This window comes from Aristolochia californica, unplaced genomic scaffold, assembly GCF_029961685.1.
Source record: "Aristolochia californica isolate CCGP_79_NKW_82.1479 unplaced genomic scaffold, dmAriCali1.0.hap1 SCAF_12, whole genome shotgun sequence".
NCBI classification, from domain to species: domain Eukaryota; kingdom Viridiplantae; phylum Streptophyta; class Magnoliopsida; order Piperales; family Aristolochiaceae; genus Aristolochia; species Aristolochia californica.
In genome coordinates, this window is record NW_027181793.1 from 16,577,718 (window position 1) to 16,641,306 (window position 63,589).

A 63,589-nucleotide genomic window follows, 5' to 3' on the forward strand; every position below is an offset into this window, starting at 1 on the left:
TCTAGACCAAAGATTATACATATTTCTGCAATGACTCGAACATATTGGTCTACTATTTGATTCAGTGCGACTCGGTAATTTTTTCTCTAGCTGGATTATTATTTTGAAAGAATATACAAATTATTTCTTGGTTAGCATATTATTTGGTATATATGTGCATTGGATTATTTCATGGGTAATTTTACAAGGATTATTTTGGTTCGTGTTATATGGGCCCAAACCCATTTCAGCTGCTGCTATTGTGTCTCTTTTGATGAAACATTATTATTGAAGAAGAGGTGACCTCATACCATTATTTATTTGTCCCCGTAAAAAATATCAAAAATATTTGCAGTTGGGATTCCATGACGGAGGAACTTAATTCCCCGACAAAAATATTTGCGATTGGGATTCCATGACGGCGGAACTTAATACCCCGTAAAAAATATAAAAAAATTTTGCCGTTTGGATTCCATGACGGAGGAACTTAATACCCCGTCAAAAATATCAAAAATATTTACTATTGGAATTCCATGTCGGAGGAACTTTTTATTAGATTTATGTAATTTATCCCCATTAAAGTCATATATTACTCTACTACTTGAGAGTCGTTGTCCTATGGAGGGACATGATGGTCGAGGTGGACACTTTAGAGCAATGCCATTAGACACACTACCTACAGAAGACGGAGTGTGCCCTACATCCAGCATGAGTTAAGACTGGAGTATGGCGCAATGTCTTAGGGGCTAGGGGTGATTTACTCTCATTAATATTATGCCAGTTAGGCGTCATGAACGAGAGCACCAGCGTGAGGGGGAGTTTTGGAAGATAAAAGCATATTGGAATATGTGCCACTTTATACAAAAAAGATTCTATACATCATTTGCAGCAAGTTGGGAGTTCATGTTGTTCTCTCATCCCAAGCTTGAGGGGGAGTGTTGGAAGATAGGGCCCAAGCCCACACAACCAAGGAAGGCCCACCAAGTGTATTAGAAGATGGTCCCACGCCCAAAAGACAAAGGAAGATCCATGTATCCAAGAGATATAGCAGACGGCCTCAAGGCCCACAGATCAAGGAGAAGGCCCATAGGCCCACATATAATGATGGCAGGATGGTAAATAAAGAGTCATCTCATAGAGATAGTATTGATGTAATTAAGTTAAAGTTCCAGGGTTCAAACCCTAACCACTAAACCCTAAGTTCAGGGGTATTATTGTAATACAGTAGTTTCAGTAATCTATAAATAGAGCTTCAGGGGGAGGGTTAGGAGATAAGTCCATAACCTCTTCTTCCTCTAGTTTTCTCCCAATGAGTCTCTATCTATTTTTCTCCATGAGCTAAATTCACAGAGTCCTAGAAATCAACAACGACATATTGGCTTTGGTAGTGGGAAACTCAGCAGCCATGGGGACAACTAGTATAACTCCTGTAGATCTTTTCAAGGAATAAGGTATACCCTAATCAAACTCGCAAAACCACTAAGTGGAAGAGGCTACATGGGAACCCAAGGAGGAGATGAAGAAGTATTATCCCGATCTTTTCAAGGAATAAGGTATATCCTAATCAAACTTAGAGGACTAAATTCTTCATGTTTATGGGGATTGATTTTATAACTTACAAGATAAGAGAGGGAAAAATTAAACTAAGAAGGGCATTTGGTAATTTAAAATTTTTCAAAGAGAGGAGAAGGGACGGGAACTTTTGAAAGAAAGTGAGAGAGAAAGGGGGGGGTTAGTCAACTTGACAATGAAGTTGAGCTTCAACCGCATTACTCAAATTCATCTCCTGATGTCATTAGTGGAGCACCAGCGTTCGATTCATATTGATGAATCAGATGAACCCAAAAATCATCTCCACGGTAAAATTTCGGGAATCCGGATTCCGCAGTATATTGCGAATCATCCAGATGAAGTGGGTGCGGCGCTTCGAACCCTCATCGATTTTTTTTTTGGTCTCTCTGATGCGACCTCCCTCTCTCAATCTCCTCCTTCTCTCGTCTCTTCTAAATTTCTTTTGGGTCTCTCTATCGCATCCTCCCTCTCTCGGTCTCCTCCTTCTCTCGTCTCTTCTTCCTCTGATTTTTTTCCCCTCTCTCTCGGCCTCCATCTCACTTCTCCCTTCTCCCTTACGGCCAACCTTTCCCTTATCCCTCTCGCTACGAACGTCCTCTTGGCCTCCCTCTCTCTCCCTTGCACTCACTCTCCCTCTCCCTCTCGGCCTCCCGCTTGCTCTCCCTCTCGACCTCCCTCTCGCTTCTCCCTATCTCTTATCCCTCTCAACCTCCCTCTCAGCCTCCCACTCCCTTCTCCCTGTCACTACTCTCTTTTCCCCCAAAATACCTCCTGATTTCGTTTGATTTAACCCCATTTAAAATTCGATTTTTGATATTTTGGCGTCAATTTCTTCTATTCTACTTCGATTCGGCTTCGATTTCCCCATTCGGCTTCAATTTCACCCTTGAGCTTTAGTTTTCCCCCAATTTCAGAAGGTAAGCCTAAACCCTAATTTTTTTCCCAATAATTTTGTGTTGTATTTGTTTTAATTTTAATTTTTGTGCATAATTTGTATTGATTGTTGCATAATTATGGGATTTAGGGTTAGGTTTTTTGTTATTTATGGTTCAAATTCATCTTTATAGAGTTTAATTTCGGGATTAGGGTTAGGGTTTAATGTATTTAGGGTTTAGTGCTAGGTATTTAAGGGTTTAGGGTTTATGGTATTTTTAGGATTTAGGTTTTTTTTAAAATTTTTTTAGGGTTCTCGATTTTTGGGTTGATAGGGTTTAGGGTTTGGGGTTTGAGGCTTTTAGGGTTTTAAGGTCTACGGTTTAGGGTTTAGGATTTAGATTTAAGGTCAGGGTTTTTTTTCAAAAACAATTAGGGTTCTCGGTTTTAGGGTGATAGGGTTCAGGTTTAGGGTTTCGGGTTTTTAGGGGTTTTAAGGTCTAGGGTTTAGGGTTTAGATTCTGGAATTAGGGTTAGTGGGGTTTAGGGTTTAGGGTTCTTTTTAATTTTTTTAGGGTTCTCGGTTGGGATTTAGAGTTTGGGGTCTTTAGTCCAGTTCAAACAAGGCTTAGTCGCCTACACAGGTGTCCATTAGCCAACGAAACCCAACACCCATCATTGACGAGGTATAGTTCGTAGTGACTGTGAAGTCGTATGGAGCTCTACCGGGGGTGTTTTGTGAATTTGGACTTAATGTGTGTGTTTTTGCATTGCTTAGTGCATCTGCAATGGAAATTGTTTGATTAATTTTGAAATGTTTTAGAATGTTGTTGAAAAAATTTGAAGTGCTATAGAATGATTTTGTCATACGATGTGGAGATTTGGGTGTTATAAATATCCAACACATGGTATTTTATTTTTTGTGGTTTGTGTTTCCGTGACGGGTAATGGTTGTCTGATAAAGTTTTTTCCATGAGGGCCATCTAAGATTTAGATTATAAATGGTTGTAAGAAGACAACCAACTGCTCGATCATATGACATTTGACCTTCGAAGAGGACAACAAAATGTTCGATCTCTTGGTCGAGCAGGTCAATATAGGGAACAAGTTTCCCAATGGGGTTTGGAAGCATGAGGTATATATGAACTATGTCAATAAGTTGAATGAAGACGCAGTCAATAATAAACTGTTGAGTAGCTCAAGAATAGAACATGATCATGAGAGAAAACATATCAGATGGTAACAAGTTGTCTCAACACTAGTGGGTTTGGTTGGGATGCAACCACACAACGAGTTACTACATGTCATTTTGTATGGTAAGACTAAGTAAAGGTTAGTAGACCATGATGTACCGTAAAATATTTTGTATGTTTTTCGCATTACTAGAATACTATTCCATGACGTCTATAGGATGTTTTATTCTTGTAGGAGCATAGAGATGCTGAAAAGTATAGACGTGAAGGCTGCCCCCTTTACGACAAATTGGCTTTTGTAGTGGGATACTATGTAGCCATGGGGACAGCTAGTAAAAGGGGCCGATGAACTCCTCCGTGTGTCGGATCCTGTCCCAAAGGATGAGCTCGAGGATGTAGACGTAGTTAGGGAAACTTCATCGCCATTCATTAGCGGAAATGAGTCGACAACTGAGCAATCTCGAAGACGTAACCCATCATCTTCAAGTCGCCATAGAAAGAGAAGTGAAGTGTCCACTAATGACACTGGTAGATTCATTGATGCAGTTAACTGTTTCGCTCAGGCATTGAATGATGTTAAGAAGCCTAAAGAGGGCAATGTCGAAAGAGATTGGGTCAAAGCCATCAGGGAAATCCCAGACCTGTTAGACGATGTGTAGTATTGCTCTCCTGAATGGTTGGATACGCCAAGTAAGAAGGTCATGTTTACGAAGATGACAGAGGAAGAGCGGGTTGGGTGGCTTAAATATTGTGCAAGAAAATATTTGTAATGATTTTTAAGTATACTATCTTCTTTGGAAAGATTGTTATGTATTAATGACGATGTTTGAATTATGACGTTGCAAGACTTATCATTATGGTTAATATTTTTATTTTATATGATAGTTATGTACTAAACTTGTAACTTGATGATTTTAATATTAAAGGCATGAACTCGTTATTAGAATAATCTTTCTTAGGTTATTAGTAAAGTTGTATATTTATTTATATATTATTTTTATTAAATTTTATTACAATATTAAACTAGATATTTAAGTTTGGTAAATAAAATATAGATACAATATGAATTTGATCAATTAATTATTTTTATTTTTTTGGAAAAATATAATTAATTAATACAAAGTAAAAAATCCATCTTGATTTATTTCTAAAATAATTTATTTATTTATTATATATATTTAATTACTATATATATTAGTGATTTAATAGTGGTAATTAAAATATTGTTAAATCAAGCATTTGATCAATTATTTAGGTTTAATTAACCTATTTTTTAATGAATAAAATCAATGGTTTTAAATTTAACATAAACATATTATTAATTAATAATACGTAAAAATATATAGTGTATTAAAGCTTTGATTTGATCAATTTTTCTTGTATAATCATTCCTTTTTAGGTTAAAGTATGTCATATGTTATTAATAAATTAATAACTGAACTTATTACATTTGTTTATGTTATTTTTAACGTTATTTGTTTACTTTTTATAATTAATCATGTGCACAGTTAATTTGCTTACGTAATTACTGTATTAATGTACAATAAACTGCACTCATTAAATAATATAATATCTAATTTAATTAATTAGTATATTAAAATATTTTAATTATACATTAAATTATTTATTCGTGTAGTAATCATGTTTTTTTACCTAATTTGGGGTTTAATTAAGTATATTGTTACAATGTATTAATTCTCTTGTTTTTTATATTTTTTTCATGTTGGGGCACTAACACTGGAAATTATTTTCCAGTGCACATGAACTTGTTTGTACTAACACCAAGTTTAAAGATGAAGTTCATGTAGATTAATGAAATAAATTTGAAGCAGGAGATGAAGATGAACATCAAATTTTCATTTTGTTAACCCCCACCCCCCCCCCCCCCCCCCCCCACCCAATCGTAAAAGGAAGAGGAGGCCCTGAGGAGGAAGAAAAAGGAGAAAGACGAGAAAACAACGAGGGAGGAGAGAAGAAGAAACTATAGGGAATGAGAAAGGATGGAAAGGTCAAATCTGAAATCGACCCTTCCTATTTTCTTGTTTTCTCTTGTTGGTTTGTTTGATCTGCAGTGTTACTTTTTTTGGTTTGTTTTATAGATTAATGGAAATTTAGTACAAAAAGAGATGTTTTGAGGTCAGATTTAAGCCACTAGGGTCCTTAAATTTTATGTTTCTTTTTGGATTAGACATGAAAGGTCGTGTGTTGAGCTCTGGTTTCTAAAATTTATTTTTAGATTTATTGGGACGTTTAAGCTCTAAAATTTCATGTTTAAATAAGTAATAGTAGACATATAATAGGTTTCAAGGTTTTTGTTGTTACAATTATTTTATGGGTGGAGTTTCAGTTTGTCGACATTCTTGTAAATGTTACTCCACCTCTTAGGTTGTTACGGACTAGTAGGGTTAAACTTCCACTTGTCCAAAATTCTACAGTTTGTTTTGTTAGGTTGCTATGGACTAGTAGGATCTTGAGGCAAAGAGGGTTACAAATGGTAGACCGTGCGGGAAAGGTGAGCCAAAGTGCTTTGGAGTCATCATTTTGTTTCAAAGCCTACACAATCCTTTAAGAGAGTCTTGAAATGGGCAAACGCTGAAGAGGCCAGTGGGATACCTAGTGAAAACATATCTATACAACTCGGTCTAATCTTATTTGCTTAATCATGCATGAAGATTCTTCTCATATCCTCTTCGAGTGAGGCTGCCTTACTGACGAAAAATATTGCATAGAATCCAATGTCTTCTTCACCTGCACCTTGAGTGTGTACTATCTAAAGGAACCTGTCGATGGAGGCTCTAAGGAGCAATTTATAAAGAAATTCACCTCTTCCAAGGCATCTATGGTGCAACACATCTTAACAGTAGGCCTTCACATCTCTCAGAGCCTAGAGGCTGACCCCGAAGATGCAAAGTTTACTTATCAGAGTTGTTTAAGTGCTCTCCTCGCTGCTGCTTCTCCAAACTACATGATTGTGTCTTTTATCATCCAAAAACATGGAACCTTAATTAGGTTACGTCACAGAGAGACGGGTGACGAAGTGTATGGTGTGTAAAGGTAGGCCAATCGGATGCAGTTTCTAGTCAAATATTTCCCACTTTTCAAATGTACTCGAAAAAAGTTAGAATCAATTCTTTTCAAAATAAAAAACTAGACTTCAAACCTGCTTACTTTAATTAAGGGAATATGATTATTAAAAGGCTTCTCAATCAAATTCTTCACTTGTTGTTTAAAAGGGAAAAATAAATAAATATAAAAGCAAAATCAGTTAATGAATAATCTAGAATATTTCATTACATTGTTGGAAGGTGAAGGCATATTGGAAGATGTGCCAATTTATGCAAAGAATTTTTACATCATTTGCAGCAAGCTGGGAGTTCATGTTGTTATCTCAACCCTAGCTTGAGGGGGAGTGTTGGAAGATAGGGCCCAAGCCCACACGACTAAGGAAGGCCCACATATCCAAGTGTATTAGAAGATGGGGTCAAACCCATAAGACCAAGGAAGACCCATGCAACCAAGAGTGGAACTTCATCCCTGTAAAAAATGTTGATTTTCAAGACTCCATGAATTTAGCTCATGGAGAAAAAGGGAGAGAAACCCATTGGGAGAAAACTAGAGGAAGAAGGCTTATGAACTTGATTTTTCTGACTTTCCCCTTGAAGCTCTATTTATAGATTTATGAAACTACTGTATTAAAATAATACCTCTAAGTTTAGGCTTTTAACCCTGGAACTTTAACTTAATTTACATCATTGTCATCTCTATGAGAGGACCCTTCATTTACCATTCTGTCATCTTGTATGTGGGCATATGGGCCGTCTCCTTGATCTGTGGGCCTTGAGCCCGTCTTCTTTATCTCTTGGTTGTATGGGTCTTCCTTGGTCTTATGGGTTTGGTCTCATCTTCTAATACACTTTGATATGTGAGCTTGGGCCCTATCTTCCAACACTCCCCCTCAAGTTGGGGGTGAGAGAACAGCATGAACTCCCTGCTTGCTGCAAATAATGTATAAAATATTTGTATAGATTGGCACATCTTCCAATATACCTTCACATTCCAACACTCCCCCTCCCCTACGCTGGTGCTCTCATTCATGAGGCCCAACTGGCATAATATCAATGAGTATAAATCACTCCTAGCCGCTAAGACATTGCTCCATACTCCAGTCTTAACACATGCTGGATTTAGGGCACACTCCATCTTTTGTAGGTAGTGTATCTATCAACATTGCTCTGAAGTGTCCACCTCCACCACTGTGCCCCTCCACAGGATAACCACTCTCAAGTAGTAGAGTAATATATGACATTAATAAGGGGAAGTAACATAAATGTAATAATAAGTTCCTCTGTCATGGACTTCCAACCACAAATTTTTTTTATTTTTTTTACGGGGACAAATAAATAATGGTATGATGCTACCTCTTCTTCAATAATAATGTCTCATCAAAAGAGACAGAATAACAGCAACAGAAATGGGCTTTGACCAATTTAACACGACCCAAAATAATCCTTGTAAAATGACCCATGAAATAATCCAATGCACCTATCTATTCTAAATAATATGCTGACCAAAGAATAATTTGTTAATTCTTTAAAAATAATAATCCAGCCTGAGAAAAAATTTACCAAGTCGCACCGAGTCAAATAATACACCAATATATCCAAGTCGCAACAGAAATATGTATAACCTTTTGTCCAGACACGTATACCGAGGCAAAAAAATAAATGGCCCGAGTCAGATTGACCCAGACCCGAGTTGACCTGGACCAAGTTGAGTTGGGTTGACTCGGTATGGAACAGATGTCACACTCGGGTTGCTGGGAACTCGGCCGGTCCAGTTGGGCTGGAACAAGTGCCGTCGGCGCAAGACTGAACCGGTGTTGATTAAATATTTCCGTACTCCGGAAAAATTGAAATCGGCAACTCGTCTTCCTCCCTGCTTCCTCTCGGCCGCACAGTGCGGAAACAGAGCTTGCGTTTTCCTCCCCGTGGGTGGCCGAACAGAGGGACAACAACAATCGTTTTTCTCAGTTGAGTTCCAAAATCTCGTCTTGCCACAGGAATGTGAATTTCGGCAATTTAGTGGAAGGAAACTTTTTGAAAGTTAACGGAGCAGTAGAATCAGCTCTGTGACTTCCGCAAATATAGCAGCAATGAGTGAACCTTTCCAAACTTGGATTGACGAGGATTGACGAGAATTGGTGATGAGTTCCAGAGAGAAGACCGATTATTTTCGAAAACGAGAGAATACCACTCTCAGGTGGAGTGACGTTCATGGACTCTTTTCTTATGAAGTTCATCTCGTCCGTATTAAGGAGATGGCAGCTTCACAAAGCAGAAAGATCGACGACCGGGTCCGACGAGCAAAGATACGGAAGGACGCAAGACAATAATAATAATAACGAGCAGGAAGAAAAAAAAAAAAAAATTTTGATACTATCAAGTTCCTATAATATATATATATTATAAAAGTAACTAAGTTTTTTTAGGTAAATTATTTGTTATATTTAATTAAACTAATATTTATTTTTAATTATTAATTTTTTTCTTATTTTGTTAATAAAAAAGCTAAATATCAACATTAAATCTATTAAAGTATTTTATGAATAAACTCATTCTTTTGTTTCGACCATATTTTTTTATAGTGCACACTAACACAAGAAAGCACTTTCCACTTTCCTTTGAGCACACTTACATGAAAAAGTAATTCATTTTCACTTTAATCGGTAAAAGTTTTCTGAGGCCCCGATTGAGATTCCAAAGCCAAAGGGTGTTATCAAATATCAACTTAAGCAAAAAGAGTCGCAAGAAGGACATTCACCGAAAATGTCAATGTTATAAGTTCTCCATTTGGTTTTAGTAAAGTGACGTTAATTTGCATTGAAGGGAAAAGTTTAGGAATGATACATTAAACAATTTCCTTTTTATCTTTTATTTTTTGTTTTTCCTTTTTCCTTCTTTTTTTCTAATTCTTTTAGCCTTTCTATTTTAATTTTAATTTATTATTATGTATTTCCTCTATATATTTCTCCTCAATTTTCTCTTCCTTATTTTTATTATATTTTTTTTCTCTTTTTAACTACCAAGATTAAACAATATTACCTACAAAAAAATCTGATTCTCCTAGATAACTTTTTCCTATTAAAAAAAGCAGGAAACCCCCTGCAATGGAAAAAAATTCTCTTTTAAAAAGAATAATAGTAGAAAATATAAATATCTAATATAATTAAATCTAAAAAATATACTAAAATTAAATTATGATTAAGTATTTCATAAGTCTACAAAATTTTATTCTTTAAATATTATAAAAAGATATACACAAATAAAAAAATATTTAATGTAACTAATAATTATTTAACTGAATAAATTATTTACTAATTATTAATTAATTAACCAATTCACATGCTATCTAATTATGTAATTAAATAGTTAATTAAATAATTCTTGGATTAATCAACCAATTAACCCATTTAATGTAATAATTAATTAATTAATTAATCATTGTAATCAATATAGAATACATAAAAGAAAATAACAAGTGCATAACAATCAATTATTTACTAATTTTGAATATAACTATTTTAAACTTGTGTTTTAGAATGAAGGAGGTAAAAGACTCCGTTTAGAATAACATGCATTGAGTCAACTCCAATGGCTCGGTCGAGCCTCTTGACACCGGGTTAACACAACTTAAGTAGTGGGCGTGGGCTAGGGGTGGTTTTGAACCGAACCGGCTAGCGGGCAGCTTGAGTTCGGCTCAGTCCCAGCTTAATTCGATTCAGCATACGTGGATCTCAAACCGGCTCGTTAATCTAGCGAGCAGCGCGGGATTCGGGCTCGAGAGTCGGGGACTCAGGAGTGGGAGCGGGAGCCCCTCTGTCCTCTGTTGTTGCCGTCGACAACTGCTTGCTCGTCGGCCGCCGTCACCGTTAGGATCCATTTTCTTTCTTCGATTTCTTTCTCCCCTTGTCTTTTGTTTCCATCGCCGCCCCTCCATCACCGCCGTCATCCCCGACGACGGGGTTAGGTGCCGTGTGTGCCTCACGGACTCTGTGTACCTCTGCCTTGTGAAGCTGATGTCTCGAGTGCGTGGAGTAATGCGCTGGCTTCCCGCACTTTAAATCGTCCATGTTGATTGTAGTGCCGTGTACGTGTTGGTTTTTTTGGCTCCACGTGGCAATGGATCCGTATAAAAGTATGAAGGAGTCCGCTTGGATAAACTCGGCCCAAATCTCATATGATACTTAAAGAGTTTTTAATATTAATTTATATATTTTAATTAATTTTATGACGTCAAATTTAAAATTTAAGACTTATTTTTATATAATTTTAAATTATAATTGCATGATGGAAATCTATGCTAACAACAATATGGCTTCATTGTTAATTGTCTCGTTTTAATAATATTACTTATATATAATTAAAGTAATTTTATAATATTATTTATGCCATTAAATTTAAATTTTATATATTTTAATTATAATTGCATTATTGAAATCTAAGCTGACAACAATATGGCTTCATCATTAATTGGTTCATTCTAATGTTCCCCCTAGGGGTGGCTTCAAACCAAGGCGGTTCGCGAGCGGTTCGAGTTCGTCTCGATTCGATTCTGTATACCTAGATCTCGAGCCGAGTTCGAGATCTGGGATCGGCTCATTTAAATCAACGAGCCAAGCTCGACCGAATCAAGGTTCGACTCCAAGGCTCGCGAGCCGACTTGTTAATTTAATGAGCGGTGCGGGATTCGGGCTCGAGAGTCGGGGACTCGGGAGCTAGAACAGGAGAGTGAGAGCAAGGGAGGGGGGGGAGGGGATTCTTCCTCCCCTCGTCACCACCGAGCCCCTCCGTCCGCTGTTGTCGTCGTCGACATCTGCTCGCCGGCCACCTTCGCCGCCTGCTCTTTGACTGCCTTCGTCGCTTGGTTCCATTTTCTTCCTTCAATTTCTTCCTCCCCTCGTCTGCCTTCGCCTCTGTTTCTGTCACTGCCGTCATCCCCAACGACACACCCTGTGCCGCTAGACCCCTTCCCTCGGCGCTGTCTCGGTGGAGAAAACCGGATACCTAAGTTAAAAGGGGGAAATAATCCAGTTATCCCTTCCTCGTGGCTCTTGAAGAAATTAAAAAGACATTTTTAGTAGAAATACGTTTCTAGGGACTATTAGTGCCTCATGTTTTTTGGAAATATTATTCTAATTGAAAATTCTTATTAAATTTTTTTATAATTTTCTAAGTAAGATTTTCCTTCCAAGATGAGCTAGAAAACCGTATAGAAAATTTTTGAATAAGTATTTGACAGTTGATGCTGTAATACTTTTAGCATGAGGCAATTTTCATAGCAAGTTTGTGTTTGACATTTTATTTGATTAAAAATTTATCAATAAGTATAGTAATATATTAGATTGATTATTAAATTTTATTTATTTTCCTAGAAGAGGCAATAAGAGGTCCATTTAACTTTCCTAAGAAAATTTTAAAATATTTCTTGTAATTTTCTAGTAAGTCACTATTAGTAATAGGATTTTATTTAAAGGACTTTTTGGAAATATGTATCATAGGAAAAACATTTCTAGTTTTCCCTAGAATATAAATTTTCAATCAGGGGCACTAAGAAGGTCATAGTAAATTTATGGCCAGATTCAAAAATTAAAAAATAAGCTAGACAACATTTAGGGTAAAAAAGATTAATATTGATGCGTTCTAATCCATTATCGAGATTCATTCTTGAACCTCCCTATCATTCTTTTTTAAAATGTATGCATAATTTTATATATTATTTATTTGACATATATTTTATCTAGACTATTAATGTAGGTTAAGCTCGAACTCGGTTAAAAGTATTAGGCTCAGGCTCGATTACAATTTAAGCCTCTTGTTATGTGCCTTAGGACCAAACGAGTTCAATAGGGTCTTCACATGTAAGACGTCCAAGGAAATTTGGAAAAAAACTAGTGGTCATGCATGAAGGAACCACTAGAGTAAAATACTCTAGAATTAGCCTATTGATAGCCTAATACGATGAATTCAAAATGAAACTGGGTGAGTCAATAGCTGAGATGATCTCAAGGTTCACTCATACAATCAATGAGTTGAATATTTTAGGAGAAGAGATATCCTTGTATAGGAAAAATGTCAAGTTTTTTTCTCAAGGGACTTCCAAAGTCATGGGACATGAGGAAGACAACCATCCGTGAGAACACCAACTTTAGAACTATAAACTCAGAAGAGAAACTAGGAATTTTTCTCACATATGAGATAGAACCAAAAGACGTTGAGGAAGAGAAACCTAAGAAGAAACACATTGCTCTTAAGGCCACAATGAATGTTGAAAGTAACCCTAGAGAAGAAAACTCAGGTGAGGTGAGTTTTATCACTAAACATCTTCAAGAATTTATAAGAAGAAGAAAAACTCCAGAAGAGGCCAATTTACAACTCAAAATGACAAATTTAATAAGAAACTGGTGTTTATTTTTAGTGTGGGAAACCAGAACATAGAATGAACAAATGTCCTAAGTTTGAAGAAAGGACCTCATCCACAAGCAAAAATCGCAAGAACAACAAGAAAAAGGTTTTGATCTCATCTTGGGATGCAACAGAAGAAGAGTCTAGCCACTCTGAAGAAGAAGAAAGTGACATTGGACTCATGGCAATTGAGGACATTGATGATGAGTCATTAAGTCTACCACTTCCGAAGAGGTAAGTGACTCGGACTATGAAAGTTTGAATAACTTTTAAAAAAATTATTCATAGTCTAAATAAGTATAAAGAAAAATGTAATGCTCAATTACATGATATTGCAAGGCTCAACGAAGAGCTTGTTTTCTTGAAGGAGGCTAATGAAAACCATCTAAAAATACTTCATGACAAAGTCGATAGATAGACAAACTATTGTATGATAAACTTGCAATTGAGAAGAAGAGCTTAGACTTACAACAATAAGTCAAACTTCCATCTCTCAAATCCACACCCAAGAGGAAAGTTGGGAAGGAAAAAACAAAGTCAAACAAGAAGTTCTCTCCCATTCCTCACATTAGATGCTATCATCGCAATGAAATGGGTCACTATGCCCACATTTACAAAGTAAAGAATGAAAATGGCATCAAACAAACATGGATACCCAAATCAACCTAAAAGGTTGTGGAAACCCAAAAGAACATGGGCAAACAAGTTCGGAAGCTCAAATCACCTTGCACCTCAAATGTTATCCCAAACGAACCCAACCTAAATTGGATCTCTAAGGGTTAAATCTTTCGTGATTTAGGTACGTCTCCAAGCCAAGGAACTAAAAAATGTTTGGATTTTGGATAGAGGTTGCTCGAGGTACATGAATGGTGACAAGAAGAAATTCGTTCAACTTAATCCCAAAGATGGAGGTCATGTAACTTTTGGAGACAATAGCAAAGGTGCCATAAAAGGAATTGGTAAAATCGGTAACTCAACCTCTTTCATATTCGATGTATATTATATAGAAGGTCTGATGATATTATGTAGAAAGGTTGATGCATGACTCTCATAGTAAAAAGTCTCAAAATTCCAAAATTAATATGGTGGAGTCTTACATGAGTCTCATAGAAGGAGGTTTCACAGAAGAGTTTTTAAAGGTGTTTTAGTTATGTTAGTCTTCTATTTATATTCAGTTATTTAATTATGCTAGGACTTATCTGTAAGTGTTAGACTTTGGGTGTAATTGGGACAAGAGTAGTTTAATTATAATCGGACTCTACTACTTTTCTATATTATTAATAGGGGCTCATATATTTGTATTACATTAGTTATTGAAGTTTTTCTCTTTTCTAGAAATTTAACATGGTATCAGAGTAGGTTCTATGAGTTGACTCGATCAATCCATAGAGATAATGTGATCCTTTTCTAATCTATCTGTTAGGAATTAGACGCCCTAATTCCAAACTAACGAGATCAATAATAATAATCTTAAAAGAAAGGAAAAAAAACACAAAAATACAACAAGATTTATACAGGTTTGCCTCAAGGTGAGACTACGTTCTGTCTTCCGCCGCTGCAGAAATCGACTATGAAGATGAAATAGTTTACAAAGAGAAATCATACGTACTTACAAATATTTTTCTCTAACCTCTCTCGGGCCACAACTCAAAGTTCTTCTCCTTGATTATGAAACCCTAATAACGACGCCCCTAAATATAAAGGAAAAATTAGGGCAACCGGATTACAAGTGTAAAATTCCCAAACTACCCTTAATAAAATAACAGTCAATATATCATGGATTTCATGGAGGCTTCGCGTACTGACTCAACGTAAGGCATTAATTAGGCTCCACAACTTAATACTATCATCTCTAGTAGTTTAGATTCATATTCTATCTTTTTCTTTTTTTTTTAATTCCAATACCCATTATTTTCTTGGTATTCGTTCCTCCATACAGAGCTTTTTATATTAAAAAAATATATAATGAGGGAAAGGTATTCAAGTCTACTTTCCAACCCAAAATGAATTTTGGAAATCTGAATTTTATACAAATAGAAATCGATATTTGAAGGAAAAAAGGTCAGATTGCAAAAGAGGTTCGAGCAACAGCGGAAAACTTCAACTTTCAAGCCATCTTATGCCATCAAGAGCAAGAATTTATAGGGAGAATTATATATTCAAAGAAATATCTATAAGTATAATTTCTTAACTATTCAATCAATTTTCAATCTGAGTTTCCTAGAGGGAGATATCGATCTTGGAAGAGTCAATGGTCATGTTGGCCAAAGAAGAAAGAGTACTCAGTTCGGCCAGATTACAAATTCCAGAAATATATCAGTTTCTTTATCTCAAAAAAAGTATATTTAAAGAATAAAATTTTTACTTTGATGAAATCTATTGAATTATAGTTTAATAATGAGAAAATTTCATATCAATCTGATCTATATTTAATGAGATATTCTCATTGGAGTCGGCAAGGGTCATTCTACACAACGAAGAGAATCAAGAGCTCATAAAAGATTCAAGAAAGAATATTTTTGGGTCAAAATAGATGTCAAATTAAATCTATTTGAGTCTATTTTCCTGATAAATAAACCATTTGTGTTTCTAATCTATAGTTTTGGAGATATTGAGATTAAAAGTATCAAAGGTCAGTTTCGCCAAAAATCTCTCCTTTTCCCCTATTTTATCTCCTATTATCTCCTTAGGCAATGACATGATTTGAGTCTTTTGTTAGGAATTAGATGCCAAAATTCCAAACGAACTACAGTAATAAAAATAAACATGGAATAAAGGAAAAATAAACAAGAAAATAATAAGATTTACACAGGTGTGCCTTGAGGTGAGACTACGTCCTGTCTTCCACTGCAGCAGTAATCCACTATAAAGATGAAATAATTTACAAGAGAAATCGCATGCTTACATGTGTTTTCTCTAACCTCTCAGTGATGATAAAACCCTAATAGTGCCCCCCCCCCCCCCCCCCCCCCCCCCCCCCCTCTAATTATAAAGAGAAAAATAGGGCAACCGTTATATAAGAGTAAAATTCTCAAATTGCCCTTAATGAAACAACAATTTAAATATCGTGGATCAGGCGGGGGCTTCAGCCCCACACCCTTAGGAAGGGGGCTTCCCACCTCCTTTCCAACCCCCACAACGTCTTTACCATGAAGGACGATCCACGTAGCGACTCAACATAGGGCATTGATTAGGCTCCACAACTTAACAATCTCCCACTTGGAGACTAATCCATCATCAATATCTCCTCTACAATGACAAAAACTTCTCAATCCTCAAGGAGAAGTCCAACTGAAGTTGCACACAACTTCAGTTTCTCAATCATAACAGTCTTTATCAACATATCAGTCGGATTCTGACTTCCTTGAATCTTCTCAAGTGCTGAGACTCCCTCCTCCAGAGTCGATTTGATGAAGTGATAACGCACCTGTATGTGTTTTGTTCTGGCATGATAAACGAGATTCTTTACTAAATGAATATCACTCTGACTATCACAATACAACACATTCTTCCCATGCTTGAGACCTAATTCTTCCCAGAAAGACTGCAACCATACCATCTCTTTGCTGGCTTCAGTCACAACAACATATTCTGCCTCAGTAGTGGAAATAGCAACTATCTTCTGCAACTTAGAGACCCAACTAACTGTTGTACCACCCAATATGTATACATATCCAGTGGTACTCTTTCGGCCATCAATGTCTCCAACCATGTCATCATCTACATAACCTTGTAATCCCAAGCCTGACTTTCTAAAACATAAGGTTGATTCTACAATGCTTCTCAAATAACTGAGAATCCACTTCACAGCTTCCCAATGTTGCTTACCTGGATTACTCATATATCTGCTCACAACTCCCACTGTACTAGTGCACATTGTGGCATACATGAGACTGCCAATAGCAGAAGCATACGGCACATTGGCCATGTTGGCTCGCTCCTGCTCTGTAGAAGGTGACTGCTCCTTAGATAGCCTACAGTGACTAACTAGAGGACTACTTATTGGTTTTTCATCATTTATGTTGAATCTGCTCAACACCTTCTTCACATATTTTTCTTGTAACAATTTCAAGAAATCAATGTCCCTAGTAATCCTCATCCCAATGATTTGTTTTTCAACACCCAAATTCTTCATTGCAAACTTCTTAGACAACTCCCTTTTCAACTTTTCTATTCCCTGTTTGTAAACACCTGCTATCAATATGTCATCAACATATGGAAATAGAATGATATAGGGGTCATCAAGCTTCTTCACATAACAACAATGATCTGCTTGACACCTCAAGAAACCATTACTGCTCATAAAGGTGTCAAACATCTTATACCACTGTCTTGGAGCCTGTTTAAGACCCTACAAATTGTTTTGAAGTTTGCACACCATTTTCTCCTTTCCTTGTGCTTTGAAACCCTGTAGTTGCATCATGTAAATTTATTTATCCAAATCACCATGAAGAAAGATTGTATTTATATCCAACTGCTCTAACTACAAGTCTTCATTTCTAGTCCAAGCATTGTTCTAATAGTAGTAAATTTTAGAAAATCTCTGTGTAGTCAATGCCTTATTTTTGTTGAAAGCCTTTTACCACTAGTTTTGCCTTGTACCACTTGCTGCTATCAAGTTCGTCTTTTATTTGATACACCCATTTATTCTGCAAGGCCTTCTTCCCTTTTGGTAACTCGGTCAGCTGCCATGTCGGATTGGATAACAATGAATTCGTCTCATCCTTCATGGCCAACTCCCACTTGGTTGATTCATCAAGTTGTATGGCTTCCTCATAACTCTCTAGTTCATCTTTATCAGTCAATAAAATATAATTCAGTTCAAGATAGTATGTTTGTGGTGGTATACTAGTTCTGGTAGATCTCCTAAGTTCAGTCATATGAATGTCCTGATTTAATTTTGGGGTATGTTTTCCCGGTCTTCCTGAGCGATATTCTCCATCTTAATAATTGGAAGATCTCTCAACTGAATCACTTCAGACTTCTTGGCTACATCACTTGCGCTCTCAGACTTTGTTCTCTACCTGTCTTCATACATGGCACTTTCATTGAAGATCACATCCTTGCTCCTGATAACCTTATGACTTTGGTCATCCAAGAAATGATAACCAAACTCAGTACCACCATAGCCAATAAAGAAACGTATCTTAGATTTAGTATCAAGTTTATTTCTAATAGCATAATTAATATGAATATAAGAAACACAACAAAAAACTTTTAAGAAAGAAAGGTTTACCTCTTTGCCGCTCCAGACCTCTTCTAGTATTTTGCAATCCAATGGTGTTGAGGGACCTCTATTGATCAAATCGGTAGCGGTGCTAACAGCCTCAGACCAGAACATCATTCCCAATCCCGCATGTAATCTCATGCTCCTAGCACGTTCGTTCAAAGTTTTGTTCATCCTCTCAGCCACACCATTCTGCTGAGGTTTTCCAGGAATGGTCTTCTTTATCTTGATTCCATTATCAGCACAATAATGCTTGAAATCATCTTATATGTATTCTCCCCCATTATCTTACTGCAGACATGTCACCTTCAAATCTGTCTCATTTTCAACCATTGCTCTCCATCTAAGAAAGGTATCAAAGACATCAGATTTCTTTTTCATGAAATAAACACATTTCTTTCTACTTGCATCATCAATAAATGTCACATAGTAATTCAAACCACCAAGGGAAGTAACAGTTGAAGGCCCCCACACATCTGTGTGAACCAACTCCAATTTTTCTTTCTTTTGCTACTTTCTAGCCTTAGAAAGGCTAACCCTTTTCTGCTTGCTAAAAATACAGCCTTTGCACAAACTGTTATTTATAGTTTTTAACCCTGGTAGCTTCCCTTTGGACTAAAGCACTTTCATTCCCTTCTCACTCATGTGACCAAGCCTCTAATGCCACAAATCAAAATCAGTAACAACATCAACAACTGCAACGGTGTCTCTGCAACTAGAAGTGATGTAAAGAGTTCCAGTCTTAACTCCTCATGCAACAACCATGGCTCCCTTAGTGACTTTCCAGAAAGCACCATTAAAAGTCACATTATGACCTTCATCATCAAGTTGCCCTACTGAGATAAAATTACGCATCAGTTTTGGTACATGTCTCACCTTGTGAATTTTTTATACTAACCCATTTGACATCCTCAAACTGATATTACCAATACCGACAATATCCAAAGGTTCTCCATCAGCAAGACACCTTCCCGTGATCTTCAGCAACATAATTCTCCATGATCTCAGGGTGTGCGGTGGTGTGAAAAGAAGTTCTTGAATCTAACACCCAAGAGTCAATAGGGCTATCAACTGACAAGAGTAAAGCATCGTGTACCTCTTCAATCACCGCATTTGCAACATCGCAATTCTTTTTATCCTTCTTCAGTGTTCTACAGTTCTTCTTTAAGTGACCAGACTTGCCACAATTCTAGCATTTCACATTCCTTCCGAATTTGGACTTGCTTCTACCATTCCTTGATGTCCCTTTACCATTGCCCTTGTTGGAATTCCTCTCGAAGTTCTTGCCCCTAGTATCGACATTTATGGTAGAATTAGATGTCGATGATTCTTCGGAGTCCTTTCTACAAACATCCTCCACTAGAATGGTATCCCAAATATCATTAAAGAGCAACTTCTCATTGCCTACAGAGTTGTTGACTGCAACCCTCATAGGCTCCCAACAATTTGGCAAAGACGCCAAAAGAATTAAAGCACGAACCTTATTATCAAATTTAATTTGAACGGAAGTCAATTGATATACAAACATACTAAACTCATTCAAATGTATTTTCTATCATCTTTAAATTGAAGAGTTTTTTTCATGAGATGTACCTCATTATTTGTGGAAGGCTTCTCATACATGTCGGATATAATCTTCATCATCCCCATTGTGATTTTCTTCAATGCCACGTTGTGAGCAACGTTCTTCAATAGTGTTAACCAAACTAGTCCCAACACTTGTCTTTGGAGGAGATTTCACTCATCATCTTTCATACCTTCTGGTTTCATATCCAGAAGTGGCGCGTGCAACTTTTTACTATACAAATAATCTTCGATCTGCATCCTCCAAAATACAAAATCCATAGCATCGAACTTGTTTATTCCAAATGCTGATCTTTCTCTACCAACCATTGTTGTCAATCATGAACCAAAGCTCTAATACCACTTGTTTGGAATTAGACTCCCTTATTCCGAACTAACGAGAGAAATAATAAGAAGTGTGGAAGAAAGGAAAAACAAGCACGAAAAACAACAAGATTTATACAGGTTCGCCTCAAGGTGAGACTATGTCATGTCTTCCGCCATTGCAGTAATGCACTATAAAGATGAAATAGTTTACAAGAGAAATCACACACACTTACAGGTGTTTTCTCTAATCTCTCTCGGGCTACAACTCCAACTCCTTCTATGTGTTGATAAAACACTAATAGCGGCACCCCTCAATTATAAAGATAAAATTAGGGATCAGCGATATAAGATTAAAATTCCCAAACTGCCCTTAATGAAACAACAGTTAATATATCGTGGACCGACTCAATGTAGGGCGTTGATTAGGCTCCACAACTCAACATCTTTTTCCCCTAAAATTCAAAATTTAGCCAAATTTGTCTTCTAATCAGAGAGTTTTGGTCCAACTTAATCACTGCATGATATGCTCATTCAAGATATGTAATATCTTGGATCAATGTTGTTTTCAAGTTTTATGTTTTTGTTACTTGGTTTCTATCTTCTGCATAGTTAACTCCAAAAAATTGTGATCACCCCAAAAAATTTAGACTTCATCAAGTTTGTTAAGTTTTACCTTTATAGTCTTCCCTAGTTTTCCAAAAAAAAAAAAAAATCACTTTGGAAGTATGAATGTTGCATAGTCACCTCCTTCCAGTTATTGTTTTCCTCAAGTATTTATTCAGTTTATCTTATGATTTTATCACTTCAGAGCAATGCTTAGAGCCACTACCTAAAAAGTATAGGAGTGTGACCAACATCTAGTTTGAGTCAAGTCTTTTATTCTTCACCCAAGAGATGATTTGTGTTTGAGCTACCTTTAAAAAGTGAGTAACTATGACTATTTTGACTAGTGTATGGAGTTTTGTCATACGACTGAGTGTGATTTTCTTCTCCCAGTTTATGTTTTGTCCAATTTGGGTCTCTATGTCCTTGTTATCCCCAGCTTGAGGGGGGAAGTAGAAGAAATATGTACAAGAGAAGAGGTATTTTTTTCATGTTGTCGTAATTTTTATGTGACCAAAATATTCAAGAAAGGGGGTGCACAAAAGATGAAGTTTTTTCATCTATAAAGAATATTTTGCAACAAAGAAAATTGAAGACCAAAAATCCTTTTCATTACAAGTTGAAGTTATAAACTCCATCATGAGGGGGAATGTCGAAGAGAAGATATGGAAGACTTTTACATGATTCTCATAGTAAAAATTTCACAGAGCCAGAATTAATATGGTGGAGTCTTATAGGAGTCTCATAGGAGGAGGTCTCATAGAAGAGTCTTAGTTTAAAGGTGTTTTAGTTATGTTAGTCTTCTATTTATTTCAATTATTTAATTATGCTAGAACTTATCTTTAAGTGTTAGACTTTGGGTGCAATTGGGACAAGGGTAGTTTAATTGTAATTGGACTATACCAATTTCCCCTATTATAAAGAGGGATCATGTACTCGAATTACATCAAGTCAGTGAAGTTTCTTTTTTCTAGAAATTCAACAATTATGTAAAAGGGGTGGTGAATGACTTAGCATTGGTCAGTTTTGAGATAAAGGAAACAAAGTTTCATTTGAAAAGGACAAATGCATATTAAAAAACGAAAATGATAAACTAGTTCGATAGGGGCATAGAAATAAGAATCTTTATGTAACAAACATAGTCAATATACCTTCAACAAGTGCCATCTATTTGGATGCAAAAATTGATGAGTCTTAGTTATGGCATAAAAGACTATGTCATATAGGAATTGATTCCTTGAACATATTAGTGAAAAATAACCTAGAGAGAGGACTACCAGATCAAAAATTTGCAAGAGAGACCTTGTGATGATTGCCAACTTGGAATGAAACACAAAATTTCTTTCAAATCCAAGAATTTAGTTTCAACCTCTCGTCCTCTTCAACTAATCCACATGGACTTAGTTGGACCTACCAGAACGTTAAGCCTTAATGGGAAGTGTTTCACCTTAGTGGTGGTAGACTACTATTCAAGGTTAACATGAGTAGATTTCCTACTACACAAGGATGATACTTTTCTAGCCTTCACTAAACTATGTGAAAAAATTCAAACAGAACAAGGCTATAGCATAGTCAAAATTAGGTGTGACCATGGAAGAGAATTTGAAAATTCCTACTTCAAAGAATATTGCACAAAGCATGGTATAGACCATACATGTTCAGCTCCTCGAACTCCTCAACAAAATGGTGTTGTTGAGAGAAGAAATCGAACATTAATTGAAATGGCTAGAGTTATGATTCATGCATACAACATGCCACATAGATTTTGTTGTTGAAGTTGTAAACAATGCATGTTATATCATTAACTGAGTTAGCATAAGGCCATTTCTCGGCAAAAATCCATATGAGTTGTATACGGGAACTTGTTGGAAGATATACTCAAACCCACACGACCAAGGAAGGCCCACATATCTATGATTATTATAAGATGGGCCCAAGCCCATAAGTATGACCCATAATGATTACCATGAGTTGGCATCCTTATCACATCAGTTGGAAGATCAAGAAGGACTCACAAAAGTATCTTATCTTATAGTCACGTCAAAGAAGAGATTTAGTTTGAGTTATGTTTGTCTTTTATCTATATTGAGTTATTTAATTATGTTAGGACTTATTTTTAAGTGTAAGAGTTTTGGTGTAATTGGGACAAGGGTAGTTTTATTGTAATTGGACTCTACTACCTTCCTCTATTATAAATAGAGGTTCATGTACTTTGATTACAATAAGTTATTGATGTCAATGAAGTATTTTACTTTTCCATAAATTCAACATGGTATCAGAGCAGGTTTTGTGAGTTGACTTGGTCAACTCACGGAGGTAATGTGATCCTTTTCTCTAAACCCTAAACCCTAAGTCTAGGTTTGTAGTTATTTTTATTCAGTCCCTACACCATAGTTTTATTTGCATTTTTTACCTCTATACGTAGTTTTTTATGTTGTAAATTATATATGTATGGAAATATATTTGAATCTACTTTCTAAATAAAACCTATTTGTTCCAATCGAAGTTATCTACAGAGAGATATTGATATTTGAATGAACGAAGGTCAGATTGAAAAAAGGTTCGAGCAAAAGCATCAATCTTCAGATTCCGAGGTATTTTTTACTATCAAGAACTAGACTTTATATGGATAAATATATATATCAAAATAAATATCTGTAAGTCTATTCTTTTACCTATTCAACCAAATTTGTATCTGAGTTATCTACAAAGAGAAATTGATATTTGAAGCAACAAAGGTCAGATTGAAAAAGACATTCGAGCGACAGTAGAAAGCTTCAAATTCCGAGGTATTTTATGCTATCAAGAAAGAGACTTTATATGGAGAATTATATATCAAAAGAAATATACGTAAGTTTATTTTATTACATATTCAACCAATTCTCGGTATGATTTTTTTATAAGGAGACATTGATCTTGGAAGAGTCAATGGTCTTTCTGAAAAAACAAGAGAAACAGAACTTAGTTCGGCCAGATGACAGAGACTGAAACCTATCAGATTATTTATCTTCTGATAATTATATTTTATGAAGATATGTTATATTTTGATGAAAGGTATTCAATTTTAGTTTCAAGAAAATAAAATTTCATGTCAATCTGATCTATATTTAAAGATATATTCTCATTGGAAAAATCAAAGGTCATGCTGGTATTTTGTTGTATTAAAAAATCCGAATTTATGTCAATTGTTTGAGTCACTTTTTGAGTTGATATATCAGGAAAATATCTCACTTCTCCCTTGTTTGAGGGATTATTTATACATCTTTGTTATTTGGGCTTATTACAACATCTATGATATTTGGTTCAAACTGGGATCACTGTCATTACCTCCCAACTTGAGGGGGAGAAGTAGAAGTAGTACAAGAAAGAGGTATTTTATTCCTTATGTTGTGGATAAGTTTATGTGACCAAAATATTCAAGAAAGGGGGAGCACAAAAGATGAAACTTGTGCATCAAAGAAGAAATTTTTATATCAGATTATTTCATGAGTTCTTTTACAAAGTTTATTATTTGGTTCAAATTATGTGTTGGAAGATGGTCTTGTTATATACAGTTGCTGCTATTATGTCTCTTTGGGGACATTATTTCTTGGGTTCTCTTTCGTGTTATATATCACATTGGGAAACCATGACGAAGAAAATTATTATTATATCTATGTCATCCCCCTCCCCCTGTAATGGTTTTTATGTCTCCAACCACTTGAGAGTCGTTGTCCTGTGGAGGGACACGGTGGTGGACACTTCAGAGCAATGCCGATAGACACACTACCGATAGAAGATGGAGTGTGCCCTGCATCCAGCATTAGGACTGAAATATGAAGCAATGACTTACTAGCTAGGAGTGATTTTTACTCTCACTTATATAATGTCGAAGGGCCTCATGGAAGGACGCAACAGCGTGAGGGGGAATATTGGAAGATGAAGGCATATTGAAAGATGTGTCATTTTATACCAAAATATTCTATACATCATTTGCAGCAAGCTGGGAGTTCATGTTGTTCTCTCACCTCCAGCTTGATGGGGAGTGTTGGAAGATAAGCTCAAGCCCACACGACCAAGGAAGGCCCACATATCTAAGATTATTATAAGATTGGCCAGGAAGGCCCACAAGATGGGCCCAAGCCCATAAGTAGGACCCACAATGATTACCATGAGTTGACATCCTTATCACATCAGTTGGAAGATCAAGAAGGACTCACAAAAGTATCTTATCTTATGGTCGTGTCAAAGAAGTGTTTTAGTTTGAGTTATGCTTGTCTTTTATCTATATTGAGTTATTTAATTATGTTAGGACTTATCTTTAAGTGTTAGAGTTTGGGTGTAATTAGAAAAAGGGTAGTTTTATTGTAATTGGACTCTACTACCTTCCTCTATTATAAATAAAGGTTTGTATACTCTGATTACAACAAGTTATTGATGTCAATGAAGTATTTCACTTTTCCATAAATTCAGCAGAACTCTTCCCAACATTTCCTAATTTAGAACCTTTGGATGCAATGTATTCATATTGAAAGAACCAAAGAAAAACACTAGGAAAAATTTGAATGTAGAGCTGATATATAAATTTTCTTGGGTTATTTTACTCATACCAAAACATATAGAGTTTATAACAAAACATCTATGAGAGGAGTTTAACAAATCCGAATCGCCAAATCTAGCCCCAACTCCAATTTCTGATAACAAAAAGGGAAACCCCTTCGATTCATCCCTAGGATCTCAACCTCAAGACCAAAATCTTGAAGAGAACCAAATAACCAGTGGAGACAAGGAACTACAAGTTCATGGCTAGTCATCCTCTAGAACAAATTATTGGTGACTTTCAAGGCAAAATTGCAACTAAAAGAGCAACTCATGAGACTATAGAGAATAGTGCCTTAGTTTCGGGATATAAAGCATGATTCATCATAGGAAAATACACTGATTGATCATACTTGTATTGCAAAGCCAGAGGGAATCTCGAAAATACACTAAATGATAATACTTGTGTTGCAAAGCCAGAGGGAATCTCGATTGATCGATTATCTATTGATCATGATCGATCAATTTGACTTTTTTGGACTAATGGTAATATATTGATTGATCAGATCATCAATCAATAAGTGATTGTATGACTGAAAAGTAGTCGTTATGATCAATTGATCAATCAATTACTTAACATTGATCAATCAATCAAAATACTAATTTTTACAAACAGGTAAATAATGGCTAGTTTGAGTTGTGAAAGGTATAAATATCCCCACCAAAGCGTAAGGAGTGAATGAGCTTTTATTGGCATATATTTGAGCCAAAATCCTTTATCATATAAATTTCTATCAAAAGTGTTTTAGAGACAAAGAAAGAGAACCATACACATGGAAGACCTTTATTCTCTTTCAATCATCCTTGCATTCATCATAGTACAAGTTCCTTGATCATTTCACAACGTGCTACAAAGGAGGAGGCAGTTTGAATCTCTCGTGGAGAAACATCTCTCCAAGGGTGTGATTTTTTCTTTTCTTTTATGTATTTGTGAAAGGTTCATCTGGAACCTTTTAATCTAGATAGAAAGGCCTAGCTAGAGCTAGAATCTAATAGCAATCTCTTAGGGAGATTAGCTTGTGTAAAATTGTGTATTGGGCTACACATGGCCAAAGATAGTCGGGATCTCTTTAGTAATTTTCTAGCTATTAGAACTTAGAAGTAGAATTTTCCCAAGTAAGGGTTTTTGGGTGGTAACTACCACTAGGAGAACATCAATAACAAAAAAAATATTTGTCCGTGTAGAGTGTGCATGTTGTTGTTCACTTTCAATTATTTTTATGGGTGAATTTTTAATCACACACACAAGTAGTTTTTAATTTAAATATCTCAAATCACCACCCTCTTGAGAAGCCCCACCTGGCCAACATTTAAAGAATTGGATAGTTTGGGGGTCCAATCTAGGCCAGTTCCTAATTCCTAGGTTGAGTCTCAAATGGAGTTAGACTTAGTGCAAGTTTTTTCCTTAAAATATTGTTTATAATCTTATTTAATGAATTAATTTTTAATATATTTTAATTTATATTAAACAAATGATTTAATGCATTTATAATAAATGATTCTCTCTATGCCTAATTTAATGTGGAACATTTCTTTTTTTATGCATTAGTTTGTGTTATCTACATTGTAATTTGTATTGTAGTATTTCATATCGGTTGTGACAAAAATAATTAATTATAGCCTAGAGCCTAGTCATCCTAGTTCCTAAGTCCTTATCCTATTAAGAAAATTTTAAGCATTCGTGGCAAACCTTTTCTTTTTCTTTTCTTATCAAAGGAAATAGTGTCTATATATTTAGTTTCATCATTGAAGCAGTGATCGACCTTCTCTCGAATCCCTTCCTAAACCAACAGCATGCTGCATGCACCAGATACAACAAAACTGTAAATCCTCCTGTAGTCATCATATACCCTACTAATTACTGGGCGTATATTTCCTGGAGATTCGGGTCATTTGGGGCTATACAGATGGTGGGGCATTCGTTCCATCCCTCCGCCGCTGCAATGGATTCGTCCATCCTCGCCACCGCCATCCTGGTGCGCCCAGTTCTGCCTGTAATACATATTCTGAGAAGACTGCTGCGGAGCCATGAAGGTTCCGGTCATCAACGGCGCCGGAGCCAGCCTCGCGAGCCTCTGATGGTGGGGGTGGTGATGATGGAGATGGTTCTGATGGTTCCCCAGATTGAGCAAGCTGGGGGAGCTGTGGACCCTGGGCATCCCGCCCCCGCTGCTGCGCAGCCGATTCAAATGCTCGGAGGATTCCCGGAAGCCGTTGGAGTGGGAGAGGCTGGTCTCGCTGATAGACATGGGAGAGGAGCCAGAGGAGGAGATGGTGAACATCGGGCTGGATGTTCGGACGACGCCGTTGATGGCGTCGACGTAGCGCTGCTCCAGTGGATTGGGTTCCAGGAGGGAGGGCGGCAGTGGAGACGGGGCGGAGAAGACGGCGCTGGCGGAGAAAAGGAAGGCGCGGAGGCGGGGGGAGGCTCCGTTTGTGAGGGACTTGGTGTTTTGGCGGTTGTACTCGTCGATCATGTGGTTGAGATCCTCGTCGCAGGTGACGGTGATGAGGGCGTCGAGATCCTCCGGCATCAGTTGGTATTTCAGGACCACGTCCACCTCGAACAGGCTTGTTAGCTTCTGCATTAGCTCTGGAAGCAGGAAAAACGTCGAAAACTTTAGGGTGCCATTCTTAATTTGCAGGATCCAAAATCCTTTAATACCCCCGGGATAAACACTTCAGCCATAAAAATGCAGCAAAAAACATGAATTTCAAGCTCGGCCAGGTTCTTGCCTACATCACAATTACCACAGTTAAAGCACCCTCAAAGCATACACCAATCAACAGCTAATCCCCACCCATTGATCAGTAGCTGCTCAGCTAATTTATTATTCATTTATTTCCTTTATTGCTAAATGAAACATGTACATTTCAATAAAAACTTCATCCAAATAATTTGGTTTCTGTTTGTGAAGACACAATTGGTTGTAAAATTTAAAAGATTCTACGATTTCTTTAAAATTTAATCATCCTTTTTCTCCCTAGAGGGATGATCCAATACAAAATATCATTTGGTGTTAAACATTAGAAACACGCTGTCTCAGCCATTCAATCATGATCAATGGCTGTCTCAGCCGTCCGATCATGCACCAAATGACTTTTTTCGTATAGATCAATCAGCCTTGTTGTCCCTATCACACATTTGAAGATTATATATGAATTATGAAATACTTTTTTCTCCAAAAATAATATATGTAACTCTACTGAGCGTTTGAGTTGTGAGAGAAGTGTGTTTGAAACCTTGCCTGAGAAAGTGATGTTGCAAGGGACAGCGACGACGCGAGTCTCCCCGCCAACGTACTTGAGCAGACCGTCCGATGGCCGGGGAAGGATCTTCCCGCCGTAGCTGCAGAGGAACTTGACCCGGTCCCTCGGCGACGACAGCGCATCCTCGCCGTTCTGCACCATTCTGCGCTAAATGCCACCTCTCGAAGACAAATCTGAATTCTGTTAACCAGAGGTTTTTTCTTTTGAATCTTCGCAAAAGAATACTCAGGATTTGAAATCTTAAAAGCCGGAAAGTGAAAGAGGACACTGCTTTTTCTGTTGGCTGCCGTATCCGTTTCTTCCGCCCAATGGAATCCCCCAGCACAAAGCCACTACTTAATTTCTCGAACAAAGGCCAGCTCAAAACCTGCCTCGAATATCAGAAAATAAATATGGAAAAAGTTTAGAAACTAATTAATTCTTCAAAGTAAGCAAATAATCTGGCAAACAATAAGCAGCATAATTTTGAACTTTAAAAGGGAAAAAAAAAAGCCATTGAATGGTGAATCCAAGAGTGGTCTCCGATTATCATTTCACAAACACTACCTATTGAACATAATAAGGCAGCGAAACTTGCCTCGTATCTTCCTTCCAGCAATGATGTTTCTCGAAAAACTTGTTTATCGATCTTCCTGAGACTCGGCTCCGCATAAATAATTCAAGAAATCAACGATGTTTCCTTCGCATACGGACATGATCAAAATGAGGAAGAATTTTCTGTTCGTGATCGAACAGAAATGACTAGCGAATAGACGGATTTTCGTTACTTGATTAAGCAAAACAGAAAGCGGAAGCTCCAAAGAGCAGATCCAGGAAGAAAGAAACACAAAAGTAATGAGAGATTGAGAAAATCAAAAGCGCCTCATATTTGTTCTCAATCGAATCCTCTACGTAATCATTGCAGGACAACGCAAAACATAGCTACAACAAGGAAGAGAAGGAGACGATCTCTCCTCCTCGGGATGCAATCCATGAGGATAAATATTCCAGGTCGACTCAGAAAAAATATAATCCACAGAAACAAGGATCACAATCTACAAAATGAGATCAGAATCAGATCATAACACTTAATTTTGAAAATCTAATCATAATAAAAAATGAAGTATATTTTTACGAAAATTTTCATCGCTAATCCGAAAAAGGAGGTGTTTGGTCCCTATTACGTCTTTTGACTGGAGCGACGGAGAGAGAATCGGGGCCTCCGCTTCGCCTCTCGCCACTGTCCCGTCAAGTCTGGCCCAAAAATAGTCCCATCTACCAGGAAAGGAGCCAGCAACCGAAAACCAACGTAATCCTCTTATAACCGTCTCGATGGGCTGTTCCGGACTTTCTCCCTCGCTGCAACCTCATTTTACAGGATTGACCTCACCACGGTTTGCTGCACGTCTCCGATTCACTGATGTCCTTAAAAAGAAAAAATTCAACATTTCGTGTTTGATTCACAACTTAGGGGGGTTAGTCAATAATGAAGTTTACGAGCATTATATAGTTCATTCAATTAAGTCGTTAGGGGTATTTGAGGAGAGATTAGACAAAGAAGATCGAGAATTTCTCTAATGTTTATCAAGTTAGCCTTTAATCTAATTAACTAATCAAAATATCCATGCAAAAGGATATTTTGATTAGTTAATATGGGAAGAATTCTTTAATCTTTGTCATTTTTGACTAATCTCTTGCTTACAATAACCGATTCGTCTTTTGTATTCACAAATCCAATTCTAATACCATTAGCCATTAGGCTTGTTCTATCAAAACATGTTGTAGAAGAGTTTGGATCCGCTAATCCAAATGAAACAACGCAAATATGTTAAGATTTTATTCGGTATGCATGTTGTGGTTATAATATATCTATCAAGTTCTGGTTAATTACTTAAGCTTTGATCATTTTTTAATCCCATCATAAAAATGCTTTAGCAACTATTGATGTTGAAAGAATACAAACTCTTAAAATCTATCACTACAATGCGAGGACTATACCCTTAATATAGGTGCATTCTTATCCTAGCAACGGTTGGGAAAAATACTTATTACTTTCTTAACATGAGTACTTCCCTATGAAATAAAGGGATTAACAAAAAAAAAGGCGTATTGAGCAACTTAATATTAGTTGTTGTTATTTCGAGTACAAGTGTTATAGTAATTTTTCTATGTTGCTATTGGACTTACAAAGCAATTGTAATAGTTACTAAAGTAGCACAAGATTAGTTATTATATGTTACATTCTAGCACTACAAGAAAAAAGATATTCAGACCATAATTTTTTCAATTAAATGAACTTCCATTGAAAAATGAAGCAAAATATAGGATTAACCATTTTTAGTAAACAAATTGTCAATGTTAAAGATAATAATTTTTGGTAAAATTCTTTTTCACTGAAAAATGAATTCCTGCTACAAGTTTTTTTGCCAAGTCACCTTCCACAGTGCATCTCAAGAAGATGGGAAGTAAGAAGGTAGAGGAAAAGAAGAAGCAAGTGAGGAAAGAGAAACCAATATAAGAGAGAGCGAGAGAGAGAGAACATGGGGACGGACCGCTGAAAAAGTTAAGTGCCCTCCCCTTTGTTGCTATTTATAATGTAATAAAGTTTTTCAAGTACCAAAAAGCCCTTGACAAAGGGAAGAAATAGCAAGAATAATGAAAAAAAAAAAGGAAAAACTAACTACCTGTTACACCTTGTTCTCTAATACTCTCCCCCAAGCAAGTACATAAACAACAATGACACCCAATGTGGAAGAAGCATCAAGAAGAGTGTTTGTAGCACCAGCTTTAGTAAAAATATCAGCACTCTACTTCTTATTGAATTTACAAAACAAAGTGCAAATCAATCTCTATATGTTTAGTACGCTCATGAAAGACTAGACTTACAACAATGTAGATAGCAACACGATTGTCACAAAGTAACGGCATCAGTCCAATCATAGGAAACCCAAGCTTAGACAATAAAGACTTCATCCACACATCTCATTTACTACATAAGCAATAGCATGATAATTTTCCTCAACACTTCAATCAACGACAACACTTTGTTTTTCATTTCTCCAAGTAACAAGATTGCCACCAACCATAGTACAATAACTAGAGGTAGACTTCCAACCATCAACAAAACATGTCCATTATGCATTAGCATAATTCTTAAATATTCGCATGGCCATGCAATTTATACACCAGCCCCTATGATGGAGATTTATTTCAGTAGAGAAGGATCATTTCCAAAGCGTGCCAATGAAGGAGTTTTCGCTTGTGCATACATGGACTACTAACACTAACATGGAAAGAGATGTTAGGTCAAGTCACTATGAGATAAAGCAACTTACCAACCAGCCTTTGAAACTTTCCAACATCAACATCGTAGTCCTAGATAGTACTTTCACCTAATTTTGTTTCACATGCATAGGAGTCTATGTCTATCATCAACAACAACCAAGTATACCCTACAATAGATCTAGAACATATGCTCATTGGGACAAAACAAACCCATTACTAGATTGGAACACTACCTCAACCCCAAGGAAATAATTCAATAGTACAAGATCATTAGTTTGAAAGTGTTTGCAGAAGCCTTGTTTCAGATGTTGAATGCCCTCCTTATCACTACCTGTCAAGATAAAATCATCTACATATATTGTTATTAGAACAACTCCCTTATTAGTATCTTTAAAAAATTCGAGTGATTCACAATACATCTTTTAAAACCAAACCTAATGACCATATAGCTAACTTCTAATTCAAGCCCGAGGACACTCATTCAGCCCATAGATAATTTTTTTGAGCTTACACTCCTACTCCCCCCTCAACCACAAAACCAGGTGGTTGCAATATATAAACCTCTTCATGAAGATCTCCTAAATAATATCATCTTTCACATCAATTTGGTGAAGGGACCACTTAAAATTAGTCGTAAGGAACATAAGAACTTGTACCAAATTAAGTTTAGGAAATAGGGGAGAAGGTTTCTTCAGAGTCAATACCATATAACTAAGTATTCTTTGCAACCAACCTATCTTTCAACCTAGCAACAATCTCCTTCAGGTTGTGTTTAATTGGTTTCTTTGTTGGAGGCAAATATTTCAAATCCCAAGTATTATTCTCATATATAGTATCCATCTTCTCTTCCATGGTAGCTCTTCATCCCTAATGTTGTGGGGCCACTTGATAATTACAGAGAATTGACACAATAGATAAGGCTACAAGAAAACGTGCAACAATTAGAAGACAAACAATGAATGGACACAAAATTAGAAATAAGAAGTAGAGGGTTTAACTAATGGGTTTTTTAAGAAGGAGAGATACTTTCATCAGGGTTGTCCTCAGATGGCCCAGGTGTTTGGTGAGCCAATGGAGCATAACTATTAGAAGGTAGTCACATGCTTGTACGTCTACCGAGAAATCCAATGGCAAAATAGGTTTAGACATACATATAGATGATGAAAAGCCTATAGAGAAGGCTCCAGAATAAAAAAAAATTGCAAAGAAGTAACATCTATGGAGTTGAAGATTCCTTCTAGACCAGGGTGACAACATATGTATCATTTCTATGTTGGTGAATAACCCATAAAAATATATTTTAGTACTCGAGCATCAAAGTAATATTTGCCAGGGGATACACTATGAGCAAAATATACTCACCCAAATAGAGGAGGAGGTAGTGGAAAAGAATTATTATCAAAATTTTATTGTAAATACAAAATCCAGTGCTTAAGGACACTAGAAGGCATTATGTTGATAAGACAACGAGCAATAATGACAACATAAAGCCATTAAATTGACGAACTTTCATTGATAAAAGAAAAACATGGGCAACTACCAATAGGTGTTTATTTTTTCTTTCAATCATACCATTTTTTTCAGGACTCCATAATGTTTAAGCCTTCAGCTTTGAGATAATGAAGGAAAGAAGAAAGAAGGTGATGAGGAGAAGAGAAGAAGAGAAGAAGAAGAGAAGGTGATGAATGTTAGGAATTAGACGCCCTAATTCCAAACTAACGAGAACAATAATAATAAATGCGGAAGAAAGGAAAAAACAAACATGAAAAACGCTCAACAAGGTTTATACAGGTTCACCTCAAGGTGAGACTATGTCCTGTCTTCCGCCGCTGCAGTAATCCACTATGAAGATGAAATACTTTACAAGAGAAATCGCACACTTACAAGTGTTTCTCTCTAACCTTTTGGGATACAACTCGATATGCTCCTCGACATAAGATGATAAAACCCTAATAGCGGCACCCCTCAATTATAAAGAGAAAATGTTGTGGATTCGATAGCAGGACGAGTCATTCAGAGGAAACGCGTATGAGTTAGTAACTCAGTGGGTGGATGCACATTCAAGTACTTTGGGGATTTATAATTTTACTTTGTTATTTATATGGTTAGGAGTGTTATAGCCAGCGATGGCACTTTTGTAATTTTTCCATTCGAACTCCCTTGCGTTGTAAGCCTTTAAAAGGGCTATCAGAAATGAAGAAGACAAGTATTATTTCTCTCAGAAATTGAATTGGCGTTCTCCTCAATGAACCCTAGGATCGATGTTTTCCAAAATCAAACCCAATGGTGTAGATTCCCCTCCACGATTCTGATATTTTCTCCTTCTTTTATCTCCTTCTCACCAACATAGGGCGTCCAAGGAAATCAGGCCTTCCTGGTTTCACTCGAGCACCTTTAGACGATTTCTCTTTTTGCCGAGTCATGAGGTCAATGGTCCGGGACCATAACAACTTGGTATCAGAGCAGGTAAGCATGGGGGAGTCGTCCAGCAATGAGGAATTGATAGCAAAGCTCAGTGAGATGATCAACGCGAGGCGAGATGAAAGTGATGGGCGATTGGCAGCGTTGTTAGACTGTCGAGTCACACAAGAGGTAAACCAACAATTAGAAGCAATAACTAATCGCATGTATGATTTATTTTCGAGAAGAAATCCACCCCCAAGGGAAGGGGTAAGAGGCCCTTCAAACAGACATGGCGATCAGTCTGCTGGACGCACAGAGCATCCAGCACATGGTGGGAGTTTCAGTCCAGGCAGAGGGGCGGTTCCAAGTACACTAAACTGGACTTCCCTATTTTCAATGGGTCTGAAGACCCTCTAATATGGCTTTATAGATGTGAAAAAAAAAAATCAACCAAAGAACAACTGAAATAGACAATGTGGGTTTAGCCGCCTTCCACATGCTCAATGAAGCGCAGCTACGGGGCCATCAACTAGAATTGGAGAACTCGAGGCTAAATTCGGAAGAATTGAAGTATTTGTGCACCATTCGGTTTGGACCACCTGCTCAGAGCAACCCATTTGGGGATTTAGCGTTGTTAAGACAAATAGGAAGTGTGGAGCAATACCAAAAATACTTCCAAGAAAAATTGGCCTGGGCAAGTAAGGTTGTTAGGGTTGACTAGCATGTTAGTCTGTTTATAGCAGGTTTGACTAAGTCACTCCGATTAGAAGTGGAACTCCTCACCCCTCCGGACCTAGTAAGAGCCATGAATTTGGCCAGAGCATTGGCAGCCAAGCAAAAGATTCAAGCACGTAGGTCAAATTGGCAAGGGGGGAAAATTAATTCTGGGTTGGCCACAACAACCCAACCGTGGAGAGGTAGTGTTGCTGCTGGTAATCCTACAGCGGCTAAGGCCAGTACTCCCACTCCGGCATTCATCTGAAAGTTGAATAGGACAGAGATGGAAGACCAAGAGCTAAAGGATTATGTTACAATTGTGAGCAGTACACTTTCGGCCATCAATGTAAAAAATTATTTTGGTTGGAAGTTGAGAATGAGGAAGATGAGGGACTAGAAGTGGAACAGGCTAAGGTTGAAGAACCAGCTATTTCGTTGAATGCAATCATAGGACTGCAGTGAACCAAGACGATGCAAGTGTGTACGTTAGTCCAAGATCAGCCCTTATTAAGCTTTGTGGATTCAGGGAGTACTCATAATTTTTTGAGTTTCACAGCAGCCCAGCATTTACACCTTCATATTCAACCTTGACCACTTAGATTCGGTTTCTGTTGGAAATGGGGAAAAGGTTCCTAGCTATGGGGTCAGCAAGGCGATAATATTTTCTATTGATGACTCCCCTTTTTCTGCATAATTTTTTATCATTCCATTAGCGGGTTATGACATGGTTTATGGAATCAAATGGTTGCAAACCTTGGGCCCCATCATATGGGATTTTGCAGCTTTGACTATGAGCTTCAAGTTTGGAGGGCACCAGGTTAGATTACAAGGTCGTAAGGCTGACTTTCCAGCATAGCTACACTTACTCCACCAACAGGACACTTCGGACAGCACTTTAGACAAACTGTTGGATGAATTTACAAACCTATTTCAAGACCTCGAGACATTGTGACCATCGGATCTGTTTGAAGGCTGGGTCAGAAGTGGTGGTTGTTTGTCCTTATAAGTATCCACACCTAAAAAAGGATGAAATTGAACGTCAATGCTCGAACAAGGCCTCATCCAACCGAGTAGGTTCCCTTTCTCCTCTTCAGTTCTGCTTGTGAAAAAACATGATAGCACTTGGAGATTTTGAGTGGACTACAAAGAATTGAATGTCAAGACGATCAAAGACAAGTTTCCCATATCTGTAGTGGAGGAGTTACTAGATGAATTACATGGTGCTCAATTTTTCACTAAATTGGATTTGCGGTCGAGTTATCATCAAGTAAAGATGTATCTGTCGGATATTGAAAAGACATCATTTTGCACCCACCATAGCCACTTTGAGTTTGTAGTGATGCCCTTTGGTCTCTCCAATGCGCCTTCCACTTTTCAGGCCTTGATGAATGAGATATTTAGTGACTATCTTCGAAAGTTCATTTTAGTCTTCTTTGATGATATTTTAATCTTCGGCAAGTCTTGGGACCAGCACTTATGCCTTGTCTTTCAAATTTTTTGAGCAAACCATCTTTACTTGAAATGTTCCAAGTGTTCTTTTGGAAGACCTCAGGTGGCCTATCTGGGTCACGTCATAACAACAATAGGGGTGACCGTAGACCTGGAAAAAATTCAAGTCATCACACATTGGCCCCAACCAGCCCACATTTCAGCACTAAGGGGATTTTTGGGTTTACCTGGCTATTATCGAAAGTTCAATCAGAATTATGGTCCATTAGCTACTCCTTTGACAAGCCTACTCGGACCGAGGTCATATTTGTGGTTGAATGTGACACTTCAAGAGGAGGTATTGGGGCGGTGCTTCAACAATCCCAACACCCTATTGCCTATTTCAGCTGTCAACTAGCAGACCACCATCACAAATTGCCAGCCTATGAACGAGAACTCATTGGATTAGCAAATTAATGGATTTTGACTTTACAGTGGAACATAAGGTGGGTACCTTGAAAAAAGCGATTGATGCTCTCTCAAGACGTTCAGAAGAACCACAAAAAATTTGTGCCATCAGTCATCCCAAACCTCTCTTGCTTGACTCAATCAAAGAGGAAATCCAGCACACCCCAGTGACAACAGCTAGCCAAGACAACCCAACAGACCGATCTGTTAGGTGTCGAAAGCTACCACCTACAAGAGTGGACGGAACCACTCTGACACCCACCCCGCCCATTCTTGACCGCCTTTCACGGGATTCGAATACTGGACGTGGCGTGCCCAGCTTTGATACCATAACAGCGGCTAGCCAATACACCCAAAAGACCGATCTGTTAGGTGCGGAAAGCTACCACCTACAAGAGTGGACGGAACCACTCTGACACCCACCCCGCCCATTCTTGACCGCCTCTCACGGGATTCGAATGTGGGACATGGCATGCCCAGCTTTGATACCATGACAGCGGCTAGCCAATACACCCAACAAACCCATTTGTTAGGTACGAAAAGCTACCGCCTACAAGAGTGGATGGAACCACTCTAACACCCAACACTCCAGGAATTGTATCAACAAATTGTTGATGGAAAAAAACCTTCCAAATGGTCCCTTCAAGACAAACTCATTTTATATGATCGGTGCATCTACTTATCCTCTTCTTCTCCCTTGGTTACAGTAGTCTTATCAACTTATCATGACAACACTCATGAAGGCCTTCACAAAACGTTACATTGGATTCAAGATGATTTTTATTGGGAGGGTATGAAATCAGCAATTGCAGATTATGTGGCTGCTTGTCAAGTTTGTCAAAGGAACAAGGCCGAACATTTAAGCCCAGCGGGTGTTCTCCAACCACTCGATCTTCCCACACAGGTTTGGTCTGACATTTCTATGGATTTCATTGAGGGCCTCCCTAAGGCTTCGGCAAAGTCACTCTTGCTTGTGGTGGTTGACAAATTTTCCAAATATGGCCATTTTATCCCATTGTATCACCCTTATACAGCTTCTAGCGTGGCGCAAGTATTCTTCTCCAATATTGTTCGCCTCCATGGCATTTTGGAGTCCATTGTGAGTGATAAGGATGTCGTCTTTACTATAAGCACCTAACCAATACAACCCGAAAAGACTAGTCGATTAAGGTGCAGAAAGCCAAGTCTTAACACAAACTGCAAACACTAACACCCACCCCGCCAAATGCAAATGCAAAGTCCCCGTGTCAAACATGTGAACGCGGGACGTGGGACAAACCTGCTCTGATACCATGTAAGCATCATATAACAATTCACCATCTGTAGGGCTAAGGCAATGATGGAGTTCAATAGGAGAGTCCATAATCCTATCATCTGTAAATCCTGCTCGACTGATCACATCAGAGGGGTATTTCGATTGAGACAAAATATAACCTTTAGGAGAATAGGCAACTTCAATACCCAAAAAATACCGTAAGTACCCAAGATCCTTCATTTCAAACATAGAATGAAAGTGTAGTTTAAGGTTTACAATCCCATTATCATCATCACCAGTCACAATCATATCATCAACATAAAGAAGAACCATAATATGCCCCACAACAATTTTGTGAATGAACATGGCAGAATCATAATTTGAAGCAACAAATCCAAATCGAATCAAAGAGGAATTGAACTTCTCAAACCAAGCTCGAGGAGCTTTCTTGAGACCATATAAAGCACGTCGAAGACGACAAACATGACCAAAAGTATGAGAAAGCCGTGGTGGTGGCCGCATATATACCTCCTCGGCCAAATCACCATTTAAAAAGGCATTCTTAACATCCATTTGATGAAGATGCCATTTTTGAACAACAGCAATAGAAATCAAGGTGCGAATTTTCTTCATTTGAGTTGCAGGAGCAAAAGTCTCATCATAATCAAGGCCTTCAATTTGTGAGAATCCTTTAGCAACTAACCGAACTTTGTATCACTCAAGTGTACCATCAGACTGAGTTTTTACTTTGAAAATCCATTAACAACCAATAGCATGTTTACCTGGAAGAAGTGGAAGTAACTCCCAAGTACCAGTTTGGTGCAGGGCGGTAAGCTCATCATTAATGGCTTGTCACCAATTTGCATCAGATGTAGCTTCCTCGTATGACTTAGGCTCAACAAAAGAATGAATCTTAGACAAAAAGGTCAAATAGGTGGAAGAGAGCAAATATGAAGATGGACTATACCTCTGAGGGGGGCGACAAACACGAGTGGAAATGAAAGGGGTGGCAAGATGCGGATCACTAGAGTCCAGAGAGTCGAGAGGGAGAGGCGCCATAGGAGAAGGTAAGTCAGTGTCTGCAGGTGACTGTTGCAAAGGCATATGAGAGGAGACAATAGGCAAATGAGAAGAACACTCAGGAAGTAGTCGTGAATCAGTGGACGAATGGTGAATGATTAATTTGTCATCATGACGCTCATCAGACACAAAAGGATCAATGTGTAACAATTCTGTATCATGCAAAACATGAGTAGACAAGGGAATGCGAAAGTAACAGAACTGTTCCAAAAATATAATATTTCGAGAAACAAAAAGTCTACCAGACTCAGGATGATAACATCGATAGCCCTTTTGACCAAAACCATAACCAAGAAACACACATAATGCAGATTTTGCAGAACAATTTAGTGCGACATGAAGGGGGTAATAAAACAAAACATGCACAACCAAAGACACGTAAATGCTCATAGGTAGGACGAACACCATACAACCGTTCAAAAGGCAAGATACAGCCAGAAACAAAAGAAGGAATACGATTAATCAAATAAGTGGCAGTATGAAGGGCTTCCCCCCAAAATTCAGAAGGGACAAAAGCATGGAGTAGTAAAGAGCGAGCGGTTTCAATAAGATGACGATGTTTGCGTTCCGCAACACCATGCTGTTGAGGCGTATAAGGACAAGACAACCGATGAATAGTACCCTCAGACTTAAGAAAATCATTCAATAATGATGACATATATTCACCACCCGAATCAAAGCGAAAAAATTTAATGTGAGTGGAAAAATGGGTTCTCACCGTAGCACCAAATTGAACATAAATAGAATAAAAGTCTGATATTTGAAGCATAAGAAATATCCAAGAGAAACGAGTAAAATCATCGACAATCAATGCATAATAGCGGGTCCCACCTTTAGTGGATACAGGTACAGGTCGCCAAATATCAAATTGAACAAGATCAAAAGGAGAAGAAGTAACAGAATGGCTTATTGTAAAAGGTAGATGACATAGCTTGCCAAGATTACAACCAACACAATCACCAAGAGTGGAAAATTTAATAGTAGAATCTAACATATTATTTGTGATCATAAACTGTAAACGAGAAGCGGAAACATGTCCCAAACGAGAATGCCATAAGTAAAAAGGATTATTTATAGAAAGTAAATCATGCAACAAGGATTGAACTGAAAGACTAGACGCCTGCAAAGGTACTTGCAAATTCAAGTCATCAAGCAAGTAAAGACCACCTTCTCTATGGCCTATCCCAATTTGCCTCCCGGATTTGAATTATAAGACAATGATCAGAAGCAAATGTAATAATAAGACCTAAATCAGTATGTTTGCCGATTGAAAGAAGGTTAACAGCTAAATGGGGAACATGGAAAACATCAGACAAAGACCAAGTAGGGTGAGTGATAGTTCCAACCGAGGCTAATGGCATGGGAGAGCCATTAGCAGCTTGGATGTTAACTGGTTTAGGAGGTTGAGCACAATCATGTAAAAGAGACAAATGGGGTGTCATATGGTGTGTGGCCCCAAAATGTAAGATCCATTTATGAATGTCATTGGAGCCAACCAAACAAGACATACCTGCATGAGATGCAAATTGAGTGCTAGGAGCAGACGACTTTCCAAGAATGCGTGCGATCTTGGCTGCTACTGATGATGGATCAGGCGTAGAATCACTGCTAATAGGAGCATGGGTAGAAGGTGCATCTGAATAATCCAAAGATCCAACGGTAGCAGATGGAAGAAAACCTCGATGTTGAGGTTGACGACTAGATGCATGATGTTGTGTAGGTTTGAAATGGCCTTGATTTTGACAACTAGAGGCATGATGTTGTGTAGGTTTGAAATGGCCTTGATTTTTATTGTTGTTGTTCAATATGGGGCACTATTTTTTCCAATGACCTTTACCATGACAATAGGAACATTCATCTTGTGCAACTATCCCTTTAGACTTCCCTGATGACTGATGAGCAATGGAGTGTGTTCTAGAAACAAGTACTTGTATCAAGAGATGATGACTTATTGGAAGAAAGCCCACCCAAAGACCTCAACCGCGTTTCCTCAGCCAACAACTCACATACAGCTGCAGACAAGGTGGGTAGAGAATCTCTATGGATCATGGATCCTCTTATCATTTCAAAATCACTGCGAAGAGCCATAAGAAAATCAGTAAGCTTTCAATCATCACATGCTCTGGTATATTCAGGTAGCTTCCGAAATGAAGGTGGATCCATCATATATAATTGATCCAAAAGAGGTGTCATAAAAGAGTAGAATTCTTGAATGGTAAGATCACCTTGCTTAGCGGATTGAAGTTCTGTCTTAATCTGATACTTTTTTGCAAAGTTTGTCTGTTCATACAGAGTTTCCAAATAGTCCCATATTTCTTTTGCAATCTCATACTTCAAAAGTTGCAAGGTGATAGACTGATCAACGGTGTTGCTGATCCAGGTGAAGATTTTTGCATTATCAGTCAACCACTTTTTATTTTCTTTAATGAAGTCAGTGGATGTAGATCCTGGAGCAGTAATATTTCCATCAATGTAATCCACAAGTCTTTCCCAACTAAAAAATTGCGCAACACAAACTTCCAAAGAGAGTAATTACTCCCTGTAACCGGACAGAAATAACCTTCAAATCATTTGAGTTACAAATAGAATCCATAGAAATAATTGTCAAATGACTTTGCAAATGTAATTCAACAGTGCTAATTCTCCAAGTAATAACCAAATATCAAATATCCAAATGGCAACTACAAAATCAAACAGAAATGCAACAAAGCCCGAAGCCCCCTACCTCTTTGCCAACGGTAACCAAAAATGGAAAATTATGGCAATATCCAACACCTTGAACCGAAAGCAGCAGAGTCCTAGAACGTTTTACGAAAAGGCAAACTCTGCAACTTTGCCCTAGCTGGAGGTTTCAAATCCATCGAATACCTGCAGCAAGTCGCCCCGACCCGACCAAAAAAAAAAAATGTCCGAGAGCCAACGAAGCTCTAACCTCTCTGCCAACGAAAATCCAAAGAAGTTTCAATCTCTCTGCCACAGAACCCCAATGGAATAAAAAACCCACAAAAACCTCTCTGGACAGAAACCCAAACACCAAAATCCGACTAAACCCCAACCTCTCTGCCAACGAAAATCCAACGAAGCCCCAACGAACTCAGACAAAGCCAAGAGCGTGCACCAAAGGCACAAACCCATGAAAATCTCTCTAGACAGAGACCCAAACACTGAAATCCAATGAAACCCCAACCTCTTTGCCAACGGAAATCCAACGAAGCCCTAACGAACTCAGAAAGAGCGAAGAGCATGCACCAAAGGCAACGAAAATGTCAAGGCTATGAATTCCACTCTGATTTGGGTGGTGAATATATGTCATCTTTATTGAATGATTTTCTTAAGTCTGAGGGCACTATTCATCAGTTGTCTTGTCCTTATATGCCTTAGCAGAATGGTATTGCAGAACGCAAATATCATCATCTTATTGAAACCGCTCGCTCTTTACTACTCCATGCCTCTGTCCCTTCTGAATTTTGGGGGGAAGCCCTTCATACTGCCACTTATTTGATTAATCATATTCCTTCTTTTGTTTCTGGCCATATCTCACCTTTTCAACAGTTGTATGGTGTTCGTCCAACCTATGAGCATTTGCGTATCTTTGGTTGTGCATGTTTTGTTTTATTACCCCCTTCATGTCGCACTAAATTGTCTGTAAAATCTGCATTATGTGTGTTTCGTAATTATGGTTTTGGTCAGAATAACTTACATGGTATCAGAGCAGGTTTGTTCCACGTCCGGCGTTTGAATCCCCGCGCGTTCGCATGTTTGACACGGGGACTTTGCATTTGCATTTGGCGGGGTGGGTGTTAGTGTTTGTGGTATGTGTTAAGACTTGGCTTTTCGCACCTTAATCGACTAGTCTTTTCGGGTTGTATTGGTTAGGTGCTTACATGGTATCAAAGCAGGTTTGTCCCACGTCCCACGTTCGAATCCCCATGCATTCGCATATTTGGCGCGGGGACTTTGCATTTGCATTTGGTAGGGTGGGTGTTAGTGTTTGTGGTCTGTGTTAAGACTTGGCTTTCCACACCTTAATCGACTAGTCTTTTCGGGTTGTATTGGTTAGGTGCTTACATTTACAAGCCAATTCTGGTTAGACCTTTTCAGGATATGTGGGACTAAACTCAAATTTTCATCGGCTTATCACCCTCAATCTGATGGCCAAACTAAAGTGGTTAACCGCACGGTTGAAATGTATTGAAGGTGTTTTGTGGGTGACCGTCCCAAACGTTGGGTGGAATGGATTCCTTGGGTGGAGTATTGCTATAATACGTCTTTCCACACTACCTTACAAGATGCCCCCTTCCGGATCTTTTACGGGCGGTAACCCCCTCGTTTGTTCTCTTATGTTCCAGGTTCCACCAGAGTTGACGTTGTTGATCAGGCCCTTATGGAGCGTGATCAAGTGCTGCAACATGTTGTCCAATGCCTTCAGAAAGCTCAGGCTCTCATGAAAGAATATTATGACCAAGGACACCGGGATGTTCAATATAATCCAGGTGATGTGGTGTGGCTCCGTCTCCAGCCTTACCGTCAAAATTCCCTTGCTGGCCGTCGACACAAGTTCTCTCCTAAACATTTTGAGCCCTTCACTATTCTTCAGTGAGTCAGCCAGGTGGCCTATAAGTTGCAGCTTCCGACCAATTTCAAGCTTCACAATGTTTTCATTTGTCCCTTCTCAAGCCGTTCAAGGGGACAATACCTCCTCCAGCTCCATTTTTACCTCTGGTTGAAGGCAAGCACATGCTTCTCACTCCAGCCAATATTTTGAGTACTAGACAGAACCAGAACAGGTGGGAAGTCCTCATTCAGTGGACCAACACCGATGCAACTGAGGCCACTTGGGAGAATGTGGACGTGTTTCAGCAAGTTTATCCTACCTTTGAGCTTGAGGACAAGCTCTTTCTCCAAGGGGAGTGATGATGTGGATTCGATAGCGGGACGAGTCATTCAGAGGCGACTCGTATGAGTTAGTAACTCAGTGGGTGGATGCACATTCAAGTACTTTGGGGATTTATAATTTTACTTTTTTATTTATATTGTTAGGAGTGTTATAGCCAGCGATGACACTTTTGTAACTTTTCCATTCGAACTCCCTTGCGTTGTAAGCCTTTAAAAGGGCTATCAGAAATGAAGAAGGCAAGTATTATCTCTCTCAAAAATTGGATCAGCATTCTCCTCAATGAACCCTAGGATCGGTGTTCTCCGAAATCGAACCCAAGGGTGCAAGTTCCCCTCCACGAATCTGATATTTTCTCCTTCTTTTATCTCCTTCTTTCTGACATAGGGCATCGAAAGAAATCAGGCCTTCCTGGTTTCACTCCAATACCTCTAGACGATTTCTCTCTTCGCTGAGTCACGAGGTCAATGGTTCGGGACCATAACAGAAAATTAGGGCAACCATTTTACAAGAGTGAAATTCCCAAACTGCCCTTAATAAAATAATAGTTAATATATCGTGGACCTGGTGGGGGCTCTGCCCGCTACACCCCTGGACGATTTCTCTCTTCGCTGAGTCACGAGGTCAATGGTCCAGAACCATAACAGAAAATTAGGACAATCGCATTACAAGAGTGAAATTCCCAAACTACCCTTAATGAAATAACATTTAATATATCGTGTACCGGGTGGGGGCTCTGCCCGCTATACCCCTGGATGATTTCTCTCTTCGCTGAGTCACGAGGTCAATGGTCCGGGACCATAACAGAAAATTAGGGCAACCGCATTACAAGAGTGAAATTCCCAAACTGCCCTTAATAAAATAACAGTTAATATATCGTGGACCGGGTGGGGGTTCTGCCTGCTACACCCCTGGGAGGGAGGATTCCCACCCCTTCCAACCCCCACGGCTACTTGACCGCATAGGTCGATCCGTGACAAACTTAGCGTAGGGCGTTAATTAGACTCCACAACTTAACAATGACTGAGAAGGAGAAAGAGAAAAGGAGTGAGATGTTGAGGAGAGAAAAGGGAGGAGGATTCAGGGTTGTCAACTTATAAAAACCCTCCCCGTTAAGCTTTATTTATAAATGCTAAAGAAGGATCTTGTCCTGTTGGAGCCAAGAAAGATCAGACATGGGATCTCATCCTGTTGAAGCCAAGAAGGATTCATAAGCATTCCACTTCGGTTCTGATTTTCATAACCAAACGTTTCTTCCCCTTTTTTCAAAAAAGAATAGCGAAGAGCACCTAATAGAGTGACTTCAATCAGTCTCTAATCGTCCACATATCAGCTTCTTGAATCAGCAAATCAAATTTCTGGTTTTCCAAACACAATATTCTCAATCCAACCACGAAATTTCAAAACCAAATAGTTGCAAATAACCATTGTACAAATACTATTATCGATCTTCTTCAAACCAAACAACTAGCCGATATGCTCATGAATCGAGCTATGCAGGTATGGATTAGAATAACTTAAAATTTTTCTTTATAAATCTCATTAAATAAAAGCATGATCTCTGAAGTAAAGATGTCTCACATGCATCTAAACATTTAGGTAGAGTAAAAAACAAGAAGGACGTGAAAAGAACTTAGATGTTGTCCCGAACCATTCCAGCACACAACCGAGAGGTTGATAATCCATCATTAATCTGAGCACTTGATGACAGAGTCCTAGGAGGTCTGCTCTAATACCATGTTGTTTTCAGGACTTCATAATGTTTAAGTCTTCAACATTCAGATCATGAAGGAGAAGAGGGGAAGGTGATAGCTGAGAAGGAGAAAGAGAGAAGGAGTGACACATTGAGGAGAGAAAAGAGAGGAGGATTTAGGGTTGTCAACTTATAAAAACCATCCCCCTTAAGTTTTATTTATAGATGTTAAAAGTACCAATATTACAAGTATATCTTTCACCCTAGTAGGAGTGAATAAGAGAAAAAAACATAAGATAATTACAACAATAACACCAAAGCTTGCCTATATCTTCTAATAGATAGCTCTTATATTAAATGGTTCAAGAATGACACATTGGTTATTAGTTGGTTAATTAACAGCGTAGAGGAGCACATGGAAAATAATGTTGTCCATCTTGAAATTGCATAGCAGATATGGGACACTTGTGCCAAGTTGTACTCTAGTACCGAGAATTTATAGAAATTATACAATGTGTTTCAGAATATGTTTAATACAAAACAAGGGGAAACTTGCATGAGTACTTGGCTAGGTTTAGAGGGTTGATTCAGGAGTGGAAAATTTCTTTGTCCTACTCTATTGACATCTCGGTTCAATAAAAGCAGCGGGAGGCCTTAGCAGTTGCCATTTGTTTGGCCAATATCAAGCCATATCTAGAGGTAGCCAAATCATTACTGCTCAGCAATTCCATCTTGTGATGATATAAGTGGCACATCACTTCTGATTCCAAACCCCTCTTCCACTCCTCAGGCTAAGATATCCTTTGCTATGTATTATGGTAAAAGGAGTACAAATTCTACCAATAGAGGGCGCGGTAGAAATTATAAAGGAGATAGAGGAAAAGGTGGTAGAGTTGGTCTGGTTCTTTAAGGACTGATAATCGGGTATGCACTCATTGTGGAGGGTTTGATCATCTAGTTGATACTTTTTGGAAGCTTCATGGCAAGCCAGATTGGATTACTGCCAATTAAGGCTCGGTTAGTAATACTGAAAAGAATGAAGAAATAACCGAGTTACAGAAAGGAAAGAAGAAAATATCAGATGATGATTTTGAGCTATTACAAAGGATGAAAACTTTGACGATATCCACTTCTACATCTTCCTCTACTATTGTTGCTACTACTACTATCTCAGGTATGATCTCTGCCACTTCCTCCTCTTCATCTTGGATCATTGACTCAGGTCATTATTTAGTAAAGTGATTGCGTTAGTACTCAATACCCCATAATGAACATTTTCTTGAAAAATGTGTTATTTTAAGTTGGTATTAACTAGATGGAGTGAGTCTATGGATTATATTATTTCCTTGATGGCACATGAATGTGTAGAAACTTTGACAATTATTGGAAGAATTAATCTTTAGCTTTGGTTATTAGAGTTGTGTATGATATGTGGTATAGAAAAGACATGATTGCGTTTTACTATCGAAAGTTGTACATGGATGAGAGGGAAGACGTTTGTAAAGTTTGTGATTGTTTGTATCTGCTTTTGAGGGAATATCAGAAGAAAAGGGGAATGTCCAATGTAGAGATGAACGTATCTTCCACAAACACAAATCATGTTAAAGAGAGTAACCTACAGAATTTGAGTCATATATTAAGGAAAGCAGGAGTAAACAAATATTAATATCTGAATTAGATTTCTTCTTGGATGAGCCGTTAAATCCTAGGAATTAAGACTTTTATTTTTTTATGTGGTGGAAGACTGATAGCTAGAAATATCCAACATTGTCATTGATTACGAGAGATATATTGGTCGACTTTGTTTCTACAGTTTCATATGAGTTAGTTTTTAGCACAGGTAGGTAGAGTGATTAGTGTTTATCGTAGTATTCTACGACTAGTTACTAGAGAGGCCTTAATATTGTGCGGGATTGAGTTGGAGCTAAATTCAGTGGTAATTTTAATGATGTACTTATTTTAATTTTACTTAATAGTTCTTTTTATTTTAAAATATTAGTTAAATTTATTATTTATTTATCTGTTTACAAAAACTCGTATTACTATATTTGTCTTAGCTGAGTTACTTAGTGATGATGATAAAGATTGATTTGATTTTATGATAATTTTTATTTTTATTTATATTTTATATTATAATTATTTATTTTTTAATATTGTTTATTTTTTCTTCAGAAATTTGTATTTTTTTGTCTTAGTGGAGGCATTTGAAGATTGTGTTCTTTTGTCATGACTTGTTTAACTGTTTATAAGTGTTAGTTTGTGATTTATCAGTTGAGGGGACATTTTTGTATGATTGTTGAGCATTGGGAGACTTGAGATATGTATGTTGTAATTTGTAAACTATTTGATGTTGTGGATTTCTATGGTTACTTGTATATGACTTTAATTTGATGTTGCAAGGTATTTATATTTAGATATGATATTATAATCCACGTAAAATGCCAATGTGATAGGATTTTAATTATTCTAATTTTGATTTTCTCATGGTAGTTATTATTTTTTATATTCAGGAAGATTTGTTATAATTTGTACAAGTTTATAAGTTTTTTTAATGGATCATGAAATTCAATTATTTAAACAAGTTATTTGTTATTTTATCCAAGTTTAATTTGATGCCATGGTTATTTGTATAGACAAGTTTAATTTGATATCATTGTTATGAACAAGTTTAATTTGATGTCATGGTTATTTATATGGACATGTTTAATTTGATTTCATGGTTGCTTTTACTTTTAATTTTATTATATTTTTTTTTTATGATTTTTATAAGTTTATGTTCCAGTTAGGAGGACCCGGTTCAGTTACTGGCAAGTCTGATCTGGCAGGCGTTCGATTGTAGAGTTGAAGAACCAGAGAGAGATCCAAAGCCTCATTTTCATCTCTGGGAAATTGACTGCTTAGCAGATAGACTATCTATGGCGCACACCTTCAAGAGCTTAAAGGTTCCCCCAAACTCGGCTACTCTCGAAGAAGCGAAAGGTCGAGTCATAGATTTATTCAAGAAGGCATGCCGATCGCTTCCCACTGTCCTTAATGTCTACCATCTCGATGACGTCGTCACTGTTTCTCAGCTTCGATCTGCTATTTCATCTAAAATCAGAAAAAATGCCCACATCACCAACCCTAAGGTCACAAAGAATTTCTCTTTCTCCTCTTTTTATTTTTCTATGGTCTATTGGATTTTCTGGATACCTATACATACCGGCGCACTACGTGACTGCCCGTCCATTTGACCTGAATATAAGTTTCAGCATTTTTACTGAAATCCTTTCTTTACTTTGATGCTATTCATTATTTTCTGAATTTGTTTGCCCGAGTGTATTTATGCATAGGTAATCCCTTAGGTTTTCTTTGTTCTGAATGGTTTAGCAGTTTTGAATTTCAAATGATTGATTATTTTTCCTGATGCGGTATTATCAGGCCATCCTCAGGGCCAAGTACCTGGGGGTCTAACAATTACATCATCAAGAAATAAATTAAGCTTGTTTCCGTCGAGTAGTTGGCGACTTGTAAGTATTAGTAGAACACAGATATCTCTCTCTTTGATGAGGGTGGATATATAAGGACGAAAGGTCACTTTCCTTTGGCCATTGTCAATTCCATTTATTTTATGTTGCCAAGATGCCTTCTTCAGAATCTTTAACGTGGAGTTCAGAGATCCCTACCGATGAATACAAATATGCTTGCATTTGCTTTATGAATACTCTGAGATACGCTAGTTAGATAAACAGAACATGCATTCAGGTACTTAGCCTAGTTCTTGTGCAACATTTGAGCAAAGGTTGTGGAATTTGAGAAGGAAATAGAGTTTGAAGCATTTTATCTTGAGAAAGTATGGGATACACAATCTAGGTCCCAGTTACCCTTGATCTTGGGTTGATGTTGGAGTACATAGATACAATGGACACCAATAGTGGCAAAGAAATTTGGTGACAGAATGGTAATATATTTTAAACATTTCACAAAGATGACATATATACTAACTGCTATGTACTTTGGCTATTCAACTGAATTGTGATTAAGAATAATTGTGATTTTTTAAAGCTAATTGGTCGTTAATAACGTCTTGCTATACTTATGAGCTCCCTGACTCTGTGAGTAAACCTCTTGATAATAGGTTGTTTGACATAATGCTCTAAGTCAAGGGCTGGTTTGGATGCTTGTTCTACAGAATCTACAGTGAGTGAAATCATTCCACCTTTAATATCAAGCATTAATTGTGTATGAACCACAAGAATGCCAACTGAGGGTATTCTTGGATGTAACAATGGACCATAAGTTTGTCCAACATACCCATATATTCAGTGACTGTCCCATTATTTTGGTGCAGTATGAGTGACTGGTACATAAATTAATCCTTAAATGAAACTAGGAGATATTTTTCTTTGAGATTTTATTTTTATTTTTATGTTATACCTCTGAGTGAAATAGAATACCCACACACTAGCATTACTTTTTCACATTAATCTAATTATGGGTGGCTTGACTAGTTAGCTCATTTTAGCAAATCTCAGGCATTGGTTGTATATCATGTCATGCCATCAAAGTAGTTATCTATTCAGATAAAAAAATCAAGGAAAATCTTGGGATCATAACTTTCAACAAAAAAATAAAAAAACTTTTAATGAAATTCCCTTCCTAACTAGGGTTCTCTTTTTTTAACCTTTCTAGTGATGTCTCTCCATTCCCATCGTTACTAGGCTCCTTGGTGTCATTCTCTTGCCATTGTAACTAAGCTTCTTTATTTTAACCTTTCTAGTGATATTGTTCTCTCTGCTAAACCATTTAGGAGCACAATATGGATCCTGTACTCCTCATTCTTCTTCATAGGGCACTTGATGTGGAGAAGATACATTTTTTTTTTTTTTTGAATAATGATGTATGAACTATTAAAAAGAATGAGAAGAATACAAACCTAACTAAGTGGGCCTTCCTCCACAACAAGGTAAGCTACATATTGAATGAGGAGAAGATTTTAATCCGATATCCTTTCACTAACTTAAGTACCTTTACATTCTACTACAGGTTTCATAGGGTTTGACAGACCATTTCTCCTACCACTGCACCTTCATTAATTGAGACGCTTTGCAACTACATGGATCCTAAGATGACCTTAGTTCTTGAATAAATCTATCAAATCAAGGTTGTCTTTGATAAAACTGCATTAATGCTCTCTAACAGTTCTTCTGCTTGTTGTTGTGGATTCTAACCTACTAGAAGTAAGCATATCACAAAATTTACAAAGGTAAACTAGATGCAAGAAAAATTTTCAAACAAGGCTCTGAGACAAAAACTGATGGAGAACATTAAAGGATTAAGCTCGGAATACAATTTGATTAGAGACATGAGAGGAAGAGTTTGCTTAGGCTGGAACAGAGTTCACATGCATGTTAAATGGTGATTAAAAACCTTAAATTTAAACCTTGAAAAATAAGCTACCATCCACACAAATGTTATAAGATACTAAAGGAGAAGGACATACTCTCATTGATGAGAAGCTTCCATGTACATACAGTTCCTTGTTAGGATATGAACACCTCCAGCAAATGAAAGTATTAGGATATATTTGGTTTGATTAGGGAAATAACAGGGTTTAGGGAGAAAGATAGGTGTGCCCTAATTTTTTTAACCGCAAACTAAAAGAATGAAGATTTTGGAGAGGAAAAAACTCTAAAAATAGTGTGTAAAAGAGAAGAAGGATGCTAAAATTAGAAATAGGGCTGAGAAGAAAAAATAAAAAATAAAAAATAAAAAATTTGGGGGTTTGCACCACTATGTACTACTATATTTTGTTAAACTATGCGCTACAGTATTTTGTTGAAGTACACAACACGTCTACTCTCAAAAAAAAATTCATCTTTGAAATGAATTTGGGTGAAAAAAAAGAGAAGAAGAAAAATTAAAGAAATGAAATAAAGGAGTCTAAGACTAATGAGAATAATAAGAGAGAAGAAAGAAGGCATCATACCGTAATTTTGGAATTTTCTTTTCAGAGAGCTTTGCATAAATCCAAAAGCTTGTCTTTACAATTGCAGTTTCCAATTGATTTCACACTAGTTGGTTTGGATATCAACTAATCATAAAATTCCATAGCCTTAATTAATCTGCCCTACCAACCACAAGTTTCTGGTTCAAATTAAAACATAGGCAAAAAACCTTAATGTCTCTGAGGCCAACTCAAATAAATTCTGAAAAATATGTATTGCTATATCTACTATATCTGCTCGTACTCAAAATATGGGACCTCATTGAGCCCAAGTGATGAAGCATCTTTTTCTTCCTTGAGCAAACTTTAAATTCTTGATTCCCTTCAGGAGTATTTATAGAAGAGGAAAGACAGTTCATCCATTTGAGATGGTTTGGAAATGTTCAATGGAGCTCTGTGGTCCACATGTCAGAAGGGTTGTCTTAATGGAGGTTGAATTAGCAAGAAATTATGGAAGATCCAAAATGATATAGATGGAGATGATGAGGGAGGACTTGAAGAGGCCAACCTATTAATTGGCGCAGAATGGTGTGGAGGATTCATCTAGACAACTACAATGTAGTTGGGGTAGTCCTTGAAGAAAAAGATACAAGTACTGGTTTTAGGAAAGACAATAACTATTTGGTTACTATTAATCAATGGTGCACCAGTTTGAAGGGTTATTTCAATGGAAGGTGAACTATTGAAGGAACAGCAAATTGTGGAGTGCAATACAGTGGAAGATTTTTTAGACAGCACCATCATTTTTTGTTTTTTGTTTTTGAGAAAGAGTGCAATTTTATAAAGCCCAAAGGCAAAACAAGAGAACAAATATCAAGAAGGAGAGTCTCTACAAGGAGAAATTGAAGGGAGATCCCCTCTTTAGCTAAAGTGTCAGCTAAACTATTAGCTGATCTAGGAATCAAGCTTCAATTAGTCTTGAATTTCATAGAATCAATGCCAATGATGCCAAGGGGGGATTTTTTGCCTTCTCACCAACTAGTCACTCTTTTAAAATCTCTTTCAACATGAAGCTGACCTTGAAATTTATCACGAAAAATATGAAGATCTTGCCTAAGAGCAGGGAGCTCTACTGAAGAAGAGTCAGGAATACCAAATAGAACTTGAAAATGAGGCCAAGATTTGGCTAAAAGAGTCTTTGGAAGCACCACCAATACCCAGTGGCCTCGGATTTCCCAATGACGAGCCATCAAAATTTAACTTTATAGCTTGAGAATTAAGCGGAGACCATTCTATCATCTTAGGGAGAAACCGAATTATGCAAAGCTACCTAAGCCCAGCTGTTCCTCAACATGTCATCAGAAATATCACTAAACAAATCTGGAGACTTTAGCCAAAATACAATCTGAGATAAATCCCTCCTAACCAAAGACTCCCATGAAGAAGACACTTGCTGAAAATGTCTTAAGACTCCTCTTAGTCCAAATCAGCCAAGGAATGAAGGCTAAACAAGTTTGAAGCATGACTTTCCCAAATACAGGAAGGCAGATCCCCGAGCAAATAGGAATTAAATCAGAAATAGGTGCTGGGTGGCACAAACTCATACCAAACATACCAAAAAATTTGTTCCAAATGCACCAAGAGAATCTGCAATGTAAGAGCAGATGGTCGATTGACTTGCTCAATTCCACAAAGCAAGCATAGGACCGGAAACATATTGAACTGGAAATAAAAGAGCCACAACGAATCAGATTGTTTCAGGTGAGGATCTTCCCATGTAAACTGCTCCACAAGAAGAATTTTGGTTCTGAAGAAGATCTTGTGTCACCTATGAGAAACAAACAGACTCTATTAGATTAATTTTAAGAAAAGATCAAGTTTTTTATGTCTATTTTATTTTTTTCTGGTATTTTTCTCTAATGTTGAAATATTATTGGATTTTGAATCTCAAAGTTTAGCAGATCTGGATGTGACTTTTTGGGCTGTTATTTGTTCCTTCAATTGATTGTTGGATTTTATTTTTGAATTTTGCTTCTATTGCTTGTTCATTGTGTGATTTGCATAATATTTCACATTGTTGTTTTAATTTTGATTCCCTTTTTGTCTTCTTTTCAATTCCTTCGATGGACTTGAAGCTTTAATTAGTTATGTTGTCATGTGGGCATTGTGCAAGGCATGGTTGTGCTGTGAGGTCTTGATTTCGACCTTCACTGGGTATGATTATGGGGGGTAGTGTGTGTTTAACGAACATTAAAAAAAACTTATCAACTTCTTATTTTTCTTTTTATTTCTTAGATTTATTTTTTTGTATGATGATCAATGCTATAAACCTGACCTGGTTACCAATTTGGTGGAATGATTAGTTCTAGTCCAACCTAATTCACCTGGGGTTGATTACTGGTTGAACCCGTCTGATGTCATAATGATGTCATTATAAAATGAAAAAAAATGTTATATCTAGGAAGAAACTTCCCTAGATCTTTGACTAACAGAGGGGGATTGGACAAAGCTCCACCTCTCCCCTTTCTTCGGCCAACCTATTTGATTTCTGTAGAATTTATGGAAAAGAGAAATACTTCACTAACTTGGTGTAATTTGAGTACAATAAGCTTCTATTTATAATTAAAGAAACAAGTAGAATCCAATTACAATTATAGTACCTTTATCCCAATTACACCCAATGTTAAACACTAGAAGATAAGTCCTAGAACAATTGAACATAAATAGAAGACTAACATAAATAAAACATTTTTAATTGAGACTCTTCTGTGAGACTCATGTAAGACTCCATATTAATTTTGGCTCTATAAGACTTCTTACTGTGAGAGTTATGTAAGAGTCTTTCATATCTGCTCTTCAACATTCCCCCTCAAACAGGAGTTTATAACTTTAACTTGCAATGAAAAGGATTATTGGTCTTCAATTTTCTTTTGCTGAAAAAAATTCTTCATAGATGCAAAAACTTCATCTTTCGTGCTCCCCCTTTCTTGGATATTTTGATCACATAAAAATTGCCACAATATGTGGAACAAAATACCTCTTTCTTGTATTTCTTGTACTTTTTCTTCTACTTGTTCTCCTCAAACTAGTGATAAGAAGGACATATAGAACCAGTTTAGACAAAACACAATGTGGGAGAAGAAAATCACTTCTAACCGTATGACAAGTTCCATTCACCAGTCAAAACGGTCATAGTTTAAAATACATTCCGCTCAATTTTTAAGGCAGAAAAACTGCCCAACTTTAGGGCTTAACAAAGAGATTGCTCACTTCTTAAGGGTATCTCAAACACAAACCACCTTTTGGGTGAAGTGATAAACACAAATCACACAACTTGACTCAAGTTGGATGTTGGGCACACTCTAATACCTTTTATTTTTTTGAAATGACACTCCAATACTTTTAAGTAGTGGGTTTAGGCATTGCTCTGAAGTGATAAAACACAATATGATAAACTGAAGAAATACTAGAGGAAAATAACTTTAACTGGTAGGAGGCGAGTATGCAACACTCATGCTTCCAAAGTGACTTTTTTTTTTTGAAAACTAGGGGAGACTATAATGGTAAAAAATTTAATAAATTTGACCAAGTATAACTTTTTTTGGGTGACTATAATTTTTAAGAGTTAACTATGCAGAAGATATTCAACCAAGTAACAAAAACTCAAAACTTGAAAATAACATTGAAGCAAGATATTGCATACCTTGAATGAGCATATCATGGAGTGATTAAGTCTGACCAAAACTCTTTGATTAGAAAAGAAATTTGGATAAAAAACTCAGATGTTTAGGAGAAAAGGAAATTCACTCCACGTCAATGTATGGAGAGATAATAGGAAAAAAAGGAGTGATTTTCATTTGAACTGACCTTTGGCATTTCTGATATCAATATCTCCAAAAATATTGCTCAAAATCATAAACAGTTTGTTGTTCAAGAAACTATACTCAACGAGCTTTAAATTAATACATAATTTGACATAAAAAACTTTGTTCTTGAATCTTTTATGACCTTTTGATTTTCTTCATTCTGTAGCTTGACTTTTGTTGACTCCAATACGAATATCTCCTTAAATATAGATTAGATTGACATGAAATTTTTTCTTTATGAAACTAGACTTCGATACTTTTCATCCAAGCATAACTTTCCTTCATAAAATATACTTCTTTTGAGAGAAAGAATCTGATGGATTTCAGACTCTTTAATTTGGCTGAACTGAATATTTTTTCTTCTTTAACCAACATGACCATTGACTCTTCCGAGATTAATACCACCCTCTAGAAAACTCGGATTTAGAATTGGTTGGATAAGTGAGAAAATAGACTTACAAATCTCTCTTTTGATATATAATTCTCCATATAAAGTCTCATTCTTGATAACATAAAACACCTCTAAAATTGAAGTTTTTTGTTGCTACTCGAACCTCTCTAGCAGTCTGACCTATGCTGCTTCAAATATCAATTTCTTTTTGTAGAAAACTCCAATTGCCAAAATTTCTTTTTGAGTTGGAAAGTAGATTCGAAGATCTAAACTATTAGAGATGATAGATCAGAAAAGGATCACATTATTTTTGTGGGTTGACTAAGTCAACTCGCTAAACCCGTTTTAATACCATGTTGAATTTCTGGAAAAGAGAAATACATCACTAACTTGTTGTAATTTGAGTACAATGAGCCTCTATTTATAATAGAAGAAACAAGTAGAATCCAATTACAATCAAACTACCCTTATCCCAGTCACCCAAAGCTAAACACTAAAAAATAAGTCCTAGAGCAATTGAACAACTGAACATAAATAGAAGACTAATATAACTAAAATACATTTAACTAAGACTCTTCTTTGAGACTTCCTCCTATAAGACTCTTGTAAGACTCCACCATATTAATTTTGGCTTTGTGAAATTTCTTACTGTGAGAGTCATGTAAGACTCTTCCATATCTGTTTTTCAACAAGTTGTATACTAGGTGACCGTGATGATTAGTTGTTTTCCAGTGGAGAGTTGCATTATAGAAACAGAAAGGGTGGGGGGTGATTGTGAGGATGAGTTGATTTTGGTGGAGAGTTACGTTGCAGAGGTGGAAAGGGAGGACTTGCTAGAACAGGATGTCGAACAGTTTGAAGCATGTTTGTTGAAGTAGGATGCTAAGTATCACATTATGGAGTTCTCAAAATGAAGAAAGATTTGAGGCAAAGAGAGATCTGTAATCATTGAGTATGATTAGAAGAGCCATCTTCTTCTTTGGTTGTCTTTTTTGAGACGATGATTTTGGGAGTGGCAGTTCCCTGATCTACTTGTTACAGATTTCTTGATTTTCTAGAGATGGGACCATTTACTAACATGCTGAAAGAGAGAAGAACTCTATCATCTAGACATGCCTATCAATATTTAATCTCCCAAAATTTTTGATGACTTACCACCTTAAATTTGATGTTGTGGGAAAGGGAAAAATGAAGAATGAGAAGAAAGCCCACAAAAGACTCTATTGAGTCTACCCTTCTGCTTCTTAATCTGTGATTAAAAATTAGCATGACTAGGAGGTGAACTGCATTTGGTTCTGTCACAATTAGACGGCTTTATGTCTATGCAAAGGTAGAGAGAGGCGGCAGCATCCTCCCCTCCTCGTCCTCCTCTGTTTTCGCCGCCCTCTCTGCCTTTGATGATAGGGACAGTGGGCCTCTTCCCTTGCAGTGTCAAATGGAGGGAAGGGGGCAAACCCCTACCCGTTTGCATTGTGCATTCCTTAGTGTTGTGTAGTGTGCTCCAGCTGATTAGGTCAAGTTAGTCAGTTCACTGATTGAACCGGCCAACCCAGCTTTTGGGTTTCTCCCCCCATTGACTTGGATAGGGCACCGGGTCCAGTTGAATCGGGTTCAACCGGCCGAGCCGGTCCAGCTTTATAACACCGATAAGAACGTGTCCACTTTAACTATTTTCTTGTTACACTGGTCTTCTGTCTATTCTTTCAGTTACTGGTAGCAACATTTCAATATTTGTGCAGATTTCAAATCCATTTTCTTATAATTGCTTCAAGGTCTGAGGTCCCATGATCTCTTTGCTCAAATTAAATCTCCGAGCTCTGGCTTTTCAACCATCTTATTCTTAACCTCTAAGAAAGCTTGTCACCTTCTACAAGTTGTCTCCACTCTTATATTTATTGGATATGCGAACTTATATTACAAGTAGATGTGGTTGAGGTGGTCACAGTTTGTAAAAGTCAGTAGAGGCATGTGCTTTTGAACATCCAGACATAATTTGCAGCTGGAAGGCCAATTTGTTTGTATGTTAGAAGCACGTGTCAATTAAAAATATCTAGAACTTCATTATGGTATAACTGATATTGATTTTGATTCCTAATAACATTTTTTCAACTTCAATTATCCATTGACTTGGCCAGACTTTGATCTCTTCAGTTAATGGTAAAAGTTGTCATTCCATTCTTATATTGGCACTTAATGGTTTAAAGTTTTCTTGATGTGAGATATTACACTTCTTGGTCCTAAATGATCAAATCAGTGCAAGTAAAGCTACCGTGAGGGAAAATAATTAGAAAGTGCTGAGAGATCTCTTCTTACATTATGCATATTTACAGTTTACTTGGAATTAGAAATGCTGGAGTTCCCTTTTTGGCTTTTTAGGTATATGTAAGTTACATGATGTAAACTTCTATTTACACTGCTCAACTCTATCTTGTCATGTCATACTTCATGGAGAAAAAAGAATTGTTTGAGATGAGTACTTCTTCAAGAAACTCCATTAAAAAAAGTAATTAATCACATAGATCCAATTGGTCCATCGCCAAGTGGCATCTTTGGGGCTCCAAGAATACCTTTTCAGGTTTAGGAAATTTGAAGCAAAAGTTAACATGACTATGGTTCTCTATTCTTTTTTCTTACACAGGCTATTGACCTCCTTGTCTTTAATGGGATGGAAGAACTCAGAAACATAATAGAACACTACAAGCAACGGCACCATATCGTTGGCGAGTATGTCATTGGGCATGAAGGGCTTGTTCATGACAAGGATGTGAAAGACCAGGGAAGTTCTGAATTTCTGAAACAGTTCTACAACACCAATTATTTCTAAACTATGAGCATGGAATCCAAGGTCTTCTCTTGGTGATTGGCATCACAATAAGAATTGAGACTGCTTCTAATCTTGTGTACTGAATTAGGCCATATAATTGTATCGGTGATAGCTACTCATTTCATCTGGTATGATGTACATGGTTCTGCCTATGCAAAGCTCAGAATAGACCTGTATAAGCGAATATGCACCGTATCTGACAAATATAGTAAACTATGCATTTTTCTTATTCATATGCCCACTAGAATGTAACCTCTTTTGAGTTAATTAACTCAATCCTGAAGAACAGAGAAATTGCTCTCACGCCCTGGTCATACGAGATGGATGTGTGTAATTATCAGATGAGACGAAACAATGTTTACAGCAATTGTAAAGTTGGGAATGAAGCTGGGAAACGATTCAGGAACAATATCCAAGAAATTTGGTGAGATATGTTGGTGGATTAAACTGTTGATTCAGAGTTGGCTAAAAAATTTAATGATGAGATCAACTTTCAATTTAGATTGTACAAATTTAGTATAATTTAAGTTACATATATCATTGCTACCTCTGAAAAATGTGGGGCTTTTACTCTTTTAAGAGTATTGCTCTGTAAAAGAGCGAATTTAAGGTTTTGGAGAAGGAGAAGGAGAAGGAGAGGGAGAGAAAAGAGGAGAAAATCAGAGTTTTAAAAAGACTGGGGATTGAGTTTAATACCCAGTACTTTTATAAGATTCTTAAAAAAAAATTATAAAAATGTTCATAGTCACTTAAAATCAATTGGATTCTACATACTTGTCCAAATTACATAAAAATTAAATTAAGATAGTGTAGCAATGGATTTTGTAGTAAATGAAAAATGATGATGTTGCCCTTCAGTAGTTTTCTAATATTCTCCCTCGAATTGGAGCACAATATAGTCATCATAAGGCCCAACAAGTTGCAAAAGACACCAAATTCAAGTTTGCCAAGTGTTTTAGTAAACATGTCTCTAATCTGATCACTAGATTGCACATGTGGGTTGATGATTTTATTTTTCATTATAGCATCTTGAATAAAGTGACAATCTATTTCAATGTATTTTGTCTGTTTATTAAACATTGGGTTTCTTGCAATAAATATGATAGCTTGATTGTCATAATACATAGTCATTGACCCTTCTTGTTGTAATTTCAACTCTTTAATCATAGATTTCACCCACATTATCCACAAAATGTTTGAGCCACAGCTTTATATTCACTTTCAACATCGAAACGAGCAGCAATATTTTGTTTCTTACTCTACCAATTAATCAAATTACCTCCTAGGAAGATGCAGTAGTGAGTAGTAGAATTTTGATCAAGTTTTGATCCAGTATAATCGGCATTTGAGAAGGCATCTATCTTCATATGATTGTGAAGTTTAAAAAATAGTCCTTTTTCAAGTGCCCTTTTAGATATCTCAAGATCTGATGGGCAACTTTTAGATGAATCTTGTGAGGGCACTCCATGAACTAACTAACAACATTCACAACAAAGGATATGTCGGATGAGTGATAGTAACATATATAAGTTTTCCAACCAACCGACAATACATTGTCTTATTGTGGAGTTCATTACTTTGTTCATCATGAAGGTCATGTCCAACCTCAATAGGGATCTCAACTGGCTTAGCACCCAACATTTTGTACTCATGTAGCATGATTGTGCCATATTTCCTCTAAGTTAGTATCAAACTTACCTTTCTTCTAGCTACTAAATGGGCTTCCCTTTTCAATGCATGGTATATCATCGCCAAATAAAATGATGTTGTCTATGTATACCAGTATTACCACGATACCAAACGAGCTCCTCATAACAAAGAGTGAATGGTCACAATGGCTCCTAACACACCCAATCGATATGACTACTTGACTAAACTTTTCAAATCATGCCCAAGGACTTTGTTTGATACCATATATGGCGCTATTTAGTCGGCATATTTTGTCATTCTCCTCCGAACAATATACCCAAGTTGTTGCTCCAAATTGACTTCCTTGACTAGGTCACCAAACAAAAAGACATTTTTAGTATCAAGTTGATACAACGTCCACCCGTTAACAACAACAATCATCAAGACCCGAACCGAAGACAATTGTGCAACTGGAGAAAAGGTTATGAAAAAGTCAATCCCATATGTCTAGGTGTAGCCTTTGGTAACTAGTTGAGCCTTGTATTGTTTAACAAAACCTTCCGACTTATACTTCAAAATTTATACTTATTTACAACCCACAACTGTAGCACCAATGGGCAGGTTACACAATTGCTAGGTGCCTCTATCCAGGAGTGCTTCCATCTCAACAACCATAGTTTTCTTCCACTAAAGGGAGTGTTGGAATATTTGTTTGTATCGACCGGGCCAGTCCTTATACAAGATCCGTGGGGTCACTTTCCTAAAAGGTTCAAGCCTTTTAGCGCACTGGTTTCAACATAGTATCAAAGCAGGTTGGTCTCGTGTTCGAGTCCCGCTCCCACCGAATTTGTCTCGGGTTTTTCCAGTGAATTTGTCCCGGGTTTTTTCGGTGAATTTGTCTACGGGTTTTCCCCGTGCAGGGGGGAGTGTTGGAATATTTATTTGTATCGACAGGGTCAGTCCTTGTATAAGATCCGTGGGGTCGCTTTCCTAAAAGCTCGAGTCTTTTAGCGCACTGGTTTCAACAAGGAGGAAAGAGTAGCCTGCACAAACGAAGAAACAATATAGGAAGACAAGGACAATGTAAATTGTTTGTACCGGTCAGAAAGAGGATCAAACGACACAAAGTGAGGCAAGGGTTAACGAGAACCTCTTCTACCACCTTTCTAAAGAGCAATAGGAAAGAGGGAACAATTCCATATAGTATCAGGAGTATTTTGATGTTTGTACAAGAAAAACCACATAAAGCAATGCATGTGGAGCAAGGTGGGAGAGGGAAAAGTTCCATCTCGAGTAACTTTCGGTCAATGATATACTTGTAGCGGCTTCTCTATGGTAATATCAGGAAGTGGACTAGGAATATCATCCACAGGTGCTGAGGCAACAATCTCAAGAATAGAAATAGGTAGAGATATATCTATGGAGTATGAAGAAAAGAAAGGAATATCCTAAAAAAATGTCAAGTCAGCAAAAACAAATATTTTTTTAGTAGACGAATAGTACCATTTTTATCCTTTCTGTATGCGTAAGTAGTTCAAAAAGATACATTTGATAGTCTAAGGTGACAACTTGTCTCTGGAGGATGATGCAAACAAAGGGTGGTTTTACTCTGTTATATTGTGGGACCCACCATGATGACGTGGGCAAGATTTACTTTATTACAATGTAGGACCCACCATGGTCACACGCGCTGGTGGGACCCACCATGAGAACGTGGGAAGCCAAGAAGAGTCCTTATGAGTCAAAATTTTAATTATATTAGATCTTTAATAGATTATGTTATCTTTTCAGGATATGCTTATCTTAGAGAGATAGAGTTTGAGTTATGTTAGAATTCTAGTTTACATTGAGTTATCTTATCATGTTAGGTTTATCTTTAAGATTTAGGATTTGAATGTAATTAGAATTCTACCACGTCTTCCACTATAAATAGAAGACCTGGTACACAGATTAAGAAAGTTTTTGATAATTATTGATATTGTGAGTGATTCACTTTTTCGAACTTATCAAGGTTTCCTTGTGGCATTCAATACCAACTTATCAAACGGATTTTTCATCCCCGTTTGTGGCATCTTTACTATACCAATGTTCTTGCTTTGCTAAGCAATGGGTCACGGTTTCCATCAAACTTAAAAGATCTTGAGGATGATTTCCAGATTTGGTATTGGGTTCATCACGGGTTGACGTGGTTCGTATCAGAGGAACCAAAGACGTGCAAAACAAACACATCCAAAAACTAGTGGAAACACCAAAAATAAGGTGATTGATGGTAATAATACCTGGATAGGAATTTTTCCATCAATAACTAAGGAAGGCATTTTGTTAATGAGGAAAAATGCAGTTAGGAACAACATCGCTTCAATATGGTTTGGGTACATGCATATGGAGAACCATAACACACGCCACTTCTAACATATGATGATTTTATATTCAGTAACACCATTTTGTAGTGGCATAAAAATACATGAAGATTGGTGTATAATATTATGATTTTTATAGAATAAATTAAACTTTTGATTCATAAATTCAAAACCATTGTCAATGCGAAATACACGAATAGAAGTATCGAATTGATTTTTTATTTCACTATAAAAAAATTTGAACATATCACATACTTCAAATTTCTCCCATAAGAGATAGACCCAAGTACACCGACTAAAATCATCAATAAAAGATAAAAAAAATACTTAAAACTAGAAATACTAGGCATTGGATAAGGTCCCCAAACATTAGAATGGATAATATCAAACGAGCGACTGTTTCATGATTGACTTGTAGGAAAGGATGTTCAACGATTCTTGCCCAACTAACACGAGTCACATTAGAAGGATAGACTTGAAGGAAATGCATGAAATAGTTTAATCAACTTTGAAGGAGAGGGATGACCTAACCGTAGAAATTCAAGTAAAAACCCTCCTTTAAGGCATAATTCCAGGCTTAAGCACTTGAGTTTACACAACTCATTTTATAAGGTTCTCAAAAGCAAATTATTAAAATGCCCTTAATCACTTAAAAATCAATTAAACCCTTATATCTCTATACATATTTAGGAAAGAAAAAATAGAACTAGACATAACATTAAACACATGGAACAAGATAGTGTAA

The 63,589-nt window shown here is 37.1% G+C and overlaps 2 protein-coding genes across 2 annotated transcripts; one reads left to right on the forward strand and one right to left on the reverse strand.

Moving 5' to 3' along the window:
* Nucleotides 1-27,265: 27,265 nt before the first annotated feature.
* On the reverse strand, nt 27,266-28,787 carry LOC137946616 (RAF-like serine/threonine-protein kinase PRAF). The gene is made up of 2 exons (XM_068792946.1): nt 28,625-28,787; nt 27,266-27,969 (listed from the first exon to the last, which is right to left on the reverse strand). The coding sequence occupies exons 1-2, from the start codon at nt 28,785-28,787 to the stop codon at nt 27,266-27,268; spliced, it is 867 nt and encodes a 288-aa protein (XP_068649047.1).
* A 19,868-nt stretch (nt 28,788-48,655) lies between these two features.
* LOC137946268 (NADH dehydrogenase [ubiquinone] 1 alpha subcomplex subunit 6-like) lies at nt 48,656-59,122 on the forward strand. Its single transcript, XM_068792492.1, has 2 exons — nt 48,656-48,976; nt 58,670-59,122. Exons 1-2 carry the CDS (start codon nt 48,764-48,766, stop codon nt 58,853-58,855), a joined length of 399 nt encoding a protein of 132 aa, XP_068648593.1. The 5' UTR covers nt 48,656-48,763; the 3' UTR covers nt 58,856-59,122.
* The last annotated feature ends 4,467 nt before the right edge of the window (nt 59,123-63,589 follow it).

Excerpts from the sequence above, each read along its gene's own strand:
- LOC137946616 (XM_068792946.1), bottom strand. The coding sequence starts at position 28,787 with ATGGTGCAGAACGGCGAGGATGCGCTGTCGTCGCCGAGGGACCGGGTC. Across the intron at positions 27,970-28,624 it reads TTGCAACATCACTTTCTCAG|AGCTAATGCAGAAGCTAACA; the intron begins GCAAGGTTTCAA and ends TCCTGCTTCCAG.
- LOC137946268 (XM_068792492.1), top strand. The coding sequence starts at position 48,764 with ATGGCGCACACCTTCAAGAGCTTAAAGGTTCCCCCAAACTCGGCTACT. Across the intron at positions 48,977-58,669 it reads CCCACATCACCAACCCTAAG|GCTATTGACCTCCTTGTCTT; the intron begins GTCACAAAGAAT and ends TTTCTTACACAG.